Below are 72,089 nucleotides of genomic sequence, written 5' to 3'. Positions count from 1 at the left end.
AGGACGGAATTCTTTTAAGGGGGAGAGAGTGTGAGAACCCGTAATGTTCCCATTTTCTAAGTTTTATTCGGTTTACTGGCATGTTTTCTGCATTTTCTTTATTCAAAAAGTTTCTAGATAATTTTTATGAGTAAATATAGTTTTTAGGTGCGTTTTCTAGTATTGGTTAGTTTTTAAGAAATTAAGAGCGTATACCGGACGCGGGACCCACTAAGGCGAAAAGTTCGGAAAAATTCGGCCAACTAAGTTAAGTTTTGGACACTGGGTTTAAATTATCGGGTGCTAAAAGATAATTAGAGGTTACCCAAGTGGATTGGTCTGAGAGGAAACAAAGTGATAGCTATGCATTTAATGAAGTGACAAGTGTCACTTAGAGATTGGTTGTACTTTATGACTACTATTCACCTTTTACCATTTGACAAAATAAATCAAAAAAAAAATTCCAAAAATTTACCATTTTTCTTCTTCTTCTTGGCCGGCCACCTCAAGCAAAAAGAAAGGGAAAAGCTCTTCAAATACTTGCTTCTATCTTGCTCAAATTCAACAAATCAACCATTTGATCTTGCATTTGTTCCATAAAACCCCTTCACTTAGTGATTGTGAGGTGTTTAGTGGAGTTGTTTGGAAGACTAAGGTGATTAGTTGCTCTCTCTCTTGTATTACTAAGGTGAGTAGTGAAGGACCCCTCTCCTCCATCTAATGATGTTTAATTCATGATTTGTGGTAGCCTAAGAGGGAATTTTGTGGATTATATATTGATTTTGGTTGAGCTTGGTGAAGTTTTATAATTATTGATTATTTTTCTGTTTTAATATGATTGTTATGGTATGGCTATGTATGATGATTGGAAATGATCTAGAATGAAGCTAGAAGGTGTATTTGGTGGATAATTGCAGGAAATTTCTGTTTTGGAAAGAAATTGGGAAAGTTAGGGTTTCATTATTTACATTCTGTCCGGCACAGTACCTCATAGTTAGAGGACGAATTGGCCTTGGGTTAAAACATGAAAGTTGTAGGGAATGATATTTTAGATTTGCCTGAAAATGTTCAGGTCAATCGGAGCAACGTAGCATGTGAAAAGACTGAAATACCCCTGCTGCCCTGGTTTCACCCGAACTTGAGAATTGCTTCGGTAATTGGTTAATTTGGTTTGGAATACTTCTGATTTGGTTGCTAAGGTCTTCTGAAGAAATGTAGCCTGATGTCTTAGCTTTCGGATGGCTTTGGAATCACTTGATTTGGACTTAGGTAGCCTGACTTATGATGTTTGAACCAGAATACGGTTTGTGAACCTATTTTTGCGGTTCTGGTGTAGTATATTGCATTTTTGACCTGGTTACACTCGAAACTGGACAGAGTAGCCTTCTTCAACATTGTAGCCCCAGCTCTTACCTTCGACACGGTGTATCTTGTACCTCCATCCGATAATCGTAGTGCCAATGGTGCCAAAACCGCAAACGGATGTCAAAAACTGTTTTTTTTTGGGTTAGAACTTAATGCCATTTCCGGATTTTCCTGGTTTACTCTAGTGCTTATACATTCTAGTGGAACCTTATTTTGGTGGTATTTGGCATTGGTTATGACTTGTAATTGAGCCTTATTATGCTTATTTGAATGTTCTAGGCTGTGACGGTGGTGCAAGACGCTCTTAGGCGGAAGTGCATGAAATATCATTTGCTTGATTGGTGAGTGTACCACTCACTTGTTGTTTACAATGTGGCTTTGGTATATGTGAACTTGATGCCTTGAAGGCATATTTGCTTCGTTGAACTTAATTAAGTGAGGGTGTACTTGATCGCCCTCACCCATTTGGTATCTCATATGACTGTCTACTGTTTTACTGCAATGATTGAATGATACATAAAATACTGAATTGGTTCATGAATTTGGTGTCGCTTGGACGAGTATCCAACGACCATTACTGATACGACTGAGCTCAACCCCATTGGTAGTCGATTGGATCGAGCCGGCGAGGGCTTGGTCGTGAAAATTGACGAGCCATGGGGACTGTTATATGGAATCTTGTAGTAGTGAGCTCTTGATTCCGGTGTACTCGAGTATTACCAAATTTCTACTGTTTGGTGTTCGGGGCCGGTAGGGGTATGTTGGGTGGAAAGAATGGAAGTAAAGTGGAGCCTACGGTTGGTTACTCTTAAACATTGACAGAGGGTCAATGAGATCCGATCAAGAATGCAAACGAGGAAAATGGCTCTTGAGAGCCGCCCGTATCCTTTTATCACCACTGTTGATGTGTGCCTTTGCTTACTTTTGATGTATTGGAATGAAAAGCTTGATGCTTATATGAACTTGGTTGCTTGAGTGGTATTATCTGTGACGACCCCACTTCTCCCAAGGGCGAACCCAAGGGTATCGGCGGGCCGCCTGCCTAGCTCGCGCCAGGACTCAAAACTTAAAACAACGAAAGCTAGCAAAATCCAAAAGAGTACTATACATATATATGCAATCCCAAAAGAGTTATAAGTACATTCCCCAAAAGTACCTGCTCAAACTATTACATCCTTATAATTACAACCAAAACCAAAAGGTAGACCCTAAGAAGGGTCCTTATACAAACCACCACAATAAAAACAAACATCCTAATTGTCCGCTATTACAAGCAAGTCTAACTATACTATACTAGTGTAAGTGCCCAAACGTACCCGCGTCGGCCCCTGCTAAGGAAAACAAAAGGAATAGGGTAAGCTAAAAGCTTAGTAAGTAAACAGGGGCAAAAGCGTAAATTTCACGTAACATCAATTACACAGTAAGAGTAAAGCAAAAGCAGAAAAGTAACATCACATAATAAGGATACGGGTGGCTCCAAAGCCAAGTCATTTGCCATGCGTGATCTCCTGTCGACACTCCGTCGACCATAAATAAGGTCCGTAGAACTTCACTTGTACACCCACCGACACCTTATCACCCTCACTGGCCAGTCACCTTACAAACTTGCCCAGGCGAACGAAATCACAAACTTGAGCTTGAGTCGCAAGCTCGGGTCACAAACTTGGTGACCTCAATCCAAGTTGGACTGACTTCGACCAAGCCCTAACCGGCTCGAATAGTCCATCTAGGTATTGAGTTCAACCGCAAACTCACAAAATTCACAAAAGTATTCAAAAGTCACCCCGAGCCACAAGCTCAAGGGTTTTTGTTCCAAAATTTCTCACATACATATGTCATGTACAAATTGGTGCGTAAATTAGGGTCTAGATCGAGTGCGATAAAGTACACCCTCGCCTAGGTACCCTTTTTACACATAACGAAACACATAAACAACTAACACATAAGAGCGGCCTGAATACTTACTCAAAATACCAAAAGTAGTATAAAGGCGGAAGTCACTTTGTGTGTTGGCTAGTAGTGGGCCCCACCGGCACCGCCTAGCTCACCACTGTCTGAAATCGAAGATTATGTCACAATATATCACAAACGGCAACTAACGTACTTGAAATAAGCCAAACGGCAAAATTGGCACGCGCAAGTGCGGAAACGGCAAAACGGCCGCACACGTCCGCGCAGAACGGCAAACGGAAATGGCCAAGTCGGCCATCTCAAACCGTTTTGGTCAAAATTTAGGCTAGGAATATCAGATCAAGGTACATGAGGTACCGTTACGAAGCTAAGAGGAAGGGCTACAATGTTCATGAAGACATCGCAACCCAGATCTCAATGGGTATAGGTGAAAATTGCGTGAAACAGTTCCAGCTGTTTCATTGCGAGTTACCAAACAGGCCCTGTTTGCAGGGCCGTAACTCACGGCTCAGAAATCGAAATTAAGAAATTCCAAAGGCATTAGAAAGCTGAGACATAAGGCTAAAACTGTCATGTTTTGGCCAAGACCTGAATCTATTCAGAACAAAACAAAATTCGAGTGCCAAAGTACCCGTCAGAACTGTCCAAATACAAGGCAGTTCTGACGAGCGATATTGTTTTGATCATAACCGGAGCTACGGAACTCGGTTTTCAACGTACTTTATACCGTTTCGAAGCTGAGATCAATATCTAAACTTCTTATGAAGGAGTAACTCAGGTTACACTAATCCGATTGACCTGAAATTTTGCAGGCATACTCAGGACTCAAGGGGCTACGACTTTCATGTTTTACGAAACTTCTGAATCAGCACGGAACATTAAGAAAAATGGAGCTCAAGTTCAGGTTCTGGGTTGCCCTGTTTACCCATTTTGCCGGTTTCAAATGTCGCAAACATATGGTTCGTTTTCATGGTTCTTATGCAGGTTTTTCAACCACTTTTGTTCCAAATAAACACACATATACTAACATCTAAAAGGCCTACAAATGGTCCGAAATTCCCCTCCCAAGTCAATACCAAATTTAACAATCATCAACCACAATCCCTAACCAAATTTCATTTGCACCAATGAACTTAATCCAACCTCTCACTAACCAAACTCTATCTCACTAACCATAAGCTAAGCTAAATTAGCCTAATGGAGTTTAGGGTTTCTTAACCCAAATCAGCTTTTTGCAAGTAACCAACCAAATCAAGTGAGGCAATTCATCAAACATAACCACTACAAGTCCATTTCTCAACTAAAACAAGTAAGGAAAGCATTAGCAAGAAACCCAAATTCTTTCCTCTTCTTGGCCGAATTTTCAGCAACCAAATAACACTAAAATTAACCAAAGTACTCCATAAAAACATGTGATAGGCATAAGAGGTACCACAATCAAGCACAACTAGGGTCCTATGCCAATTAACCACTAGTTCATCAAACAATAATCAACTTAAGTCTTCAAATAGACTTTCTTACCTTTGATTCAAGCTTTGTAGATGATCACCCACAACAATCAAGTGCTCAAGTTGTTTCTCCAAGATCCAAACTCAAGATTGAAGAGCAAAAATGATGCACCAAAGCAAGCTTTCCTTTTCTTTTTTTTCTTTCTCTTCTCACGGCTCTCACTCTCTCTCTCGGCTCTTCCTTTCTTTTTTTTTTTAGTTTTGTTTTCTCTTGTTTCTTATAAGTTGTAAGACAACATATAGTCAAAGCTTTGGGAGATATTTCTTATAGCTAACCAATCACAAAAATGCTTTATTTGTTGTTTAAACCCTTGCACTTTAACTTTCTCTTTCTTATACAATTTCCCTCACACATTTGATAATCTTTCAATTTACTCCATAAGTCATAACTTAATCTCTTTTAAAACATGTAATCACACTTAATTAACTCACTAATCACTTTCTCATCTTAATCACTTACACTTAAGCATGCTTTATCCCACATAAAAGTAATTAAACAATAACCTTTTTGTCAAGGGCAAAATTAGGGTTTAAACCCAACTTAAAGCTTCTAATAAATCATAACATTAGGGATTTTGCTCACTTAGGGTTTCTAACCTTCTTAAAATTAATTAACCTATACCAAATGGATTAAATCCTATACCTTCCCACACTAGTGGGTCCCACATCCGATATACGTTCTTATTTTCTCAAAAACTAACTAATACTAGAAAAATCATCTAAGAACTATATTTACTCATAAAACTTATCTGGGAAACTTTTCTAATAAAGAAAATGTAGAAAATACGGGCGTTTAACAAAATAAACCCTAGAAAATTAGAAAATTTCCGGGTTCTCAAACTCATTTTTTTTTCGGGGCGTCACATTATCTCACTGGGCGTAAGCTCACTCTATTCCTTTTGTTTTCCTTACAGGAAAATAAATACTTTTGGACTGGATTTGATAGTTGGTTGCCGAATTGAGCTAGATGGACATATATTTTGTATAGCTCCTTGATTGAAACCCTAAATGTAGTTTTGGGTCCGTTTCCCTTTTGATTTGGCAAACCGTACATGTATCAACTTTTGAATAACTTTTGTATGCCACTTTGGATTGTATATGCTTAATTTCAACATGTAAATATTTGCTTGATGTTTGGTTGGGTTTTGACGTGTTGGTTACTATTCATGGCCGACTCCAGTTTCATTTTTTTTTATTTTGTGATTTTGACTTGGTTACGCGCGTTTGTAAGTTCCGGAACGTATTAGATCGCTCTAAACTGAACCGTTAGTCCTGGCGAGAGCTGGGCAGGCAGTCCGCTAACCCCTTTGGTTCGCCTTAGGGGAAGGTGGGGCTGTCACAGGGCATGCGGTCCGCTAAACCCTGGGGTACGCCCTAGAGGGAGGTGGGGTCGTCACATACAAAACTTGGATTGAGATGATTTTTGAACTATTTTAAAGTTAAGAGGAAGGATTACAATTCTTATGAAAACATAAAATACTAGTTCTCATGTTTTTATAATCAAAAGTTCAAATTACTGAAGTACTTTTTCTGCTGCTATGCTTTGAATTGGTCATTTGACCAGTCATTAGTATTTTGAACATAACTTAGCATCCAGATCTCCAAATGACTTGATTCTTGAGCTATTCAAAAGTTAACTCAAAGAGGTACAACATTCTTATTTTGCACATAATTTTTGATTCAGCCTTCTTCATAGAGAAATGTTCATATCAATATAGGACTAGATTTAAGTCTAGATTGTGGGTCAAATTCAAGGTAGAATGCAATTTTTTAGAGGAAAAATAGAGCATCAATCGAGCCGTGAACAGTAAGCTATCTTGGGCTGGATTTTGGGTAAGATTGCATTCAAAGAAGGTGGCTCAACTTGCTCAAATTGCTCAATCATTTCATACCTTTACCGGTACATCAAGGGACGATTTTTCTGTCGAAAGTGAAGCTCTACAATACTCTTTTAGACTCATTTTAAACAAGAATCAAAGGAAACAAGAATACTCTTTTAGACATTCTTCTTTCTATATAAACACATTTTAAACAAGAATCAAAGGAAACTTTTGGAGGTGGAAGAAAAACACCACAAGATGCAGAACTTTGCTAGTTTCTTAGTTCTTTGGGTTAGTGTAGGTTAGGTGGTTTTGTTACAAACTTGTATGGATCTCAATTCGGATGAAGACGAAGATCGAAGAAGGAAAGAGGGGAGGCTCACATGTGATAGGGGGTTTCTTCTTTTCCAACTCTTTAATTCTTATATTAGATTCCAATGCTTAGCTATAATAAAAGTTTGTTATTTGCTTTCATTTCATCACGTTTTGTTAAAGTTTATATCTAAAGTTATGGATAAACTTGTTATATCTTATTTGTGATATTTATTTGATTATTTGATGCTATTATTTGAACAAGTTATTGAGCACTTTTGCTTATCTAATCATGATTAACTGGTCATTAGATGTGATAATTTCAAAGTGTTAAATTTGCAATGAAAATTGAGATTTAATGCTAGTTCAAAAAATGTTGAACCTAGAGAGCACGCTCATGAGAGTAGAAGCGCACCTTTGTGGTTTTGATGACCTGTTCCACGTAATTTAGTAGAATTTAATAAACTTATAGTTAATTTTATAACTATAAGAATAGATATGGATTAGTTATAGGTATGGTCAGTACACTGACGAGAGTAAGCATCACGTATATTAGAAAATTGTGTCATAACTAACCAAGATAATACCACTCATTTAACTGGTAATTTTATTGGCAAAAACAGTTAGGAATTCTATAATTCTACAAGTTTTTATTGTTATTTTTACTCCTTTTATTACATGTCATAGTGTAGATTTAATTTCTTGTACTTGTGACAGTTTAAATAATAAAAGAGTTTGATAACCATTGGTAATTGACAATTTTTCCAGTGGAATTAGCACCTAATATCTCTTACATTCGATAAATGATCTATATACTTGCAAAAAAATGGAGTATTTAAGCTTTTTAAAATTTGGTGTAAAGGAACAACCTTGTCAAAGATTTTATATGTATATATATATAGACACACACACACACACAAATACATATAAAATAAAACAATGGTCAGTTCTAGTTTTGGTGGCTTGTTGAGTTGGTTACTCTAACCTTTTGTCAAGTGGACCATCCGTCTTTTTACCATGTGGACATCTTTATTGTTTGTGTTTTTCTATTTTTATTCTTTTTTTGCTTTTTGATAGCACTTAATTCCCTTCCTTTTCTACTTCCTTATTTATAGCATAGTTTCTTATTTATACTCAATTTCAATAAATCTATTAATGACTTATCTTATATAAATTTGGATTAAGTGTACCATCTTTATTTTTTTGTCAATCAACTCATATATTTTCTTTTCTAATCATCTTCAATGATGTTTGATATGGAACGAGGAACCCTTGGTTTCTCAACTAATCATTCTATATCCATAGAGCTACCCATGTTAATTGTGCACTTTACGAAAGCACTGATTTATGGTGTTAGGTTGGCTATTTCCCGTGGGTATTCTGATTTGCACTTAGAATCTGACTCTTTGGTACTGGTTCAGGTCATTCAAGGGAAAGCACGGTGTCCATGGCGATTGCGAGGGGACTTACAGGAACTGCTAAAAGATAGAAGGTTCTTTAGAGAGGTGTCACACTGCTTTCAGGAAGCGAATAAACAGGCTGACCGACTTGCAAACATTGGAGTGGACTTAGGAATAACTTCAACATATGACTCATTCCGTGATTTGCCTCACTTGGTGAGAGGTGCCTTTGCTCTTGATCGGTCGGAAATTCCAACCTTTCGTAGAGTTAGAGTGCAACAAGTTAAGGTAGCAATAGTGCTCTTCTGTTTTTGCTTTATGTGTACGACCTTCTTATATTTTATCAAATAAAGTCACTCTTAGACAAAAACAAAAAAAAAATTATGCACTTTGCCTAGGATTAGTGCGACGCCCCCACTTCTCCCAAGATCGAACCCAAGGGTATCCGCAGAACGCCTGCCCAACTCTCATCGGGACTCACTACAATCATAATTCAGAAACTAGAAATACTTCAAATATTTTAATAACATTTAAAGTACTCCGAAACACAATTAGTTAACCTTCAAGCTTAATACAACTCAAAAGAATATGTACTACAGTCGTCTGCTATAATAAAACTTAAAGTCTTCAAAAGAAAATAATCTAGTATTATTCACGGGCACTCTCGGTCTTGAACCCTGTTAAGAAAAACAAAAGTGTGGAATGAGCTAAACAGCCCAATGAGGTTTCAAACCACACTAGCAGTTCTAATAAATCAAGTAAATTGAGCATAACACATGTACTGTTCAAGGTTTCACATCGGCACATTAGAATGAAACAGTTATCATTGTACAGAAATAAACACACATTGAAAGGATACGGTGTTTACTTGGAATGATTTCGATCCACTTCACCTTATAACTCCAGTGATCCTCTCGGTTTGTCTGGCTATCACCTTATCCCTCTAGTGGTAATACTCGAGTATATCGAAACGGTGGTCCAGGGTTCCAACCTACCCGACCGAGCCCAATCCTGACTCGAGCAGGTTAGTAACCAAGGGCAGGATCCAATTCAGCTTAGAGCTTACAACATGTTCAAGTAATCAAGTAAATTGGTAAACGGTAGTAGTTCACGGTTAACAGTAGAAATTTACGGTTAAACGGTAGAAATTTATCATTTTAGTAGGTCGAGTGAGATAAAGTACACACTCGCCTTAAAACGGTGGACAGTTACATAGGAGCAATTATAGGGTGCACTTAACACTTAAGCACACAATAACTATGAAATAAACATGTAACAAAACTGTTCAAGTCACGTACACCTATAAGGAACACTCACTGAAATCAAGAGTGTAAAACAAGAGCGAGGCAAGATCAAACAAGTTCCTCGGGATCCTCTTGATCACCTTAGACATGTACAATTACAATTCACCTAGGTATTCAACCAAGGTCTAGTAGTATTCCCACTACTCTCACTTAAGAGATAACGCGTTGAAATCAAATGCAAATATCACTTAATAACTTAATCCATGTGGGTAGCATTTGAAAATATCTAAGAATACATTAATCCAAGTCAAGTCATGTCCAAGATTCTCCGAGTTGAAGATTAAACGGATCTCTAAGTTTTGGCATGAAAATCGAGGAAGATGGATATATTTACTTGGAAGCTTGGCCAAAGCATTCCGGGCATTACTAATTAAGTTCACAAGAAACCTTTCAAATCATTCTTTTAAAATACTTGTGTAATTGCCAACTCTAGTACAATTATCAAGGCCATAAGAATAGGGGTTGAAGTCCCTAATTTAAGTACGAAGAGAAGTATCATTAACCAAGAGAGTTATATGACCAAGTAATTACATCAAGAGAGGTTTAACCTTCGGAAACCAAGATTTGACATGAAAGTTCAAAGTTCCAATGAGACCTTGTATTAAATTATGAAATCAAACGTAAAACAGTCCAACAATCACAAAGGAAGGTGGAAAGTTCTTAAAGGAGTAATTTGGTTGAAACGGAAATTTTCCAGTTTAGAGTGACATTACTTTGAAAAAATCGTATCTCGAGTTTCGTAAGTCCAAAAATTGAAAAATTTATACCGTTGGAAACTAAATTTAGAGATTAAAAGTTCTCAGAAGACATTTTTCCATGATTCCAATTAGAAAGCATTCATAATTCAGCTCAAAGTTTCAGTTCCACGAAGACAGGTTTGAACCAGTCTTGGTTTTTCAGCAAACTTTGGAAATTTGGCATAATTCACAGAAAGTGAATTAACCTTTGAAATTCATAACACAAAAAGAGTTCTAAACAAGGTTTTCAAACACAACAAATGGAACTAAATTCGGAGTTTCGACTATCGAGATACATCAGTTCAAAGTTGGTCGCGTTTTGCAAACTGTTCAGTCATTTTCCAGATTTGAAAAGCTATCTTTGAAGTATTATTTAGCCATCAAAATGTCATTGAAAATATACCAAATTTGGTACACAAAATCTTCCATGTGTGACCTATATCTCTACCAAATTTCACGCAAAAAACTCATGTGGGAAGATAGTTAACAAAATAGTCAAAATTCGGGAAAATTTTCAAAGCAAATCTGCCGTCTGTGGTTCTCTTTCCTTTTCAAACGTTTTGTCCCACACAATCAGCCTCAATTAGCTCAAATGTTGAAACTAAGGTTCCATAAACATCCAATGAGCAATTTAGAGGTAATTGACATCAAAGTTTTCGAAACAAACATTCCAAAACAAGTTTGACCATTCGGCCAGCAAGAGGAAACTTTCCAGTTTCCAGTTTTGCTGCAATTTAAAAATCAGGCCATATCTCACTCTATACAAACTCAAATAAAGAATGGTTGGTGGCATTGGAAACTAGGTTCCAAAAGCTACATTTCGTCAGAAGAAATCATTTCCAAAATCAGTTCACAAGTAGTTCAAATTCAAGCCACAAATTACAGCTTCTCATTTCCATTTGAATGAACAGGCTGAACAAAACAGCGTAATGGTTCTCGTCCTAGTACTTGGCACGGGCTGGATGAATGACAAATAGAGAACCTTTGTATATTCGATAATTGTACTTCCTTTTAAGATAGAAATGTATATAAGTTTCGCTTTAAGTTTTGGATTGTTATTTCATTTGATCTTGTGGTTTTATTTCGGATTTGATTGAGGTTCGACTGAGTCCCGGCGAGAGTTGGGCAGGCGGTCCGCCGAACCCTCTGGTTCGCCTTAGGGGGAGGTGGGGCCGTCACAACCTAGCTGGATTCCGACTTGCCTTTGGTTCAAGTGTTTCCATTGGAAAATTTTATAACCCTTTTGAGTTGGGTTTTACGTTTGGACTATGAAACCCTAATTATTTTTGTCCATGGGTCCAAATGTCCTTGTTTCACTTTAAAGTCTTTTTATACGTTCCACTCATCATTTGTCGAGTTTCTTTGATTTCACCTAATTGTTTGCGCTAGATGAGCTGTAATATTTTTTCTCGTTTAATCTTAGGTTTTCTCGGTGACTGAGGATAATATCCAGAAGGATATTTTGCACGTTGTTTTACGTACATAGGTGAGTGTTCCCTATTTGTTATATTCTCCTTGACTTTATGACTTGTTGTTGTTGTTGTTTGATAATGTGTTAAGTGTTTTCAATGATTTCCAAAACGAGTTTTCTAGGCGAGCGTGTACTTTACCGCGCTCGACCTAAATGAAACATGAAATTTTCAATGATTAAATGTTGAAATACTAGTTGCGCATGAATGTAAGCCTTGTTGGTTGAACTGGGCCCTTACCCTTGTTGCCGATCGACTCGAGCCAGAAGCGGACTCGATCGGGCGATTTGGTGACCGGGTGAACGTTTGGTATACTCGAGTATTACCTTGAAGGTTGGTGGAGCCTGGCCAATTTCCAGGAAAGGGGTGAATGAAACGAAAGAACAAACGAGGGTTTTACTTTCACAAACGCATTTTCAAATGAATGGAGGAATAAGGGGAAATGTCGGGAGAACGAACAAACGAACGAATTTATGGCTCCTTGTGAGCCCGTATCCTTTTAATGTATGTGTTAATATCGCTTTCCATGGTAAATGTTTCTTGAATTATTGATGCCTTATAGTTAATGTATTGGATTGATTATTTGATTATGTGTTCGGAACCTCACTGAGCTTATAGCTCATCCCTTTAGTTTTGTTTTCCTTAATAGGGGAAGGCACGCAAGGATGAGAGCTTGGTATAGACTAGCTTGGTCTAGCTCTTTGATTTTGTAATGGTTCTCGCCCTAGTGCTTGGCACGGGCTGGTTGTATGGTGAAGTGAGAACCTTTGTACATTTGATGGTTGTACTTCCTTCTGAGCTAGCAATGTACATATAAGTTTCGCTTAAGTTTTGGATCCTTGGTTTGCTCTTTCTTGTGGTTGTATTTCGGATTTGATTAAGGAACGACTGAGTCCCGGCGAGAGTTGGGCAGGCGGTCCGCCGAACCCTTTGGTTCGCCTTAGGGGGTGGTGGGGCTATCACAATGTGTTTCATCATGGTCTCCATCATCTTGGACATGTTCGAAACTTGTTCTTCGAGATTTAAAGTGTTTGTCATTATAGCAGGCATTGCAGCAGAAGAGACAGCGAGATCTTCAATAAAAAATTTTGATTGAAGAGTTTCATGGGAAGAGGCTGATCCGGTGCTTGATGAATCATCATCATACTTCAAAAATTTGGATTCGGATCCAAGTTCGAGCATGGCAAGAGCCTTCTCAATCGAGGCAGGAACGTCTTTGATCCCCACCGTGGAAGAATAGCTCATTGGTGATGTTGAACCAAAGACGGGATTTGACGCCGATGGAGCTTCCATGCTACTTTGGATGGAGACTCTCGTCATACTCCTTGTCACAGGACCAATAGCGTGGGTATTAGTGGCAACATGTGTAGCTTCCTGAACAGGCTTAGCATCAGTTGCCTTGGAACGTGCAATCATGATTTTGTTGCTCTTTGGTGCCATCGGCGATATATGTAGTTGAATATTCGAAGAGAAGAGATGGTCCCACTGGGCGTGCCAAAAATTTGTACGCGATAAAATTTCAAGTCTGTAAAAACAAGAAATATACACGACAAATATGTAATATATAAATTTAGAATAATTGTGAATACAATTTCTGGGAGTTTCTCGAACTTCTAGAGAGTTTCCTTCGATTCTTCTCCTCAAACGCCAATCCAAGGGCTTCACAGCTTGCTCTTGGATCAACCATCGACTCCCTCAAATCTTGATATGGAAGATTTGAAGGACTTGGAAGATATTTGAAGACTCAAGTCTTGATATATGGGAGACTCGGAGAGCTTGAAGATCCGGACTCTTGTAGTGTGGAGTTTCGATACTTGAACGTATGAGATGCCTCTTGGTGTGTCTCTGTGTGTCGACTTGGTAGAGAGACCCCTATTTATAGTTGTGGTATGAGGTAGAGGTTGAAAACATGTATACCACTCTACTTGTCTTGCGAGACATGCAGTCATATTAGAACTGTGCCAGTTAAATATTATCTCTTCATTTTGAAAAGAGATAATACCAATAGCTAATTCCTTGATTGGCCAAACCTGTAGGGACACGTGACGTGGCGCCATTTGATTGGGCAACGTATTGTAGTATATAAGAAGTATATATGGACTAAACAACTCCAAATATTATCTCTTCAATAAGAAATAAATATTTAGATATCTATCCAAAATTCTGTCAGGTCATATAGACATGTGATATGGTACGATTTGGTTGGTGGAGATATCCCTGCAATTTGAATTGATTTGGAACACCTCCACGTGACACGTGGCAAAATATAATTGGCTATTTAATAACCAAAATTTTCAAGTGTACATGACATATGGCAATATCCAATTGGATAAAAATAAGCCATAAAAATGATTTATAGACCAATGGTAATTTTTAGAATTTAATTAAAATTCCATTGTCTACAGTTGGTTAACATTATATTTAGTGAAATAGCTTGGTCATGGGCATATGAACCCTACCTAGACAGATGATATCATGAAAATCTACAAAATCGAATGGGTCCTGATAAATATGCAGTCAGAGAAATCTATCTGCATGCAAACAGCATATATGAAATCAGATTGAGGACCCAATTGGTTTATGAAAATGCCGATTGATTCAGGAAAATGAAGATTGTTTACAACATTTATGGCCCAAGGGATTTGGAAAAATAGTTTCGATGAAGACGCAGTGAAGATTCAAAAATAATTGTCGTAAAAGAAAGATTTGAACAGTTAGATTCAGTTGTGTCTTTCAAGTTTAAATTTGCTTTGTTCTTAAAAAAACTAACTTTTCCTGACATTATTACATCTCTTTACTGATGACTTTTCACAACTCAATTATTTTGCTTATGATACGGTGGTACTGATGAAAAATCAATATTTATTTTGCTATTAATCATTATTTATTTTAGGTTCTATCTAATGGGTATCTACCGAATAAATGTATTTTATGTGTTGGATTTTTGAAAATGTAAAGCCAATTTAGGAAAGTATATAAATGCAAAGAAAGGTATTAATTATTAGTATGTACATATACATTACAGATTATGTGAAATTTAGTTGTGTTGACGGTGCCCAACGGGTTAGAAAAACTCTTAATTTTATGGACCACCATGGAATGATACGTCTTTTGAAGCTCTTAACCATGGACACAACTAAAGAAGTGGTGTTAATTTCCTTACGAGAAGTGCCATTTTGTCACGGAGACATGTCTATTGTCTCATCTTGATAATGTAGATAAGAACATGAGATCATTGACGAATGCATGTCTAGTATCTTTAATACATTTGCCATTAGCTTATTGAAAGGCTTTAGTCGAAGTTAAGAGAGAGTGCAGATTAATTGATGAGCTAATTTGGATTGAAATAATGGTAGCTTTATGGTAAATTATTTTTATCTTTGCTAGCTTTCTACTTTCATTCTTTTTCTACCTTTTGTCTTTGCGAGCAGTCTACTTGCATATTTTCAACCCCCGCCTGAATGGACAAACAAATTGTGTGCTACTTAATAGATCAGGTGGTTTTCAACAATGGAATCCAGAATCGCCAAAGTCATCCAAATATGTATTTAAACAAAGCTATGAATTCTCTTACTTACATTTAATTTAGCTATTTTCATGATTGTAAAGGGAATAGGACATCTTGTTATTTTTATTTTATCATGTGTATATTCACAATTTCGTTGATTAATAAAAAATAAGAATGGCATCTCTCCTCTGTATATGCGGTTGCAAAAAAAAAAAAAGAATAATAAAAGTCAATTCAAGATATAGAAAGGAGCAGTTTAATAGAGTAAGAATAAAAAGACTAAACAAGTTCGGTGATGAGGGCTTTTTTTGTAAGTTTATTTCCCTTCTTTTAGTTTCTTCCTTTGTGGGGCTGAGTTTGGTAGATTAGAGTTGGTAACGGATGAATATATATAACTAAAACAGAAAAAGCCTTATTGACTCCTCCCAAACTCCCTTTTGCCTCTTCCTCCTCCCCCACCCCCCTCTCTCTGAAAGACAAATACATACACTCAGAGATCTTCACACTATTTCTCGTTTCGTCAGTGAAATTTTTGGCCTTGCTTGGATTGTTGCCTTTTTTTTGGAAAAAAATATTACATTTTTCATGAATTACTTTTTCCACATTTTAAATCACTTTTTTTATCTCACACGCATAACAAATACATATACCTATATTCATATTATATTAAGAAGAGAACGTTAGATTTGTATATTTAGTTTTTTAACTTTCACTTTTTGAAATTATCACTACTGTAAACCCAATGACTCAAATGCTTATTTCTTTATTAACAACTATTGAGTCTATTTATCACTACAAGAAATTTGGTCTTTTGTGACAATATTATCAGTGATAAGCAAAAACTTGTCATAGTTGACCCATTCAGTGATGATTTTTGATGTCGTCACAGATGACCTCACATAGACCTATCATTAGTGACAACATAGGATTAGTCATCGCGATATCGGTTGCACGCAACCTGTTGGTGTGGCGGGAAATTACCTTTGTGATGACCTGGGAAAATGTTATCACTAAAGTGGTCCATATAGTGACAACTTCCAATATCATCACTGTTGCTCTACCAGTTGAGAGGTAGTGACAACAATTAGTCATCACTGTCTAAAGTATTTGTTCCTAGATCACTTTCATTAATTCTACTATGCCACCCTAACTTTTGGGATTTAGCCCCAAATATGATAAAAACAATTCCATTAATTCTATTGCGCTAGCTTAACTTTTGCAATTTAGCCCTATATGTATTACACCAATTTCTTTAATTCTACAATTACACCCTTACTTTTGCAAGTTAGCCCCATATGTAATTCATCAATTGCATTAAGTCAACTATGGCACTCTAACTTTTGCAATTTAGTCCCATATGTAATACATGAATTTTATTAATTCTACTATAACACCCTATGGTGTTGCAATTTAGCCTTTTTTTATTAGCAAAATACAGAAGATATCTTAATAAACTATGTATACATATTTTATAATTTTCCCAAACTTAGGTAATAATTTGTTATAAATGTAAAAAATATTCATACATTCCCTATTTATCCTGATGACAACATGGTTGAAATTAATAATTAGGATAATCTAAAAATAAAGTAGTCAACAGTAGAATTTAACAATAAACTGAATACGAAATTAAATCTAATCCTAACGTTTGCATGATAAAAAGGTTGTTATTAATTATAGTAGCCACATTTATCATTTATGAATTGATACTCATACCAAATAGATTTAGCGTTTCATACATCTATTTGCAAACTATTTTGATTGTTCAATCAACTAATCCGGTTGTCAGGTCTTGTTAGACTGTAAGTCATACATAATTGATGGCACCATAAAATGAGTACCAAAAAGATTTTGATTAAAAGAATGTTTATTTTTTTCAAATCATAAACATATTTCTAACAACATTTTTAGTTATTGAACTATTTTGTTGTATAATAAATTAGAAAAAGTCCTATATTGGTTAAAAATGCTTAAAAATTTTTGCCCAAACACACTAAATTGTCATATTCTATTTTTTTAATACAACCTGAGAACAAAAAAATAAAAATAAAACTCAAAATAATAGAAAAAGTTAGTTACATAAAGATGAGAAAAAGAAAAAAGAGAGAGATAGGAATAAGGACAAAGAAAGCGTGATTTTCTTGCATCTAAATTGGAAGAAAGCGTGTTATTTATATGTATGGAACTAAGGGCGGCAAACTAAAAAATTCCAGAGGCATGGCGGGCTGAAGGAATTTTAAGGAAATGACATGTTGGTTTGTTTGGATACCTCAATTATCCCAAATAATATTTGGATTGCATCATAGACACATTTTCCAACCCACCCTTTTATCTCACATACATCACATCACAAAAAGTGTTACAGTAATTATTCCAAATAATATTTTAAATAATACACTATCCAAACACTCGTTTGCTTCATTAGTACCCACTCTATGTCTGAAACACTTGGCCAAAATTTCAGACACCTCCCTTTCTCTTTGTCCTCCTCACTTCCCAGAAAATGAACTCCTCTATATCAACCGCACACTCCCAAATCCATCCATGAACTGAAGTTTGCCATTGTCATCAATTTGGGCAACTTTATCGAGCTCGCACCACCAACATCCCTAATACGGCTATTACACTGGCTTGGTGGCAAGAAATCAGAAATTAGGGCTTGAAAATTTGAGTGAAAGCTAGAGTTTAGAGCTTGAATCTAGGTAAAAAATTTTCTGCAAAAACTACCGTCCAAACAAGGGTACTGAGTACAAAAGTGTAGGTTCCAAAGGGCATGTATGGAATTTCATGATCGCTATTCTATTTCCTGAATCAATTGGGTTTCCTCTGCCTCGCACAAAAGCAGTGTTCCCTCCTGCGTGAAGCTTGTAGCTGTCCACACAGAGCCAAAGTTCCGGACAAGTGGAATTGGTAGACTTTAGCTTCTGTCCAGCAAGTATTGTAAAATTGGCTTGGATTTTTGCAGATTATGTTTCCTTGCTTTTACTTGCCCTCATTGCTTCTGGAATCTGGACTATTTGATTTTCAGGATTTTGTTGTCAATGTTATAATCTATTGTCAAAGCACAAAATTAGACATCTTTTTGAATTTCTGTTTAAATTCTTGTAATTTTTATGAACATTTACGATACAATTGCACACATTACAATATTGTTGGTGTACAGTCATCGTTGAAATTTGATAAAGAAACGATTTTGATAGCTCGAATATTTTATTTTGTGGCCTTTCCTATATTACGGTTGTCATTGTGGTAATTATTGTTATATTTTCGATGATGGAATTTTGCTAATTTGGCAACTTTTTGACGATTTTTTTTAATAAAGGGCCTTTCTTGGATAGTTAGCTATATAGACCATGTTTACAAGTCGAAAAAGCTTTTTTGATCAAATTGTGCTAGAAAATTAAAAAGATATCTAAAAGGTGTGAACTTGCTCAGGTTTATATTATTATTTGCTGTTATCAGTCATCTATGTAAGATATTTGTACGTGGTGATATTGTTTAGAATCTTAAGCTCATAGTGTTGGGTTAGTTAGTTGCTGAATTTTAGTTATCTTGGCTGATTTTTCCCGTTTGCCAGGAACCCTTTTGAGTGTTCGAAGATATTTCAAAGCATACTCAAGTTGTTTTAGTTCTACTACCTTATAAAGTCAATTGAAAAGTTATAAAGTTCTTCATGGTTAGGATGAGCTTATTATGTTATGGATTGAAGGCATAATTTGAGTTAATTTCAATATTTTGTGTCCGATTTTGCAATGCATGGTACATATTTTCGTTGCTATGGCTAGTTGCACCTTCCTGCTTCTTGTCAGATTTAGTTTTTAGGTTCAATCTTGTTAGTCTCCGATTTAAGCTTGAGCAAGTTTTGAATCCTTTTTGTTCTGTTCTTATAGATTTGTTGGATTTTCATGAATTGATTCTTTATTAGTGATTTTTGGCTAGAGTGCTGTGAATCTTGATTTGGGTTCTGGCAAAATTTGGTCAAATTCATTAGGTCTCTTTGGAAGTGCTATTTCTTATAGCTAAGAATAATAAACGAGCTAGTCCATTTTGGCTTTTTATGAAATTTGAAATCTGAGTCTTTTTTAAGGGGTGAACGCTTCAGTCTTGATTTGGTTTTTTGGTAAAAGCAACAAAGATTGTTGCTTTTTCATCCTTTTGTGGAGTTGGAGGTGATTTGAGTTTGTGGACTCGAGGAACTTGAGGTTGGTTTAATGTTCTTTTACTCGTATTCCACTGTAAGTACCAGGGATTCTTGCGCTCCCCCCCCCCCCCCCCCCCAAGTTTGAACTTGCATTGCTTCATCCAAAGGCTGGAATGCCTGAACTTGATATTTTTCACATAACATTTGCCTCTGCTCAGATTCAATAGTATATTTCCTCCAAGAAGCGGCCTTTTCCTTTTTGTCTTGGGGAATTCTTCATTTTTGACGGGTATGTCTTCCTTTTCAGTAACAATATTTTTATTGAATTGTTTAGATGCCCAATTACATCCTTGGATACCCTAGAAATCTCCCTTATGAGCAACAATTTCGATCTCTGAAGAGGCTAGTGGCCCAGAACTAACAACTTGATTAGTAAGAGGATCAACCAAAGCAACTTCTAAAGCAGTATATGCCCTTCTCCTTTTATTTATAGTCCAGTCAAAACTCAACTAGCCAATTGCTTGCTGAATTGTAGCTCTAAGCATCTTGTTTTTAAAAAATATCCATAATATTCAAAGATTTCGACAGCAAAAAGTTGACAGACAAGCAGATTAATATGTTCTGTACATTTTAAAATAGTCACAAATCCTTCCGTTCCAGTTTTTTACCTGGAAATAGATGTCAAAGGTGAGTTATATATTGGAATTCAGTTATTTTTACCACAAACTCGAGAACCAAAAGTAGTAGCTGAATCTATCCCACATCATGATCACCTAGGACTTAACATTGTTGATTTTACATGATGACATGAAATAAGGGGAATTAAAAAAAAAGGTTCACGAAAATTGAATATCACACTCAAAAGAAAAAAGTCCAGGAGATTACAATATAATAGTGGTACAAGACTACTATCATGTAAGACAATAGGATTAGTCAAAGGCAAAAGACAAAAGAAAGAAAATGCCCTCATTTATAAACATTTCACTGTCTATGATCATGTGTAAGCTAGATTAATTGTAACCGCAATTTCATCAAAAATAGGATTAGCACCTCTATGTCCTCTTACTTCCACTTACGCCCTATTTGCAAACTCAATAAGAAAGCATATACAAGAAACATGGTCAGGATGCATTGGAAATTCTGAAAAGTAAATATCACTTCAAATTGTAAAATAATTTGAAGTATCTGTGTACAAAAAACCAAACCAAGATACCCAAACTAATTAGCTAAGCTGTCTACTTTTTTGGTCGATGATTTTGTGTTTAAATTTTAGAAGCCTTGTATTAGTTTAGACAAAAATGCATAGATAATTGGTTGTGATACTAAAGATTTAAATGATATGTTCAATGACATAGGCACTGCACAATGGAAGGGGGGAATTGGTTCAATCGGAAAGAACATAGTGGAGAGAGGTTAAATGTGAATGAAAGTGAACTCGATACCTTCATTAGATTGTTGGAAGATGCAAAAAAAGAGCTCTATCCAGGCAACTAGTTTTACTCCAAGCTGATTAAGAACTTGCAGAGCAGCAACTTCAAACAAGAGGGCTATATGAGGATTTGATTGCCCAAATGAAAGAGTTACGCAAATGAAAAACTCCTATACAGGTGAAGACACAAGTTCTCCCCGTCTCCATTCTCTATTGCAACTACTGTTTCATTAAAAAATTCTTAGTTTTCTGGAAATCTGATTGTGATACATTAAGAGTGCTGCTGATATCACAATGCAATGCCTTGGGAATCATTTCAAATGATAAATGGATGGTTCTAAACTTGTTGGTTCTCAGTTGCTTATAATCTAAAGTTGATGTCAGCTTCTTGTTCTTAGGATACTTTAGGCAATTTATGCTGTTAGTTGCTTATATTTCGAATTTGCTGGCTATGCAAATATGTCTAACAAATAAGCTGTTTGGAAATAATTAATGATCTCTTTATTTTAGCTGAAACTTTATTTTGACCGATTCTTTTACTTCTTATCAAGTTGACAGTAGTTGGAGTCTTGTTTTGTATGACTATTCATTCAAATTCAGTAATGTAAGGTTGTAAAAGCATATTTTCTGACTACAGTCTATTCTAATGCATATAATGCTTTATTTTCAATGCAGTCCAGCTTGATATTGATCATGACGAGGCTGTTGGATATGATGATAAAGATGGTTGAAGTCTGACGTTAGTGCTGCAGTCTATGCTTTAGTTTAGAAATCTAGTACTCTGTTTTTTGAGAAGGATATGTATTGACTATTAGTGCTTGAACTGATTATGTGGGTTTTGGGATCCAATATTTTTGGTTGACTTCTGTTTTGATGAATTTATAGAATTTTATGGCCATATATGTGAATTTGTGGCTTCATTTTGGGTTAATTTTGCCTTTTGTCAAATTGAATGTTTTGCTATAATTTGTTGGAAATGCTATGGCAATGATATATTCGTAATGATCAATTTCAGCTCTTCAAAACAAAGCACAGTGACAACCTTTAGTGACGACTATTCTTGTCACTGAATAATAGAATTGATAGTGACAAGTTCAAGTTGTTATTATAAATTTCAAATTTGTGATGACTTTTGTTACATCTATGACAAAAATATAGGTGAAATAATGACAAGAAAAGTCGTCACAGAATGATATTCATTAGTGAAGACTTTTTCCTCGTCATTAAATAACAAGAATCTATGACGACTTTCAAAAGGTTGTTACATGGATCTATTTGTGATATAGAATCTGTGATAACTACGTGACAACAGAAAAATTCGTCACTATATTCATATAATGACGACTTTTCGGCTTTCCATGACCACTTTTGTTGTCATAAAAGACCGATTTTCTTGTAATGTATGTAAAACGTTCTTGTAAGAATTAAAGAGGTTTGGAAATTGAACTCCTTACGGAAATAAAATTCTTTCAGTGGAAGAATTACTACGTGAACTCATATAAAGGAAATATACGTGAGAGCAAGAAAACTAAACAAATTTACGATCCGTTGAATAAGGAAAGAAACAAATATTTCGTAATCAGTAATCGATTCATAACTTTAAGAATTTGGAATGATAGAAATAGTCTAATTTTAAAAATAAAAAAAAAAGATTATACCGAACTAAAATTAATTAATGATAGGTGTATTTTGGACAAGTTTGTGATGGCATGCTCATCTATTTCTGAAAGCAAGACTGGAACCAAAACTCCTTGAACCGCTGGTACAGATTTTTAATGCTTTTTTATATTTACAAAAATAAATATACTTTTAAACATTATTTGGGCTAGGAAAAAATGTTAATACCTACCTTGATTATGTCTTATGGTTCTTCTAATGGGTGCCTACTGGGTACTCATTAACATCCATAAAATTTACATATCCTACTATGTATATACATATACTATCAATTATTACTCTCCATTGCATTTATATACTTTTCCTATTTAAGTTTACCTACCATCTTTTGTATTTGCATATTTTCTCTAATTAATCTTACATTTCAAAAAACATAACATTTAAAATATATTTTAATGAGTGCCGAAATGGGCACCCATTAGACACACCTTATTTCTTATTAGAATACAATGATAAGAGCAATAAAGAAGGGATCTAGCCTAACTATTATTTACAAAATCGGCATAGGAATAGTTTTTCTTACCTTCTATCTTCTATTTTATTCGAATCATTATAAGTTCTTTGGTTTTGATTTTTAAGAACTATATATTCTTTGTTTTTATGATTTTAAATACTAAATGTGAAAGAAAAGGATCCTGGAGTTTTATTTCCTTATAATGCATTTTTTTTCAGTATCTCCTTTATGTCAATTTTACTTCAAGGAAATAACTCTAGATCAATTTTACTACATTATTTCCTTTAAGTCAAAAGCCTTTTTATTCTTTTTGAGGCCATGTAGTAGTATGATTAGTGTTACATTAGGAAAATAAACTTATTAAAGTCAATGTCCAACTTGAACAGAATTTTAGGGGTGATTTTCAAAAGTAAGTGAAGAACATGAAAGAAACTTTATCAGGGTATGCTTAGAAACTAAACATGAGTTGGAAATCTACATATTAAATTTCATTTTTTGATCTTAAGAAAGAAGAAAAAAGACTTATGACTAACTACATGCAAGAAACAGGCACCAATAGAAGACAAACCCAAAAAAAAAACACAGATAAAACAAAGAAATTAATATTTTTAGTTCTATCATTTTCAAACTTTTTTTTTTGGAAAACCCCGGTAAAGGGGAGGGACGCTACCCGCGCTTTTATTCATAATAATCCGAGATACAAAGGGCTAATATTTTAACAATTTGTGTTTCTAGAGTTAAGGTTTGTTCACCCTCCTAACAGAAGGCAATCCAATGAAATCTAGTTGAAATCCCCCACGAGCCAAACGTGGCTAATCAGTCCAATGCTCATATATTTTGATAGTCTGGTGAGAATGAGCTACCCCAACATTTGCCAGAGTATCCGCCACCTGATTAGCCTCCCTGAGGCAGTGGGAGAACCTAGTAGGTACGTCAATCAGCTTCCATATTTGCTGGGCCTCCAATCGAATACGCCATGGGCACTTGATATGATGTTGCAAAACCCCTACCAGTAGTAGGGAGTCTAGCTGAACATTAATATTTGTAATTCCCTTTTGAGCACATAAACGAAGTCCTGTCAAGAGAGCCAATGCCTCAGCCCGGATCAGGGGCGGAGCCAAAAAAAAATCTAGTGGGGGCAAAAATAACACTAAAATTTTTTATCTACTATTTTTCTAATTTTTTAAGCAAAAAAAAGTCTCATGCATAAAATCACCATTTCACAAGTTAAAATATTTATCAAATAACCCATTTATTAGTTATTACATTAACTAATCAATTTTCAAATTTCTTTAAAATAGTAATAGTCTCATGCTCTAGAAATATATTTGCAAATAAATTTAAAATAATAATAATAAGAAGTAATTGTTTAGAACCTGATTTTGATGGTCTCCTAAAGTTGGTGAAAAGAGCTGCAAAACATGGCGGACCCAAGTCCTAGAAGATCAATTGATTCTGGTGCAATCTCTAAATAGGATGAAATGATCAAAAGAAAGTGTAACAAGATTTGGTTGTGGAAAAAAAATGGCTCTCGTATGTATGTTGGGGAGTGGGAACAACCGAGAGCCAGATGAGGAAAGGGAAATTGAGGAGTGGGGACAAAGGAAGTAAATGATAATTGGATGAAGTGATAAAAAGAAAAAGTAGTTGGCTTGGGTGTGGAAGAAGAGGAGCCGGTTGTGAAGGGAAGTGGGGGACCACAGGAGTAAAGGGAACTTGGGTAGTGGGGACCAGAAGAAATGACTGATATAATTGGTACTTGGCCCTGTTGGTGGGAAAATGGGAACACTAGAGGAGGAAAGTGAATGATATAAATTTTGTGACCTATTCTTTCACATTTTTTCTAAAAAAGTTCCGGAGGCACCTTTAAAATTATGTCAAAATTATAGATGTATTATAGGAATTTAAGGGGGCACTGGGGGCATTTAAGGGGGCACTGGGGGCACGGGCCCCCAGTGCCCCACTTTAAATCCGCCCCTGGCCTGGATACAAGATGCCTCGCCGAAGAAAGCTGAGAAGCCAAACAAGGGGCGCCCGACTGTGTCCCGTATAACTCCGCCTCCACTAGAAGTCCCATGATTACCTTTGGAACAACCATCTGTATTCTCCCCCCTCCCCTGGTTTCCATTGAATTAGTTTGAAGTCAAACCTCTTTTATGTGTGATGACACCAGTCATACAACTGTGTAAATGTCCGCGACCGAATATGCTCTTTACAATGACCTTCAAGTCTCCAAGAAGATGTCCTGACAGATAGAAGGGGGATGCGGCGCGATTGCTTCAAAAATTGATATTAAAACAAATAAATTAATATTTTTAGTTCTATCATTTTCAAACTTATTCTTGTTATTCATGCACGATTTTTTGTGCGTGCTTTTGCCGAACTTCTAACTTTAGTTAAACTTTTAGTAAACTTTTAAGAAAAATAATTGTAACATGTGTATCTATTATACTCATATGGTATTTTACTAGCTATATGGATGACAAAGAGAAAATTTTTAAAAAAAAACATCGTGTAAGCAACCGTTTGACCCAAAAAAAAGAAGCAATCAACTGCTCAAGGTTCGGTTTCTATGAGTTATATAGGAATTATGCTTGTCAAAAGTCACCAAGAAATATCCGAAAGTAATGAATTTTAGCCCTATCATCTACACGGTTGATATTTTGCGACGTCGTTCTGTGGAGTTCTAAGAAGTAGTTTTTTAAGAAAAGTGAGATTTAAATTCAGAAAGTGTATAAAATATAATTGCAGCAATTATTGTCCTACTTACAAGGCTTCAGGCACAAGAAACTAGCATAACATGAAGCCTTGTAAGAAACTAACATAAGATCAATTAATAAGAATGTTCATCAAGATTAATCAAGACAATATACAGTGCATATTCGTATGATTAGATCGTACCTAGCAATTAAACAGCTAATAAACAAGTCAAAATTACTCAATTTAACATAGCATCTCCCAATAATGGAACCAAAATCTTTTTAAAAAGAATAGATTTTTTAGGAGTCTACAATTATTTTTGTCAGTAGCCAATTAACTTTTGCTTCCACTAATTTATAACTTTAAAGTAGATTTTTTCCACTTTCTATGATTAGATCGTACCTAGCAATTAAATAGCTAATAAACAACCCAAAATTGCTCAACCTTTTCTTTTAGTATAGGTGAGAGGTTTCAAACCCGAGAGCTGCCCTCGCACGGTTCAACCCATTCCTCTCCATACTAAATTTAACACAGTATCTTCCAATAATGGAACCAAAATCTTTTAAAAAGAATAGATTTTGTTTTGGAGTCTAGGTTATTCTAGAATCATTTTTGTCAGCAGCCAATTAACTTTTGATTTCGCCAATTTACAACTTTAAAGTAGATTTTTCTTTGGGAAAGTAATTTTAGCGAAAATTTCTCTTACCGAAGGCACCTTCCAGTCAAGAATTACGAGGCAAAAAAATACTTAACATATACATTTCCCTTAGAGCAAAAATACAGTAATGGCAAGTTTCTCACCTTTCTCTCACCTATAGCCTATATAAACTACCCTAGCTAGTCATTGGTATCCACCGCATAAACCCTTGTGGCAGTTCTGTCCAAATCTTGTCGAGGGCAAAATGTTGAGAGAAACCATGGGGAAGTTATGTTCGAAAGGTTTCGACAAGGGCACCAGCCATAGGAAAGCACCACCTCCGGTTTGGTGCCCATTGAGGTGCACTCTAGACGAGCTCTACAATGGAGTGGAAAAGAGGATCAAGTTTCCCGGAGGACGCATGAAGCTCCTCCCTGATCCTGGGTATGAATATGTTTTTTGTAATTAACATCTTTCCTTATTCCTACATCTAAATTAATATGACAAATTTATCATAAAATTTATTGTGTATCATTGATATGGAATATTGATTTTCTGAAAGAATCAATTTGAAAACGAATTGATGAGTTATAATATCAGTTAGTTATTTAGCACCCATAATAAAAATTAACGGTTTATCTTTTTTAAGCTTTTTGGTGATATATATATATATATATATGTATATATACGTACATTTAGATTTTCTATCTCCTTTTTTTTTAATTTTTTGACGTACATATTGAGTTTTAAGATTATTTAGATGGGGAAAGATTGGGTTAAGTAGCGAGGAGAAAAGGATTTTAAATAAGAGATCTTGGTTCAAGAATTCTTATTTACAAATAAAAAAATTTATTTAAATAGGAATATTTCTAAGAAGAATTGCTTGTTATTGACAAAGCACGCTTTCTAAAACATTTTTTCTCAGATATATCATATCAACAAACTGCTATGACAAACGATGTCTAAACATTCTTCCAAATAACCTCCAACCCAAAAATAATCTAATACATTTACATTGAACTTGTAGCGTGATAGCACCGAATGCGGATCCGGAGACACTTGTGGTGGAAATCCCAGCGGGTGCAAAGAACGGCTTGAAAATTGTATATCCGCGCAGGGTCATTCTAGACGACAGAAAGGTCCCCAGGGATGTGATTGTTGACGTGATAGAAGAGCCTCATGCTGAATTCCACAGGCACGGCAATGATTTGTGGGCTATAAGGAAAATTCCGCTGATGGAATACGTTACCAATGAAGCCCTTACAATCGAAACATTGGATAAGCGTCTTCTAACTGTTCCGAAGATAGAACCTGGGTGTGTTATAGAGATTCCCAACGAAGGCATGCCTTGTTGGCACTGTATCGGGGAGACAGGCTCCATATTTGTCAGCTTTGAAGTTATCTACCCAAAGAATCTGAGTTTGACAAGAGAAGAAAAAGATGAACTCAAAAAGTTGCTGGCTAAGGAGGAGAATAATGTGTGATGAATTACATAAGTGGATCAAGTAACAATGCTGTGGGCAGTCTCGTGATTGTGTCATGTGTCTTTCTTTAGTACTAGTAATGGATTGTGACTATTGCGTTTGGTTTATTTCCATCGAGTTCGAGTATAGTTTTCAGATTTTTAATTAGCTAGGTATAAGGATGATTTGTTCGTGTTTTAAGTTGTTCTCTATCTTTGCCACATCGGCCACATGCTATATCAAATTCGATTCCATTGTTTTTAGAGTTAATAACACTTAGTCATGATAATACTCTATCACCCTCAAGTTCAAAAATATAAATTTTGCCCCCCAAAATGAATAGCGTTTGTAGTTTTAACTTTTATCACTTATGTGAATATTTTTCTTTCTAAGTTACCCTCAACATTTCCTAGTTTGTAAATGGTCAACTTTCGAGCCTTTGCATTTTTTAACTATAAATTCATCTCAATATTCTGCTATTTAGTTACTTTATTGCATTAGCATATGTATATTTTAACACTGCTTCAAATGTGAGTGGCCCCGCCTCGACCCCCATCTTTTATCTAATATATTATATTGCTAATGTGAATTTTTACACTGTAATTTAAAATAAATAATGTGGTATTTTATTTTGATAAAAGAACATGCTCTTTCTCGACAATGAATGGTATTTGTGGTAAGAAATTGATTTTGTATGTTAAATATGTTTGATTTTTTTATTTGTCACATGTTGCATATTATTTATAAAAATGCAATGTCTATTGATTTAGATTTCACATAGTATTCACATAGTATCAAATATGAATATATGAAATTTAAAAGACCAAAGTGATTATTATTACTTTTCATATATATATATATATAAAGGGTAGTGGTCACTTATGGGGGTATCCATGGGGGTACTAGAGTAGGGTAGGAGTAGTGGGAGAAGCCGAGGTATAGGGCATGGGCTAGAGGTGGCAATTTGTCCCTAGTCCCAATGGGTTACCATGCCCGTGGAGACTTTGGATGGGATGAGTATTGTAATTTGATATTGGACTTAAAATGGGACAAATCTCAATTGTACCCATTAATTGATGGGAAATTTTGGAAAATACTTGGGTACCCATTGGGCCCAAATATCTCACCAAAAAATTTAATTTATTCAAAAATTATCTCTAACAGTTTTTCTAGTCATACCAGCAAATATAATCTAGCAGTCTTCCTAGTCATTATCCACATGAATTTCCAGCATTTCAGTCAGTTTAGACCTGATATCCATGGACAATGATGAAAATAAATATTCAACACCCTAAGTGCCTTGGCTATCTTGATATCTGTTGGAATATGGCTATATATCTATCTTTTCCTTTATTTGTTAATCCAATTTTTGGTGGGAATCCTGAGTATAAGGCACTTGCATGTTTATTTTCTTGTTAGCTATTTCCTTTGCCTTTTTGTTTTCATGTTTTTGAGGAAGTGAAAACGTCAACTTCATATACGAATAAACCAAAATGTTCATTCTTTTGGTTTAATCTAGAGAATATATGTTCATTTTTACCAAAATATCATGTCTTTTTTAAGCAATTATTGATCATTCTAGAGTGTAAACCAATGTTATTCCGGCTCAGTGGACTAATTTGATTATCCAATGCTGCTACTTGCTAACTTTTTTTTTCTACAAACGATATTACATTACCGGAAATTGCATTACATTCCCCATTTGATGAAAAAATGAATTCATGAAAATATAAATTCACAATAAGACTAAAAGAAATTTAATAAATAAAAAATATTAAAGTTATATAAAAAATAAAAAATGAATTAAACGAAAAAATATATATAAAAAATAGATTTGGGTATTGGGATGGATCAATCTAAACCCATTCCAAAGTGATCTCGCCGAAGTTAGTCCCAAAATACATATAAATAATGATGGATCCAAACCCATATAATTCGGTTCTATCTCAAATCTAATCAAATCCCGCCCATCCCGCCCATTTTGCCACCTCTAGGCAGGGGGCAAGAGGAGCTTTTTTCGGCGTAAGACAGGGTCTGATCTTTGCTTTCTAGCAACGCCTCGACACTAGCAGTCATTTCTGGTACCTTGCTCTGTGCAAAAGTTTATTCTTATGAGAAGCAAATCATGTATAGGGAATTACTCGAGCAATATTATATGCCAAATTCACTTCCCATTTTCATATATAGGACAACAAGCTTTCTTATTCTTGACTCGTGATGTGATTAACATAGAAGAAGGCTTACCTTTAGGCTCTCTGCAAGGAATGAATGGTTAGCCAGTTTGTGTACTTTTGCCCATTTTTTCCCCTCATTTGTTATGAGCGCCCCACCTATTATTTTGATAATTTCTTTGCAATGCCTTCCATATCCATTTTCTGGTAAGCACCTTCTCTGTTGGTTAGTAATTCTTTGATTAGCTCTGCATCTATCATAATTAATTGGGCTTGTGAACCACGCCAACTAATATATAGTTCTTACCTGTCAGCCGAAACAGAAAACCATGAAAGCAAGATTGAGAATGAAGCAACTTTTAGAAGAAAAATCAGTATCGAACTCGAACTAGCATGCCACAGAATCTTATTGCAGCTTACAGGAGTTAATTATTTTCATCTCAGTTGGTTTACAGTGCAGGAGCAGGAAATCAGAAAATTGTGCATTTTTCTGCTGAGTTTCGGAAACAAACGTACAAAACTTGTTAAGGCAGAACTGCTACTTACCATGGATTTTTGTCCATGAGTGAATATGAGGCTGAATTTTGATATAGCGAGATATCTCCATAGATCTGCTCATAGATTAACTTCTCATGTTTGTGATCTCTTTAGAGTTTCCATAGGGAAGAAACTTAAAAGCAGGGCCCTTGATTCCCTTGGAACTCATGATCCTCTAATTCGATTAGGAATCCACCATACCTTACGAAGGAACCGAATGAAAGTCCAAAGGATGTAGAGTAAAACAGTGTTGAAGAAACAGAACATGAGAACCTCATTAATACCCATACTTGATTCGGTTATGAATTATTTGTTCTTGAGCATTTTACAATGTGATGTGGCTGCGAATCCCCAAATGAATATTACGAAAAGACAGATTCATCAACATCTGTCTACCATAGCTTATTAAATTGCTGGATAGCTGAAATAGGAAAAGGCAAGTATATATGGTAAAGATACTAGGCATGGATGCGTCAATGATCTCACGATTTAGAATATTTATGACTGCGTTCATGGCCAAGTTGTTGGACAAATTAGTACACACAAACACAAACATATACATATATATTTATATGTACACACAAGTATCTTACAAATTTTTCTACCTAAGATCAAATAATTGAAAAAAGAAAGAGCAAAAGGAGATAGTAGTAATGGTAGATACATAACAGTAGTGACGGCAGTAGTGTTGATTGCATCCACAACATTAGGAAAAGCGAAGATAGTAGTGGGAGTGACTTATTTTTCTATCCCTTATTCTTACCAGATCTTATGTTTATCTTTTGGTAGTATCTTTTAAATTTGAATCATTTTTGTTTTTATTTACATTTTTATTTAATACATTTATCATTTTTCTACCTTCAACAATTTTTATTTTGGCTAAATCTGAAGGATTGGTCACTAGTTTGGCCGACCTCAAGAGCGGTAAATCTAATGACCTTGATTAGGTTGAAAGCTTAAGGGACATTTTTGTGCAAGTCTAAGTTCACCTTGTAATCCACAATTCATTTTGCCATCTTGAAAATTTGGACTCAGCTTGGTTTGAAATACCCGACATTTAAGAGGGATAAATTCAGGCTTGTTAAAACTCGGTCGATAAACCTAAAGATAAAGTAGCATCTCAATTCTATTATCTTATGGCAACTCGAGGATCAATCTACAAAATTGTCATTTGAAAATTGAAAATTGAAATACTCAAATTCTGGAGTTTTCAATATAGTAGACTCAGCGCCAAAAGTATTTAGCCAGAAATTTAGATGTCATCACGTGCTTCTCACGTGTATCTTGTAGTTGGTTTTTTCGGGCGGGTCATTGACGTGGGTTGGGGTTGTTTTGGAAATTTTAATAGAATGTGCAATGCAAAGAGGTCAAGAGAGTTCTCTATCAAGATATATAATTAAATGTTAATTAGGGGATCAATATTGTCCTTATAACCCAAAAAGGGAATTTGGGTGTCAAAATAGAATCAACAATGTCATCTGATGGACAAAATTGTATTTTCCACACATTCCGTTGCTTTTAATTCCCTGAATTTGTGAACAAGAATGAACTCTTTGAACATTCCATTTATTACCTTCCTGATTTACCTTTGCTCGTTATTCTTTAATAATAACCCCTCTCTTATTTTGCAGTAATTGTTTTCATGTAGAGAATTTATAGGTTGCTGCACCTACACAATGCTAGCTTCTTTTTAGGGATAATTTGTTCGTGGAAATCTAATCCATTCTAACTTTAGTCATTCGTCTTCATGGATATTTTTATAATTAACTCTCACCCATAATTGCATTAATTACTTGGAGTTTTTTAACCATTAGTTATTTCTTGTTAGATCAGCGGAAGAATCAGGTTAATCAAGTTGACATTGCTGCAAATGCCAAACAAAGACTAAGCATCTGATTCTCCCTCTTTGTTTTTTTTTAAACCTTGGTCATTGAAGAATTGGATTATTTATCTCACTTGTGCACGAAAATACCTCCTGATTGCTATCCCACATCGACAACTACATAGAGCGCTGCAAAGTTTATAAGAAATAGATCTCGCCACAAAGGTCACGACCTTACTTGAACAGGATCTGTTCTATAGGCTCGTACCTCTGTGTCCTTGAGTTCTAAGGAGACAGGAAACCAAGTCTGGCGGATGAAATATGACCGCTTGACCAGAACGTGATTAACAGCTCTTGTTGCTCGGCTTCCGAGCTCCCAGGGCAGTAGAGGATCGTTCCCAGCCCTTCGCTCTGGCATTGGTTGGGGTGGTCTTGCGGTTGTCTGACAGACTCTCCCATCTCTTTTAGCAATTTTCTTTCTGGGTCTTCCTCAAAGGTCGGAGAAGACGGGCAATATATTTGGTTTCTAGCAGAAAGCTTTCCTTGCTCACTTATAGCAAAATTTCTCCAATTCTTCTTGCCAGAAGCCCAAAAGAAATCTGTAAATTCCCAACTGTAATTAGGCATTAACAGGAAAGGTTGAATTTGTTGGAGTGTTTTTCACATTGTAGTTTCAACAGCCAACCATAAATTTCTCCTTGACCGAGCTTGCAATATTTCCCCTTTAAGGACTAGTTTTAGGCAAGTGAAAACGTGGAAATTTTGGCAAATATCCTTTCAAGATTGTAAGCATTATCAATTACTACTCCTTTCCCTGGTTGTCTGCTAGGAAATTACAGCATAGTGAACTCAGGAAATTTTAGCTAACTGTTGTAGGAAATTTAGACAAGCATCAGTAGCCACATATTTAAGTGTGCATCATTGGTTAATGAACTTGTAACAGAGACAATATCTCACCTAAGACAGTAGCAAGCATTTTGGACGTGCTAATGGGGATTTTAGATGCTAGTAAACCCGTTAGTATGTTTAAAAGTCCACAATCTATCCTCTAAAAGAGGGTAGTAGAACGCTTTCTGAGATTCTTTTATAAAATAGGCTAATTCCTCCGGTTATTGTTCAAAAAAAAAAAAATCGCAACAATAACGTTCTGATAAAATTTTGGTACAAAACTATGCTTGTCGGGCCGACACAGCCCGGGAAGCAAGAGAATTTTTTCAGCCACTAGAATATCTGCAAAAAAGCTGCCGGGCTGTTAGGCCGACAGCCTGCAGCGTCTTTTTTTTTTTAAAAAAAAAACTTCAAGGCTGCCGGGCTTACATGATAAATTTCCAAAAAATCTGCCAGCCATCAAAAGTGAAAAAAAGGTCTACATGGCCCCAGTGTGTGGCGCCCCCACTTCTCTCAAGAGCGAATCCAAGGGTATCCGCGGGACGCCTGCCCAACTCTCGCCAGGACTGGAGACAATTCCAATTCAAACTTAAAGTCTAATACTAACAATGAAAGTCGGAATAAAGGTACAAAGTCATTTCCATACATAAATATTCAATCTTTTACATCACAATTTCAAATTTACAATCACTTTCCCCAAAATATACAACATCCAAAAGTGTCTAGTCGATTATAATCAAAACACTAATACAAAAGTGTTTCAAGTCGGCATTTCCTTAATTTCTTCCATTCCGGTTCCTGTTAAGGAAAACAAACTAATGGGATGAGCTAATACTCAGTGTGGCCAAGAAAGTCATGCAAGCACGTAGTTCAAGTATCAATAACACTTGTGCCATAAATAAAGCGATAGAATCAAGTTATTCATGATTAACAATTTAAACACACTTGAGTAGGATACAAGAGCTCTCAGGAGCTAATTTCCACATGCTTTGCCAATGCTCGATCCACTACCTCCACGAGTTGACACTTCGTCACCCGGATAGGTTTTGAAGTCCGTAGAAGCTCCACTTACTACCCCCAGCCAACATGCCACCCTCTCGGATCCGTAACCAAACACGCACGAAAAAGGCGATACTCGACGAGTATGCCGAACAAGATCTCAAAAGATCAACTTTTGTTTTGTTATTCTCCTGATTTATCCAGCTTCTCGACCAAACCCATGCCGACTCGAGTTGCAAGATTGGCTAAGAGAATTGGGCGTCCCCATAAGTCTAGGAGGTTCACTCCACTCGACAACACGACACGCATGACAACACGACGTACACGTAAACAAGTATATTTTTTTTTTGCCGATGAGATTCACTTCAATCGACTTTGAAAATCAAGTTTAAAGTAAGTAAAGTTCGAGTAAAGGAGAACGAGTGTGATAAAGTGCACACTCGTCTCATCAAGTGATATTCACGTATATAAGCAGATAAATCAAGTAAACACAATAAGTCATGCACTTGACACTCACCGATTCAAAATAAGTGAGCAAACAAAGCTTTAGGTGTCCGCACCGAGATTCCCTTCGAAATCTCCTTGAGTACCAGGACAATTAACAAATATTTCTCACTCACAATCACGTATCAATCAAGAAAGTAGGCACACTTAATTTGACTAGTTGATACCTCAAACATGAACCTTTAACCACTCAAAACAAAGGTTCAAAAGTGAGGATTTATTAGCACAAGAAAAACTGATTTCCTTCACGAAATTGAGTTTAAAAAGATCAATCATTATCAAAGGGTAGAGGAAAGTTTCCAAAAACTCATTTCTCATCAAGTTCGAAAATTTCAGTTTTAAGGAGCAATCTTTGAAAAATCATATCTTGCACTCCTTAGGTCCAAAATTGGAAAATTTTATACCATTGGAATCTTGTTTTAAATTACTAAAACTTATTAGAAGACATTTTTCCAAGATTCAAAATGGAAGACATTCAAATTTCGGCTTAAAGTGGCTGATTCGCACTACAAGACAGTTTCAGTCCTAGTTTTCGGCAAACTTTGAAAATTCGGCAAAATTCACAGAAAGTGAACTAGCCTCTGAAATTTGTAAATCAATTAGAATTCCAACCAAGGTTTAAAACACAATAAACGGAACTGAAATTAGAGTTTTGAGCATTGAGATATAGCAGTTCAAAGTTGGACTCATTTTATAAACTGTTCAGTCATTTTCCAGATTTGAAAGGCTATCTTTGAAGTATTATTTGGCCATCGAATTGGCATTAAAAATGTACTAAATTTGGTACACTAAATCTTCCATATATGAACTATATCTCTACCAAATTTCAAGCAAAACCTCACGTGGGAAGGTAGTTAACAAAACGACTGAAGTTTGTGAAATTTTCAAAACAAATCTGCCAACTCAAGCTTCTCTTTCCTTTTCAAACACTTTGTATCATGAAATCAGTCCAATTTTTGGGTCATTTGTGAAACCAAGGTCCAATAAACATTTCATAAGCAATTTTCAGTTGGTTGACAACAAAATCTCAAAATAAAACCTCTCACAAGCAACCAAACCAGTCGGCCAGCATGAAAAGAGGGTTTTCCAGATTTGCTGCAGTTTGGGACTTGGACCATAACTCACTCAATGCAGGTTGGAATTGGGAATGGTTGATGGCGTTGAAAACTAGATTCAAAAGGCTACAATTCATCAGAACAACTCATTCCGAAATTCAGTTGGCAAGTGAGAGAAAACAGAGCCACAAGTTACAACTTCTAGCTTTCCCTCGGTTTGACAATGAAACGGGGCAGCAGAATTTGATCAATCACTACAGATGACTCGGTTCGAATTAGAAGATGAATGATACACCGTTAGAAAACTACGGATGTCTAGTTTTGAATGCCACTGACAGCACTCAATTCTGACATCCGGGCAGAGAGATATGTTGGTTCAAAGAATACTGCCAGAGGACCACTGTTACACGTTTTCCAGATTTTGTTCTTGCCAAAATTCAATTTTTATCCAATCAATCCAAATGATTTTTGGTAGAAACTTTATACACACCACACACAACATATATACATCAGTTTCACAATCATTTGATCACCAAAAATTCGAACCAAGTGCACAGAAATAACAGGGCAGAATTCGGTCAGCTTCCTACGAAAATTTCCTTCGATTTTCCTTTCACTTTTCTAACTAATATCCTCTTGTTTAACACATAATTACCTCAAACAACATTCATTATCACCATATCAGTCCAATATATCAATTGTGGAATTTCATAGAGCCCACTCCAACATTTAAACTCTAACCACAACAATAACCATGAAGCTACAAGCTTCCTAGCAAAAATAATCCCACTAAAGTTAAGATTAAGTGATCGGATGATTACCTCCTACACTTTGGAGTAAAATCAGAAATTTTTTGGTCCCAAAAGCTCCTAATAAAACCGGAAAGATGAGGTCCTCCACCAAGAGTAAGTGAATCTCCAAGTATTTGTAAGTTTGTGTGAAAGATTTGAGTGAAAATGGAAGCTCAAATGAGGCGAAATGAAGAGAGGCTCTTCTCCTTCTTCCCTTGGAAGCTTTCGGCCAGCAAGAATGAGAAGAGAGAGAGACGGCTGCCGATAACTAAAGCTTCCCTTGGAAGCTTGGAAACTTGGGGCTAAAGTTTGTCTCAAAAGTCAACTACCAAAAGTTTCGCGCGCACGCGTTTCGTGTCCGTTTTCTCTCGGATTCGTTTCATTTGTGCACTATACCTTTAATGTACTTCCTTTAACATTATAATTATTCACTCTTAGTAGTCTAGAATAAGTTTCTTAATCTCTACTTAGCCGTTCCGGCTCGATATACTTGAATTTTTGATTCGCGCGCGATAAAGCGAAATTATTTTTTTTAACTCATTCACCACTAATGCCTCAATTAACTTTTCTTAGTCTATTATTATTCATTTTTAATTCTCCAAGACTAATGCACTCTCGAATCGAATTTACCTCAAAAAACGTGTACTCGTTATTTCTTACCGAACGAGCCTCCGAAAAATAAATTTCTCTAACGAAACATTTTAAAAACGTAAGTGAGATATTGTTTCGTGTCAATGGATTTAAAATGGTTGAAATAAATTATTCGGAGAAAACGGGAGAATAAATATTTAAATAAGCTAGTAATATACGATAAAATAAGAAAATTTTCGGGTTCTCATATCCTCCCCTCCTTAAAAAGAATTTCGTCCTCGAAATTCTCACTTAAGATAATAGTCATACCCCTTAATAGTCACGCTTATTGGATCAATCAATAACTTACACTCTCCAACCCATATCTCACAATTTCTATTCACCCAATTAGCAGTCAAACTTTGATTCTATCGCATGAGTCTAGGGTTTTGCAAAAGTGTGTGTCGTACTATGGTCACTTAGAACCTTAACTAAACAATGGAAAGCAAGAATCATACCTTCAATGACCTTTGCGGGATCGGAGACCTGTTGATAGTTTAATGCATAAATCCTATCTGGCGCTTTAGATCGACTTCCTCCACCACTAGATTGTTTAGATACCGACTTGTCTGGCCGTTGAGCACCACCTCCTTCCTTTGGTATACTCGGACAGTTCGCGATCTAATGTTCAGTGCTGCCATAATACAAACACTTTCCTGATTTCTTCCAGCACTCATTCTCTGTATGGTTAGGTTTACGACAATAACCACAAATAACTTGAGTAGCCACAGCCTGACCACTTGGAGGTGTCTCCCTCGGTTGATCTCGTCCATTGCGGCCTCTTCTTGATTGAGTCCTTTTTGGTGTACTAGATGTCTCTACTCCTCCCGTTCCTTTTTCCTTTTTAGAAGGTGGGGCACCCTTATCTGCTTGTCCAAGAGGATGACTAGGAGTTCCCGTTTTCTTGGCATGAAAATCTTTAACTTGCAGCCTTGCACTTTTGACTCTCTGCGCCTTCTCTAGGGTTTCGGTGAAAGTAGAGATTCGGGCCCCAGCTAACCCCTCTTGAATCTCCACGTTAACTCCCTGTACAAATCGCCTTATCCTTCTCCTCTCAGTGGCTACCAATTCCGAGGCGTACCTAGAAAGTTTAGTAAATTTCCCTTCATACTCAGCCACGCTAGACGCCCCCATCTTCACTTTTATGAATTCGTCCTCCCATTTTTCTTGAATTAAGGGTGGGAGAAACTTCTTATTAAACTCTCTTAAAAGATTTTCCCAAGTCCAAGGGGTTTGTGCTCTTTTCCATTTTCCCCTTATCATATCCCACCAAGCGCGTGCTGCACCCTCAAACTGAAAGACAGCAAAAGTCAATCGCCTCTCCTCCGCATAATCTAGGGCGGCGAAAATATTGGTCATTCTTTCTAGCCAATTCTCCGCTAATTCGGGGTCAGGTCCTCCAATAAATTTAGGCGGATTAAATTTCAGAAACCTCTCCAAAGCTCTATCTTTCCCTCTATCCTGTCCCCCAGGTTGGTTAAGTTGTCCTGGACCCTGTCTCTCAGCTAACCGTTCAAGGATATCAGTCATTTTATTAATGACAGTAGCCACTTGGTTACCCTCTACATTCTCTTGTCCCTGGGTCGGTCCAGTTGCCGATCTTTGTTCATCCCCTTGAGGTTGGTTTTGCCTAGACCCTCGTTCACGGCCTCTACCACTCCTTCGTCCGTCCATAATCCTAGTTATGCCTAGCGCAGGAAATAAAAGTAATTACGCAAGAAAATACTTAAAACAAGGACCAATCATGAAAACATTGGAAATAACAATAATTTACATACATTAACACTTTGAAATTCATACAATTAGCAAGTCATGGGGTATTACAAAAATATAGCACACTATAAAAGTACTTTTAGTCACATACGACCAAAGTAAAATCAAGTGCCTCAAAAGTAGGCCACACAGTCAAACAAAAATATAATGGTCTTGGCACTAGCATCACCCCAGCTATTTTCTAACCAAAAGTCAAAAGTCTTTCACTCTAGGTCTAGTCCACGGTAGGGCTATCAGGTGGAATTTCCTCCTCAGGGTCCTTCTCTGGATCCTCCTCAGTGCCCTCAGGGACTGGACTCTGTACTGTATCCGTCACCTCATCAATCAACATAGAGGTGTCAGCTAGAATCCTGGAAACCCGATCCCGGACCTCCTCGACTACCCTAATGAGTCGAGCTCTAACTCTCCGAACCTCATCACGGGCGGCCTCAGCCCTAGCCCCCTCATCCATTACTGTTCCCTCAAGTTCTGCAATCCTATCACCCTGAGCGTTCACCATATGACTAAACTCCTCAACCTCCTGAAGTAGATCTCTATTGGTATCCACCAACTGACGACGCTCGTCGTCAAGGGCCAGTACTAAGTCATTAGGGTACGCGTACGTCACCCTACACGGACATCGAGAGTACCTAGTAGCAGGCGAGTAGCGCACACGAGCTCCTCCACCACGAGTTCGGTAGTAAATAGGCCTAAGGGGCTCTACACGGCCATTAGCATGACCGTTACCATTAGCGGCATGTCCATTTCCATTATCCATCTTTGCAAAACAACCACAATTTTCCAGGTCAGAAACTTAAAGTCATTAACACGCTCAAACATCGCTTAAGGAATAACTAAGTTATCTCATTTTTATTCTCAAGGCTAAAGTCTCTAACACATTCCCCCGAATAAATTTCTAAATCTAGGCTTTGAATTTCATCCCTACAAGTAGTCACTTACTTTCCAACCAGTCCCACAGTCCGGCATCCCAAACTTTTAGCCTAAGATACACTACAAAGATCTGAAACCAACTGTGACACCCCCACTTCTCCCAAGGGCGAACCCAAGGGTATCCGCGGGACGCCTGCCCAACTCTCGCCAGGACTCGAGACAATTCCAATTCAAACTTAAAGTCTAATACTAACAATGAAAGTCGGAATAAAGGTACGAAATCATTTCCATACATAAATATTCAATCTTACATCACAATTTCAAATATACAATCACTTTTTCCAAAATATACAACATCCAAAAGTGTCTAGTCGATTACAATCAAAACACTAATACAAAAGTGCCTGAAGTCGGCATTTCCTTAACTTCTTCCATTCTGGTTCCTGTTATGAAAAACAAACTAATGGGATGAACCAATACTCAGTGAGGCCAAGAAAGTCATGCAAGCACATAGTTCAAGTATCAATAACATTTATGCCATAAATAAAGCGATAAAGTCAAGAAATTCACGATTAACAATTTAAACACACTTGAGTAGGATACAAGAGCTCTCAGGAGCTAATTTCCACATGCTTTGTCAATGCTCGATCCACTACCTCCACGAGTTAACACTCCGTCACCCGGGTAGATTTTGAAGTCCGTAGAAACTCTACTTACTACCTCCAGCCAACATTCCACCCTCTCGGATTCGTAACCAAACACGCACGAAAAAGGCTATACTCGACGAGTATGCCGAACAAGATCTCAAAAGATCAAGTTTTGTTTTGTTATTCTCTTGGTTTATCCAGCTTCTCGACCAAGCCCATGCCAGTTCGAGTTGCAAGATTGGCAAAGAGAATTGGGCATTCCCATAAGTCTAGGAGGTTCATTCCACTCGACAACACGACATGCACGCGTAAACAAGTATATTTTTTTTTTCCTGACGAGATTCACTCCAATCGACTTTGAAAATCAAGTTTAAAGTAAGTAAAGTTCGAGTAAAGGAGAGCGAGTGTGATAAAGTGCACACTCATCTCATCAAGTGATATTCACGTATATAAGCAGATAAATCAAGTAAACACAACAAGTCATGCACTTGACACTCACCGATTCAAAAGAAGTGAACAAACAAAGCTTTAGGTGTCCGCACCAAGATTCCCTTCGAAATCTCCTTGAGTGCCTGGACAATTAACAAATATTTTTCACTCATAATCACGTATTAATCAAGAAACAAGGCACACTTAATTTGACTAGTTGATACTTCAAACACGAACCTTAACCACTCAAAATAAAGGTTCAAAAGTGAGGATTTATTAACACAAGAAAAACTGATTTTCTTCACGAAATCGAGTTTAAAACGATCAATCATTATCAAAGGGTAGAGAAAAGTTTCCAAAAACTCATTTCTCATCAAGTTCGAAAATTTCAGATTTAAGGAGCAATTTTTGAAAAGTCATATCTTGCACTCCTTAGGTCCAAAATTGGAAATTTTTATACCGTTGGAATCTTGTTTCAAAGTACTAAAAGTTATTAGAAGACACTTTTCCAAGATTCAAAATAAAACCTCTCACAAGCAACCAAACCAGTCGGCCAGCATGAAAAGAGGGTTTTCCAGATTTGCTGCAGTTTGGGACTTGGACCATAACTCACTCAATGCAGGTTGGAATTGGGAATGGTTGATGGCGTTGAAAACTAGATTCAAAAGGCTACAATTCATCAGAACAACTCATTTTGAAATTCAGTTGGCAAGTGAGAGAAAACAGAGCCACAAGTTTCAGCTTCTAGCTTTCCCTCGGTTTGACAATGAAACAGGACAGCAGAATTTGCTCAATTACCACAGATGACTCGGTTCGAATTAGAAGGTGCATGATACACCTTTAGAAAACTACAGATGTCTAGTTTTGAATGCAGCTGACGGCACTCAATTCCGACGTTTGGGCACAGCGATATGTTCGTTCAAAGAACACTGCCAGAGGACCACTGTTACACATTTTCCAGATTTTGTTCTTGCCAAAATTCAATTTTTATTCAACCAATCCAAATGATTTTTGGTAGAAACTTTATACACACCACACACAACATATATACATCAGTTTCACAATCATTTGATCACCAAAAATTAAAACCAAGTGCACAGAAATAATAGGGTAGAATTCGGTCAGCTTCCTATGAAAATTTCCTTCGATTTTCCTTTCACTTTTCTAACTAATATCCTCTTGTTTAACACATAATTACCTCAAAAAACATTCATTATCACCATATCAGTCCAATATATCCATTGTGGGATTTCATAGAGCCCACTCCAACATTTGAACTCAAACCACAACAATAACCCTGAAGCTACAAGCTTCCCAGCAAAAATAATCCCACTAAAGTTAAGATTAAGTGATCGGATGATTACCTCCTACACTTTGGAATAAAATCAGAAATTTTTTGGTCCCAAAAGCTCCTAAGAAAACCAGAAAGATGAGGTCCTCCACCAAGAGTAAGTGAATCTCCAAGTATTTGTGAGTTTGTGTGAAAAATTTGAGTGAAAATGGAAGCTCAAATGAGGTGAAATGAAGAGAGGCTCTTCTCCTTCTTCCCTTGGAAGCTTTCGGCCAGCAAGAATGAGAAGAGAGAGAGACGGTGGCTGATAACTAAAGCTTCCCTTGGAAGCTTGGAAACTTGGGGCCAAAGTTTGTCTCAAAAGTCAACTACCAAAAGTTTCGCGCGCTCGCGTTTCGTGTCCGTTTTCTCTCGGGTTCGTTTCACTTGTGCACTATATCTTTAATGTACTTCCTTTAACATTACAATTATTCACTCTTAGTAGTCTAGAATAAGTTTCTTAATCTCTACTTAGCTGTTCCGGCTCGATATACGTGAATTTTCGATTCACGCGCGATAAAGCGAAATTATTTTTTTTAACTCATTCACCACTAATGCCTCAATTAACTTTTCTTTATCTATTATTATTCATTCTTAATTCTCCAAGACTAATGCACTCTCGGATTGAATTTATCTTGAAAAACGTGTACTCGTTATTTCTTACCGAACGAGCCTCCGAAAAATAAATTTCTCTAACGAAACATTTTAAAAACGTAAGTGAGACATTGTTTCGTGTAAATGGATTTAAAATGGTTGAAATAAATTATTCGGAGAAAACGGGTGAATAAATATTTAAATAAGCTAGTAATATACGATAAAATAAGAAAATTTTCGGGTCCTCACACAGTGCATAGCAAACAACCGAATACAAATATTCATCCCTTTTTTTGTGGGAAACTCAAATGCAGATGCAGATGCAGGTTGTAACATGGTAGTAGTGGGACGGAGTAGTACTGTGGCAGTCGGTAGCTTCTTCTTCTTTTTTTTTCTTTTTTTGGGTAATACTTGTCCTACTAATACTACTTATAGATTCTTAAAAAAATTTAAAAACCTTTTTGACTTTTATATAAAAAAAATTTTACATGAAAAAGTTGTAGGGACAAGTGAAAATGCAGTGGGACAGAAGTGGAGAGGGAGGTGTGTGCAAGCGTGAGTGTGAGAGTGAGGAGACGTAGAGGAGGTCAGAGGTGGTGGAAAAAAGATAAAGGTAAAATGGAGAGAGAGAGATATAAGGAGATTATATTGAACAAAAGAAGGGAAATGAGTATATTGGTGAAGCAGTAGACTAGTAGTAGTGTATCTTCTCTCATTCGTCACATGTCCCCCAACACCCTTATCTTCTTCTCTCGTCACTCTTTTTTTTTTTTCTTCTTATCATTTCAAAGCTGCTGCAACTACTACTATTGATGAGGAAAATTCCACTAAAGAAAAGGCTATCGGGCTAACTTGAATTTTTTTTTTTAAAAAAAAAACTGCAGCCTGCCAGATGTTTTGGAAATTTATCATGGTTGCCGGGCTTACTTGAAGTTAAAAAAAAAAAGAAGCTGCAGGCTGTCGGGCTGACAGCCCAGCAGAATTTTTTTACAAATTTCCAGTGGATGCTAGGCTGAACCAGTCCAGCTGCCAAACATTTATTAAAAAACAAAAATTCTCTTGGTTGCCAGGCTGTGTCATAGTTTTGTACCAAAACTCTGTCAGAATGTTATTGTTGTAATTTTTTTTTTCAAACAACAATCAAAGGAATTAGCCTATAAAATGACTAATCAGTAGAGAAACTGCTGTATTTGCCGGCAAACTCAAATTGTTTTGTAAACCTGAAGGTTTGAGCACATCAGTTTCAAAAACCTTTTTCGGTTATTTGATTTTTCCTGAAGAAATTTTTGATATCATACGTGAAAAGAATCCTCATAAAAGATGCATATCTCTGTGTTACATTCTGTGAATGCTTTTGTCAATTAGGAATTTAAATGTTAGTCCATGCAGTTACTGAGTCCAATTTTTCAGAAAAAGAAAGAAAGAAAGTTCTTGAACTGATTACATGAGCAGGGGAGGAAAAACGAAAAAGTATATCAAATGTGAGAAAATCAAACCTCATCGTCATTTCAAATGTACTTCAGTATCATCCATAATACAATTCACAGTGATAGTCAACAATATTTTAAAAGGTGAAGGCGTTGGACTGGGCATTTTATGTCTGTCCAAACGGAGCGAAAGCCCCGAGGCTTGGGGCACAAGTCCCACAAATTTTGATTTTTTAATTATATAAAAAATAAATATAAAATAATACTACAACATTATAATATGTATACACACACATATATGTATATGTATATGTATATACATAGTGTGTGTATATGTCATTAATAAATATAAAAAATTGATAAAATTAAGAAAATTACAAAAATATTGTTGTTGTCCAATGAGTAAAATCACAACATAACTATAACTCATACAATAGTCATCTAGAATCATGTTAATAAAAAATAGTTATATTATTGAATCAAAGAAAAGCAAAAAAAAAGGAAACATAGTCATGAATGGTTTTATCTTGTATTTTTCTCAAACTATTTCCAATGAGAAAATAAATGGAATCATTCTTCAAAATTATTAAACAATAATAAGGGCAGCAAACGAAGATAAGGAAGATAAAATAGTAAAATCAAAGTTCAAAATTTAAAAATACACGAAAAATATAAAAACGCCCAACGCTCCAAACGTCTGGGAGTTCGCCTCACATTACAAGGCAAACACCCAACAACACTTATGCTCCATTCAAACGCTCTGAGATATTTGGGACTCATTGTGAGGACTCGTATTTTTATTTTTATTTTTACTTATTTTAAAATTATTTGCATTGGTGTTATTTAATTTTATTATTTTAGCATGAATTTTTCTTAAATTATATTTTTATCGTTAACGCATCAAAAAATTTTCAAAAGTCGCGCCGGCACGACTAATTGGAAATTTGTAGAATTAATATTAGACTAGTAAGTATGAGTATTTGTAGAGTTAGAGGAACTACCTTGGAGGATTAGTATTTAAGTGTAGCAAACGAGAGGGAAATTGGTAGTGCAAGACACTATTCGCCACTATTCGAAGTTGACTTTTTTCACCACACATAAGGCTAGTTTTCTTCCAACTTTTCACCACAAAATCAAAACATTTCACTCCCTCACTCTCTCTCATCCTCTTGGCCGAAAATTAGAAGCTCAAAGGGGGGAAGAAAAATTTCATCTTTTGCTCTTCAATCTTGCTCAAAGATCTTCATCCAACCATCAAAACTTTGGGTTTTTGCTCTAGCTAGAAGGAAGGTGCAATCTTGTGGTGATTTTTGGTGAAAGTGTTGGTGAAAGTCTTGCATTCAACTAGGGTTCAAGAACTTGAAGAGGTAACAAGTTCATCCTTCTTTGCTCTTTAAATTTTACAAAGATTAGTGGTTGAATTACATGGGTTTGAAACCCTAATAAAGAATCTAGGCTAGAGGACTTGAGGAAACCTTGTTCCTTGCTTCCTTGCTTTACATCCTAGGCTAGTGGTCTTGAGGTGGCCTTTTAGGCAGTGGACTTGAGGTTTCTTGCTTGATTGTTGTTGATGTTGTGATGAGTGACTTGATATTGGCTTGATAAGTGGAGAGAAAATTGGAAGAAACTCATGAGAAGTGCTGGCCGAATCTGCTACCTTGCTGTTTTGCTTGGATTTCAAATTTTTGTTGCTTATATGGCTGCTAAAATGCTTGTTATATGTTGTATTATGTGTGTGAAAATTGTTTTTCAAAAATTATTTCAAGTGGTTACATAAAACTTGGGTTTTGATGAAAGGAAGAAATCTGGAAAATAGCTACCAGGCTAGCCGACTAAGGATACTTTGTATGAGCATAAATCTTTGTACAAAAGTCAAAATCAAGTACCGTTTATGGCATTTGAAACTAGACACCAAGAGATTTTCAACGGTATAAAATTCCCCTACTAATTCATTTTGAGCGAGCCGTAGCGATCCGGCAAAGTGGACTGATTTACTTCACCTGTTTATCCTAGAAAACCATACAGCTGCATCTTGTGGCTCAATTTCGTCCCTCTTGTGAAATGAATTTGACAACGATTTCTTCTGATGATTTATAGAATTTTGAACCTAGTTTTCAACGCCATAAACCATTCCCAATTTGGACTTGTATAGAGTTATTTATGGCCTGATTTCAAAACTGTGTCGAAGCTTGGTGACTGAAAATCTGCTGAACAGGTTGGAAAAAACCAGCCTTCTCAAAACTGTTGTATCTTGCTGTTCGAAAATCTAAATTGAGTTCCGCTTGATGTGTTTGAAACTTTACTTGAAATTCTTGCTGTGCTATAAATTTCAGAGTCTAATTCAATTTCTGTGAATTTTTTCGAATTTTCAAACTTTACTGAAAAATCAAGATTGTTTCTGTCCTGTTATAATAAACAGTAAGTTCGAGCTGAGATTTGAATGCTTTCTGATTTGAATCCGAGAAAAGTGTCTTTTGGAAAGTTTTAGTACTATGAATCTAGTTTCCAATTTTTGGTCTTACCAAACTCAAGATCTGATTTTTCCAAGTATTGTCGCGTAAAGCTGAAAATTTCTGATTTCTTAATAAATGAACTTTTAAGAACTTCCAACCTCTTACCTTGATTTTTCCACTTTCTTGATTTCAAATGTATCCCTATTGAACTTCTCTCGCTAATGTATCTCTCATTTCCTCAAAGTTTTACACTTTTAACAAGTTACCTTAATTAAAACGGTCAAGACTTGTACTTGGCTTTTAGCCACCATTTTCGAATTTCTAAGTGAAGCTTACTTGCTAGACTTGTCCATATGTTGGCCTTGATATTTATACTAGAGTTGGCAATCATACAAACATTTTAAAAAGAATGATTTGAAAGGTTTCTTGTGAACTTAATTAGTAATACTCGGAATGGTTTGGCCAAGTTTCCAAGTAAAAATATGTTCATCCTCCTTATTTGAAAGCCAAAGTTTCTATCGCCATAGTCTCCTAAGTTTATGCCCTCGATTTAACTGTTGAAAATGAACGTTAAGTGAGTCTTTTACTAAAAGAAAACTTAAGAAATTTCACTCGATTTACATTTACAACTTGAAGTGGTAGCTAAAGAAGGTAATGAGCCGTTAGTGGCTGTTTTACTAGACTTTAACTAAATGAGTTTGGAAAATATGAAAGCTCACTTATACTTGAAACTTGGGCGTTTAATTAGGGAATTTTGACAAGAAAATAATCTTCCATCTTTCTCGATTTTCGTGCCAAAACTTAGAGATCTGCTTAATCCTCAAATTGGAGAATCTTGGACTTGACTTGACTTGAATTAATGCATTCTTAGATATTCTCAAATGCTACCCTCGTGGATTTAAGTTAGTAAGTAATATTTGCATTCGATTTGAACGTATTATCTCTTGAGTGAGGGTAGCGGGAATACTACTAGACCTTGGTTGAATACCTAGGTGATTTGTAATTGTGCATGTCTCAGGTGATCAAGAGGATTCCGAGAAGCTCGTTTGATCTTGTCTTGCTCTTGCTTTACACTCTTGATTTCGGTGAGTGTCAAGTGCATGACTTGTTGCTTGATCCTTGAACTGCTTCTTGTTGAAAATGTGAATTTGACTTGTCGAGACGAGGGTGTACTTTATTGCACTCATTCTCTTTTACTTGACTTGATATTCGACTTGCGTGAACTTGGCAGATTATACTTGTACTTGTGGGGACACCCAAAACTCATTGGCTAACCTTGCGACTCGAGCCGGTATGGGCTTGGTCGAGAAGTTTGGTGAACCATAAGAAAATTATAAAGCTTAATCTTTTGAGATCTTGCTTGGCATACTCAAGTAGTATTGCCTTTTCTATTTGACGTTCGGGCCCGGGTTGGGGTGTAACGGTGGACGAAAATTTAGTGAAAAGTGGAGTCTACAGATTTGATACTTGCTCGGTTGACGGAGAGTCAACGTGTGTAATTTTGGATCAAGGCCTTGGCAAAGTTGCGCGGAGTTAGCTCCTGAGAGCTTCCGTATCCTTATTGATTGTGTTTGACTTTCCTTGGTGAATTACATGAACTTTATAGTTATCCTTCTTGTCTAAGTTTTATTGCTACTTGAACTTATTTGTTTGCATGTTTTTCTTGGCTTCACTGAGCGCTAGCTCACCCCCGTAATATGTTTTCCTTAGCAGGAGCCCGGAATGGAAAGATTTTGGAGAAGCTGAATTGATTACCTTTTGATTAGAATTTGGATGTAAATGGTTTAGTCAACTTTGGATGGCTGTATTTTTGGGAAAATTTGATGTACCTTTTGGAAACTTTGTGATGTAAGACTTGAATGATTATATAAGGAAGCGACTTTTCTTTATATTGACTTTTATTAATTGTTGGTTGCCTTTAAGTTTAAATTTGACTCGTATTGAGCCCTGGCGAGAGCTAGGCAGGCGGCCCGCCGAAACCCTAGGATTCGCCTTAAGGAGAAGTGGGGTCGTCACACTCATCACGTCCTGGGGCTCGCCCAACCTCAAAATAGTGGTAGTCAAAACTCTCTATTGTGGTACAAAATACTAACTAAACACCTGAACACGTCCCCTCCCTCCCCCCTCAACACTTCAATGAAATCCCAATGGCAAAAAATATTTAAATTTAGCTAAATTATAGAATCCTTGTATGAAAATTTTGACGTGGCTTAAACAATCAAACTTTGGATTACCAAAGGTTATCAATTCAATCGTCTAAAAAAGAAGTAGAATCAATGTCTTGCAGTGTTAGTCTTGTGAGGCTTCGAAAATTATTTTTATATCTTTTATTTTAATTGCCTTGTCTTAAATTCTTGGTTGATTTAATAGTTGAATTTTGATTTCTATTCTATTGCCTCATTCAATGTGTTGCATGTTGAGTTTCATAGTGCATTATATCAATGTGACCAACTAGTAAGTTGTGTCCAATAAATTTGGTGAATAAGAAAGAGTTTTGTACAAAAGGGATTATATGTTAAGAGGTGTTAAGAGTTAATTGGAGAAGATTTAGATATTCTGGTGATTTAGAGACAATTAGATAGATTTTACTCCTTGTTTTGCCACTTGTCAATCATCTAAGGACCCTTGACCAAGACTAAACTTCATTCTTATCCAACCAACCTTTAATTTCATCACCATTTCTTCTTCTTTTCTTCTTGTCTTGGCCGAAAATAGGGAGAGAAAAAGTGAGAGAAAAACACAAATTTCAAGCCTTGATTTCTTGTCTAATTAGTGAGAAAACAAGAGAGAAACCCTAATCCACTCCATAAATCCTTGAGTCAAGTTTGGAGGAAAGCTCTTGGAGGAGTTCTTGGAGGAGGAAGTTTTGCAACTTTCTTGATTTGATTTCCATCCTAGGTTTTGGAGATAAAGAGGTAAAACTTGTTAGGAAACCTATCTTTCTTCCCTTATCTTTGAGTTTATTTGGTGTATGATGTTATAGGAGCAAAAAGGGAGGAATTTTATGGAGGGTTTTTAGTTGTTTTCAAGTTGTCTTCTTGATAGTTTGTTGCTGGAAAATTTTCAGCTTTATATGTGTGGTTAGATCATTAGTTTACAAGTTTTATATGAGGATTTTGGTGGATTTCTTTGTTAAGATTCATGCTATGTGCCTCTTTATATGATAAAGAAAAAGTATTATGTATGCTCCATGGAAATCTTAGTAGCTTGATGGGGAATTATTATGGTGAGTTTGACATATGCTTCTATGTGGAAATATTAGTAGGTTTATGGTAGTTTTTGAGATATTCTTGCTCAATCCACTTTAGAATGACCTGAATTGTTATTTGTATGTTGGAGTTGAGCCTAAACGAAAGGGTTAAGATGAGCCAAAAATCTACTTTCCAAGTTATTTTTTTGATAGAAAATTTCAACTTTGGAACCAAGAGAACTTTGTTCCACTTTCTTCAAAAATTTTAACTATGTTCAAGATATTTTTGCCTCATATATTACTTGAAACGTTGATCTAGTATACATGCAGTTTTTCACTTGATTTGACCGAGAAAACCTTGTGAACTTTGAAGGAAAATACGAGATATGTTAGCTGGAAATTTGATAGCTTGAGTAATGGTTTACGAACTCAATTGTAGTTGCTTTTGACCTTGGGTCTTGATGGAATTTTGATATCTTATTCCTTTTCACATGCTCTACTATATATGTATTGGGTTACATGTTGAGTTCTTGATTTTTACAAGAGAGAAACATGTGAAATTTGGGAGTGGGAGTTGGATGGTTTGTTTGAAACTTGAATGTAATCTATACTCTCTTATGGTATATTGATTGCTGGAATTGACATGCATGTGTGTACTTATGTTTGGTTTCAGGACGCAAGAGGGGATAAGAGGGTGATCCCGAGGCCGAAGTGTACAGTTCTCACTAAGTCGGTGAGTGTTCTAAGTGCATGTTAGGACTACATGTTATGCTGGAATGATACTTAATGTGCCTGGTTGATTGCTACTGCTATATATCTTGAACTGCAAATGAATAGGCAACTGTATATACGTGAACTGATTGACCTAATTTGACTGAGCTCTTATTATCCTGTTTATACGTGAACTGATATACATGCGCATGACTTGAAAGTCGTTTGGGTATGTTATCTCATCGACTATACTGCGTGCTTGGGATCCCAAACCCCATCGGCTAGTTAGTCTAATCGAGCTAGCAAGAGGGGATTGACGAATTATGGGTCGTGTTTATTGTTACTAGATTTGGTATATCGAGTATTACCCCTCTTGTTATATATTTGGCGTTCGGACTCGATAGGGGATGATTGGTGGACGGAGTCTGACGTTACGTGGTGATCTATAGACATTGTTTATTATTGAATTCAATAGTTGACAGAGTGTCAACAGACTCAGAAAATGTTGCTGCTGAACTGGTTTGCAAGAGCCGATTAAATCCTTTTAGTTGCAAGTGAAATACAGAACGAGACTAAATGCTACGCCTGGAAACGGACAGGAGCCAACTCTAGAGTCCGTATCAGTACCGTATTCTTTGATATTGATTGTACTATTTGTTAAGAATTGTTGAACAAATTATCCTATTATTAATTGGTTTGTTATTCTTGTTATATTAGTGAGAGAAAAAAGAGCAGCGGGGAGAGTGAGAGGGAGAGACCAAGAGGAGATTGAGAGGAAGAAACCAAGCAAAAGAAAAGAAGAGGCTGCGAACGGAAGGGGAACTGGAACCAGTAGCAACTGCTTTATGCTTCCATGTTGAGATGTGGTTTCTGTCTTTGGTGAGAGGGGCTTCGATCAGTCCAAGGTTGGTCAAAGCCCATGAACGTATCTGAAAAAGAGAGCAGCAGTTACTGTTTGCTGTTTCTTTGCGTTTTGCCTGCGTTTTACAGTCCAAGTTCTTTCCTTTTGCTGTTTATTTGCTCACCTTTTGCTGCCTGATGGTTCTTTCTTTGGTTTCCATGCTGTCTAATGGTTCTTTGCTGATGGTTTTACATAGAATCCGCTTGCTCTTCCTAAGAACCCTATTTTTGACCCCTCTCTACCTTAGATTTCCTTTCTTGCATGTTTAGTCGTGGGTTCATGATGGTTTTATGGAGTCTAATGACCGTTAGGTTCTTGTTTATTTGCTGGGTGTGTTATCTTGCCTATGTAGGCTGTGTTTTCCTTTAGTTGAGCAAGTTTGCGGTTTCCTTCTGGTTCCCGTAACCTGTTTTCTTCAACTGAAATGGGGAAATTTTGTTAATGTTCACTGATTCTAATTGGTTAAAGGATTAGAGGGTTTCAGTGCTCGATTGTTTTGTGGTCCGGATGAAACAAAGCTAGCTCTCAATGATTCTAGTTTCATGTTTTCTTTTGTTGCATGTTTTTCTCTTTTGACAAATCAAGAACCTTGTCCAGATTATGATAACTAAATGGGTTGAGACTTCTATTGGTTTTTGGATTAATAAACCCGTGAGCGTCGATTGAGTGTGCATATGAATTTATGTGCTGGATAAGTTGCGGAAAGCTTTTAAAAGTTGCAGAACCCAGAAACTAGCAATAAGAAAGAAAGCCTCTTCGTGGGTTGCATGATGTGGTCTCAAAACTCCTTGTACAGATGCCTAGTATCTTGTTTGTTTCATGGTCTGGGTTTTAGGATGTTTTCTTGAATGTTTTGGTTTGACGTTTCAAGCAAATGTTAAGGTTTTCTTCGCTGTACTTTTTGTTTTTCTTGCTTTCTTGGCCTGAATCCTCTCTGTTGGGATCGCTAAGGGTAGACAACCATGCTTGGGCTGTGTTAAAATTGATGATTTGGGTTTTAGGTGAGTTTGGTTGATAAATAATGAGTTTTGTGCAATCTTTTGGTATGAAATCCGCATGGGTTGGAGCTGCAAGTTTGCAGCAAAAATTTGCAGAAGGAAAGAAAGCTTCAGTTGCCGAAATCCTTCGATGACATGCATGGAAATGTTATCAAAAATTGCACTTTGCTCCCTGCTGTTTCTAAATGATGCTTTTATGGCCCAACTAAGTGGATAACTTAATCGATTTTGTCCCCTTAACATGCCATTTTTCTTTAATATGTCTTAACGTAATTTTTGGATAGATTTTTAATGAGTTTTTGGATAAATTTGAAGGTTTAATAACTTTTTCTAGACTTATAGTTTTGATTTGAATTGTTAGTGGAATTTTGAGAAATTTTGTCGTTTAATTATAGAAAATGGGCTTTTATTCGTTTTTCGTGAATTTTAGCATTTGACTCTGGTGCGTTCCATCTTAATCCAATTTATTTTAATTTATTTTAATTTAGACCCTTAATATTTGTAATAATAATGATTTAACCTCTCAAACTTCTTTAATTTTTTAATTGGGTCCTTGCTTGTTTAACTTGTTGAATATGGGTTGTTTACTTTTATTTGAATGCTTTGATTGATTCAATTTCGTGTTTATTCCCATTTCATGTGATTATTTGTTAATTAAAGTGATGCCTTGATCTTTTTCTTTGTTTTGGAGGGTAAATAAGTAATTTCGTTTCACTAGATCACCAATTCAAGTGAGGTACACTCTACTCCTTTATTTTGATTTTATTTGACCCTATGTGCTCCTATGTGATCTTATGTGTGATATTGCATGCTTTTCGAATATTTTTATTTTATTAATTAATTTATTTAGTCATGTAATTTCTTTTACTTTTTATTCTCATTTGTCGTGGTTGCTTTTAGTTTTTTTAGTTTCTAGTTTCTATTTTAATTTTTAAGTTTTAACGTAGAAAAATCATGGAAAAAGAGAAAAAAAGGAAAATTGTTCACAAAAATACGTTCAAATTTAATTTTTTGGCATTTTGGTTTATTTTTGTTAATTTATTTTGAAAAAAAAAAAAAAGAAAAAAAATGATGAGAAATGATGAAAAATGAAAGAAAAGATCGAAAATGGTAATTTTGTTATTTTTAGTTTGTTTATTTCGATGTGTTTGTAATTAAAATTGTTGTTTTTATTATTATTTAGTTTTACTATTATTTTTGTTAAATAATTAAGGTGAAAAAAAAATAAAATAAAAAAAAACATCTCCATAACCACGGCACCACTTCATTCATTCCACTTCACATATCAAACCACAGCTGCACCTCACCTTCATTGTAGCGTCCGAGAGCAAGTGAGTGAGAGCTGCTCCTCGTGAGTATCGACCAAAGGAAGCCGCGCGAGCTGCAACCTTTATATTCTGTCCGAGCAAGTTAAGTGAGAGAGATAGAGAGAGAGAGAGGGAGAGAGAGAGAGAGAAAGCAAAAGGCAGTTGCGGGAGCTGCTGATCATCACCACCTTCATGAGCTCCAGCCATCAAAACCACAGCTGCAACCATCCGCAACCAGGACCAACACCTGCAGTCCTTGCGCGAGCCGAGAGGAGGAGAAGTTGACAGCTTTCTTGTCGCGTGTATAAGCTTCAATTTAAGGTAATTTCCGAGCTAAGATAACTTGATCAGAGGTAGATTAAATTGTTTATGGCCATGCATGTGAAGTTTAGGCGTTCGGATGATGAATTGAATAAGAGGGAAAATCTGATTTTGAAGGAAATGGGTTTGCTGAGAAGCTGAAATGGAACTGCCGCTTAATCTTGTTTCTCTGAAGTAATCTAAGCTCATAAATGTGATTAGTTAACTAAAAAACTAAATGATTAAGTCTTGCATGAGGTTAGTTAGCTCGGATTAAGCCAGAAAAATAAGAATGAAATGGATTCTGTTGCATGCAAGATTAGCCGAGAAGAGCTGGACAAATTTCTGGAATTTTGGATGAATGTGGCTGTTGTCCGAATCTGATTTTTGAACTAGAAACGTTAATTAATTAGTTAAGGAGTTGCATGCTGGATTTGAGTGCCAAATACAAGGCTTTGGCCGAAAAAAAAGCTGGATTATGACCAACTAAGTGCTGGAAAAATTTCTGTTGTGCCGAGGGAGTGAAGCTGGAATTGCAGCTTGTTTTTGGAAATTTTCTTTGGAAATGATGTTTAGAAATGCCTGAAATATGTGTGTCTTAAGTCTTGTAAGCTATATAGATGTGAAACTCTTGATATGCTGGGAGATTGAACTGGAAATAGTTAAATGAAACTGCTGGAATTTTTCCAGTATAGCCGAGTGAAGAAGAAAAGATTTTTCCAGTTTTCTTTAGGAATTTTGGGATTCCAAATTGTTCCATTTAAAGTTTGACAAGCTGTAAAATATTCCACACTTGTTGATTTCACTCTAGAATATTTTAAGAGGGTCATGCATGCGATTACTGTTAAGATGATATCCGGAAGTCTTGTCTGAAATAAGAAAAGCTGCGCTTCATTGCTCCTGTTTTGTTCATTGGCTTTGCTTGCGTCTATAAGAAATTTCATGTTTGGGGACATTCGATGGTAATGGAGGGCAAATTCCTTGCATTTGGTCTGTAAATGACATATTGGTAGAGCTTGTTGGAGTGTTTGCACGCAAATAAAAATTGCTGCATCTTTCTTCTTACTGTTTCTTTCCATGGTTGTTTTCTGAGCTTGCATGCTTAATTCTGTGTGGAAGGGAAGAAGTGGAAAGTTTAGTGTTGAGTTCATGTCTTTGGGTCAAAAAAGTATTTGAATCATGCCTAAGCACTTGCTGGAAAATGCATTTCAATTTGCCAAATCAGTTTTATATGTTCCAGATTTTTCAACTTGCTGAACGTATTTTATTTTTGTTTGCACTGGATTTTGCTCAGTTTTTTTTTTTCTATTTGTTTGGATGATGGCTTGCTGCCTAGTTTAAAGCCTTGTGCTTGGGTTTGAAATCTGAACTGGAAAACAAGTTGTGTGTTGGGCTTTGTTTAGTTGCTGAAGGCTGAATAAGAAAATTGCAGAAACGTTTCTCACATCATTTTTGCTGCATTAGTTTAATGTTCCATTCGGCAACAGCTTACAAGTCGGTTTCATCACTTTGTTTGTACATTTAAATCTTGGGTTTGATTTAGTTGATAATTGATAGTTAAAATCTGGGTTTGGTGAACTCGTTTGCATGATGAAATCTCGACTGAAATGGTGTAGAAATCGCAAAGAGATTGCAGCAGCCTTTTGTTTTGTTTTTTTTTTTTTTTTTTTTCCCTTGACATGTTTTGCATGATTTTCCAGAGTTTGGCATGAAATATTTCTAAATTTTCTACCTGATTGGATGGTGGTGAGTATGAAGTTTGGGTCTAGATTAAAGTTGTGTGTTTGGGTTTGAAATCCGAGCTTGAACAATAAGCTGTGCGTTTGGTTTTGTCTTGGAAGCAAAAGAGAGCATGTTGCATTTTAGTTGCAGTAGTTTAAGTCTCACGTAGCTTGCATGAATTTGCATGGAAAAATTGTTTCAAAATTGCCTCTTAACCCCCTCAAGTTTCCCCTTATGCCAGTATGACCCAAAAAATTGGGAAAATCAATCAAATTGACCCCTCAAATTTCTTTAGTTTTTGCAATCAAGTCACTACTTGTTTTAAATTTTACATGGGCTGTTCACCTTCCTTTAAATGCCTTGGATTGATTCAATTTCATGTTTACTTTTATCTTTTGTGATTATTTCTTGATTAAAGTGATGCTTTGACTCTTTTATTATTTTTGAGGGTAAATAAGTGGTTCCATTCCATTTGGGCCCAACTCAAGGGAGGTACACCCTAATCCTTCATTTCTTACTTGATTTTGACTCTACGTGCTCCTATGTGTTATGTGTGAATATGCATGCTTTAATTCGCTTTTCATTTCATGTTTAATTGCCTATTTCGCTTTCTTTTTATTTCATTTTTCTTAATTTGCAAGTGATTTGAAGGCACTTGAATGCCAAGTTGTAATAGCTAGGTTATTATTTTTATTTTTATTCCGTTCCCCCTCCTAGATTGTATAGGCCTTCTTCCCCTAAAAATGTGATAGTTAGGGCCTTAGTTGCCTTATGTGTCTTGCATGTCTATGTGCTATATGTTTCATCGCCTTCTTAGGTTTTGGCATCTAGATATGCATGCTAAATGTTATGTGCTACGTGTTTATAAGTGTTTGGCATGTCTACTCGCTTTCCATGGTCATGAATGAATGTGATGGACGAATGTACGTTTCCACTAGTCCAACGCTAGTCGGAATTCATAGAATGGGCTAGTCCAACGCTAGACCCTTAGGGGTTTCCCCTCGTTAGTACATGTTTGTATGTTCATTACATGTCATGCATTCTTTTTAGTTTTGTCATTTTTTGCATGCCCCCGATTCCCTTTCCCTTCATTTTAGGCCTTTGCATTTCATGCTAGTTATAGGGTCCATTTGCCTGAGAAACCCCCTTGGGTAAGGGAAACGAGCGAGTGTGGCTTCAAAATAGCCTTAGCACGCTAGTTTTTCCTTCTAATCAAAGGGAAAATTAAAATCACAAAAACTAGAGGTCATTCCCGTACCCGACCTGATGCATTCCTCTAAGTTCATGCATTTTCATATCATTTTCTCACTATTTTCCTCACTAATTATATATTTTAAATCCACATGTCATATTCACACACTTATTCACTTTCTTTACTTTTCACTTCACACATTGCACCTATTTTACTTATATATTTACTATTTTCATTCACTTGCACACGAGCATTTATATTTCATTCATTTGCACACAAACACTTTCAAATTGCACACATGCACTTTTTTCTACACTTTGCACACTTACACTCTCATTTGAGTCCTCATTTGCATCATTCATGATTTTCTATGAGGACTTTCCTTATTGGCCGTCACGACTCGTGTGAATGGGACCAAAAGCCTCATAAGAAACATTTCTTAGACTTAGGATTGCATTTCTCATTCATTAGTCAAATCCAATTTGCAATACATACTTTGGGTAGAAAATATAGGAAAATAAGGGTTAAATCACGCAACTAGTCTTGGTTAGGTCGAAGGGGTGCCTTGGATTTTTATCCTTGCCTTCCCCTTCGTCAAATGTGACTCCCGAACCTTTTTCTTTGTTTTACGTGGACTAGGAGTCGTTTAAAAAGGGTTTTCTTACTTTTTTCTTTAAAAAATTCATTTTTTGGGTGACTTGGTACACCCTAACTCTATACCAAGTGGCGACTCCATTTTTCATATAAAAACCCTTTTTGAATTATTTTTCTTGGGTCAAATCGTCGCATTTTCAAAAGTCCCATTTAGACCCATTTTTGTTTTTATCAACAAAATTCATTTTTCCCAAATCAATAAAATTCAACAAAAAAACAATTATTTTATTTTTTCCAAAAAAAGTGGGGCGCGACAGATATTAACCTGGATCAAGAGCCGAAGCTCTGATACCAACTAATGCGAACCCGAATCCCCAAGCTCCCGCTCTTGAAGAAACGAATTGCACAGGCAGCGGAAGGATCTATCTTGATCAGGCTGTGGACAAAATTGGTGGATTCTAAACCAATCAAGGACAACTCGAGATTGATTAGAAGGGTAGAAGGCGCCACAATTCAACATGGTCTTGAATTGATAAGCCGGTTTGAACCCTCGAGACCAACTCTAAGGTATTCAAAGTCGCTTCAAAGAAGCCAAGAGAAAACTCTCAATTTTTAATTCATAAAATGTCTCCCTAAAACCTTACAAAGCAAGCCTATTTATAGGCTAAAGTGACTGAAACCCTAAAGGGACTAGGAAAGGGAAAAGTCGGCCCATGGTCTTGGGACAAGATGGGCCGGCCCATGCTCTTACTTAAACACTAATTAATTGCTAAATAACTACTAAGGCCTAAGGCCCTATTCGGCCAACTCATTTGGAGGCCCACTTGACTCTTCATGGGCTTGGGTCATGGTGTAGATAACTCGATTAAAATCCTTCAAGGCTTCGAGGTCTCTATGAGAGTCTTGAGTTAAAGCCGCTATCCATCTCGCCATCCGTGCACACATCACAAATTGACATGCATCACAAATTTTATCCTTTTCAAAACTGATTTTTGGCAAGCCTCTAACTAACTCCTTTTTTGAAATTTCCTTTAGTAATTCCATGTTAAAATGACAAAGTCTCCTATGCCACAACCAAGGATCTTCATTTGAAGCTTTAAGACATTGGAAGTTAGATGAATCAAGTTTATCAAGAACAACAATATAAATATCGTTAAACCTCTTACCTTTGAACACAACATTATATTTAGAGTCAAGAACAATGCATTCATGCTTTTTGAACAAAACATTCAAGCCTTTATCACATAATTGACTAACACTAAGTAAGTTATAACCTAAGTTATCAACTAAGAGCACATTATGAACAAAAGTTTCACCATCCTTACCAACATCACCTATTCCAATTGTCTTAGCTTTCACGTCATCACCAAACGTCATTTTTTCACTTGATTTTGATTTTAGCTTTATGAACAATGAAGGATCACCGGTCATATGCCTTGAACAGCCACTGTCAATGAACCATTTGGAGTTGCTTGAGCCTTTTCCCTGAAAAGAGAGAGTGTTTGGTACCCTTTAACTTTTGGGTCCTCAATAGTTAGCATTGTATCTAACTAACCACATGCATCTCATTCCTCTGTTCAGATTTCTTTTCACATAACAATCTCCATTTAAATGTCCTCTTTGACAGTAAAAATTACACATAATGGAAGAGTTTTCAACATGTAATGGTTTGATAAATCTCAATCCACTCCTTCTATGTGTTGTGAAATCATGTGCATTTTTGTTGTGTGTTAATGTTCTTTTCTGATTAGTAAGACAGGTGGTTGACATGATCTTTTTGAGATAGTCTTGTTTTCTAGCTTTTAAGGTCTCATCCAACTTGTTCATCCTTTTATTCAAATCCCCATGTCTTTTCTTTAGCATTTTACAAACACTTGTCTTTCTATCAAGTTCATTTTGAACATCAAATCCGGCTCTTACAAGACACTTATTGTCAGCTTTTAGTTGTTTATTTTGTTGAAAAAGACTTGCATTTTCTTGAATGAGAAAGACAATTTTCTGTTTTAGCTGCTTGTTTTTATCACAAGATTCCTTCAAGGCATTATGCAATTTTTCAACAAAGGATTCAAGATCATCATCATCTTCATCATCACTATCAGATTGAGAGTGTATGGAAGTTACCTCATTATCTCCAATAGCCATGAAGGCCATTTGAGCTGATTCTTCTTCTTCTTCAACTTCACCTTCGGAGTTACATTCATTCCATGTAATCTGGAAGTTGTTGAACCTTGGTTTTCGATCAGCTTTTCCGTTTTTCATTTTCTTCAGAGAGCATTCATTTGCGTAGTGTCCAGGCTGTCCACATTCGTAGCATTTGTCCAATTGTTTCTTGTTGAATTCTTGTTTTCCTTTGTTTCTTGCGTTTGAAGACTGATTCTGGAATTGATTGCTAGGTCCTCCCCTTCTAAACTTCCTTTTATTCAAGATTCTCTTGAAGCTTTTTGTGATGAGAGCAAGATCGTTGTCATCACCATCCGAGTCTTCATCATCCAACAGAGTTGGATCATCTTCACCTTGAGCTGCTTTTAGAGCTATGTTTCTCTTTGCTCTCGCGTCCTCTTCCTCCTGCACTTTAGTTTTCAACTTCAACTCATAGGAGGTTAGTGAGTTAATGAGAGATTCAATAGGCACAGAATTCAAATCCTTAGCCTCCTCTATTGCAGTCACTTTACTTTCCCATTCTTTGCCCAACGCATTGAGAATTTTTCTGTTTTTCTCTCCCAAGGTGTACTCTTTGCCTAACACCTCGAGATCTTTGATCAAGTCATTGAACCTGCAATACATTTTGTCAATATCCTCAAGGGGTTCTATTTTAAATGATTCATACTTTGTGACCAAGATAGACTTTTTCTGTTCTCTCACGTTGTCACTTCCCTCATGAATTTCTCTTAGCTTATCCCACATTTCTTTAGCAGATTTACAACCTTTTACTCTAATTGATTCATTTGAGTCTAAGGCACTATAAAGAACATTCATGGCTTTGGCATTCAAAGTGAGATTTGTTCTATCTTGAGCATTCAACTCAACTCTTGTTTTAGGCCGAAACAAACCTGTATCTGCATCAAGAATGTTAGCATCATGCGGTCCTTCATTCACAATAAACCATAACTCAATATCAATGGATTGCAAAAAGATAATCATTCTTTCTTTCCAACTAACATAATTAGAACAATTAAACATGGGAGGCCTAGTGACAGATTGCCCCTCAACAAACATGGCATGATTAGTTGTCATCTTTACTCCAAGCCGCTTGAGCTTAATCTCTAGGAGACCAAGCTCTGATACCAATTGTAAGGCCCAAAGACAACCTAAGAGGGGGGGTGAATTAGGTTGATTAAAAACTTAATTGAGTTTATGCACTTTTTACTTAATAAAAATTTACCTTCTTTTCTAGTAGAGATCAATCAAGTAAATTTAAAGAAGAGAACAATTGTTGATCAGAAATAAGGATATATATATAAGCAATGAGAATTTTATTAAACAAAAAGAATAAGATAGAGTATCCAACCGATTGTCTACCAAGCTTTCCTCAAACTTGAAGACCAATCACAAAGATGAGCACCTTCTCTTTGATGAACAATAATCAACTCAATGTACAATGGAGGGATCACTTCCTCCTTGCCCCAAGCCTCTCTTAGTCAAGCTAGGAAGTTTTACTATCACTAAAATAACCCTCAACAAAGCTACACTATTGAAAATTTCAAACACAAGAGAAGAGCTTACAAGTACTTCACACTTCTTAGAGAACAAATCCTTCCTTGGAGACTATTTTCTTGCTAAAATATCTCTTGAGATCTTGTAAACAAAGTGTGCAAAAAGTCCCTCTCTGATTCAGAATCGTTTGTATTTAAAGGGAACCAAAAATGGGCTTCATTAATGCTTCCAACGGATAGAAGGCAGATGAAGAGTCAGCTAGCCGTTGGGGCTGTCGGACGTCCGACATATTAGTCATCGTCCGAAAATCAGTCCAGTTGTTGTTCGGACGTTCGATGGAATTTTATCGTCCGACAGCTTCTGCATTTGAACGTTGGCAGAGAGTCATCAACACTTTGTGGAATTTTTAGGACGTCCGACACGATCGATGTGCGTCCGAGGAGTGCGTCCAATCCATCCAGACGTCCGATGCTTCCTCACGAGCGTCCGACAGAATTTCCTTCTTGATGTTCTTCATCCTTTCGGACGTCCTACAGATTCCTTACGGACGTCTGACATGAGTGCCCTGTTTTTGCTTCTTCTTTTGGTTGATTTTCTTTTCTTGACAACTTTGTACCTGATTCTCTAAAAAGCAAAACACTTATATTTGAAGAGAATTAGATAATTATTTCAAAGTGCTTTGTGATCATCAAAATCAAGAATAACAAATCCGGAAATGGAATAAGCTCTAACCCAAAAAAAATAGTTTTTGACATCATTTTGCGGTTTTGGTACCATTGGCACTACGATTATCGGATGGAGGTGTATGATACACCGTTTTGAAGCTAAGAGATAGGGCTACAATGTTGAAGAAGGATACTCTGCCCAGTTTCGAGTGTAACTAGGTCAAAAATGCAAGATACTAAACCAGAACCGCAAAAACAGGTTCACGAACCGCATTCTGGTTCAAATATCATAAGTCAGGCTACCTAAGTCCGAATCAAGTGATTCCAAAGCCATCCAAAACCTAAGATACAAGGCTACAATTCATCAAAAGGCAGCAACAACCAAATGAGAATCATTCCCAACCAAAGTAACCAATTACAGACGCAATTATCAAATTCGGTTGAACCAGGGCAGCAGGGGTATTTCAGTCTTTTCTCAAGGTATGTTGCTCCGATTGACCTGAAATTTTGTGAAAATCTCTAAAATATCATTCCCTACAACTTTCATGTTTTAACCCAAGGCCAATTCGGCCTCTAACTATGAGCTACAGTGCCAGGCAGAATGTAAGAACATGAAACCCTAACTTTCCAAATTTCTTTCAAAACAGAAATTTCCTGCAATTAACCACTTTTTCCACCTTCTAGCTTCCTTAAATATCATTTCCAATCATCATACATGACCACGTAATAATAATCATATGAAAACAGAAAAATCACCAATAATTATAAAACTTCACCAATTCAACCAATATCAAGATATACTCCATAAAATTACATCTTAAACTACCACCAATCATGAATTAAACATCATTAGATGGAGGAGAGGGGCTCCTTCACAACTCACCTTAGCAACACAAGAGAGAGAGCAACTAGTCACCTTAGCTTTCCAAACAACTCCACTAAACACCTCACAATCACTCACTTAAGGGTTTCTATGGAACAAAAGCAAGATTAAATGGTTGAGTTATTGGATTTGAGCAAGAGTAGAGCTAGAAATTTGGAGAGCTTTTCTTTCTTTCTTCCTTGGAGAGAGATTCAGCCATAAGGATGAAGAAAATGATGAATTGTTGGTCAATTTTGGTTAATTGGTAAAGGTAAGTAAAATAGTCAAAGTCAAGAATAAACCACAGGGTGACACTTGTCACCCTTATTTAATGCAACTCTATCCTTTTGTCTCTCCAACTCTTATCCATCTAGGTAACTTCTAATTATCTCTTAACACCTGATAAATGAAACCTGGTATACACAACTTAACCTAATTGGCCGAATTTTACCGAACTTTCCGCACTAACGGGTCCCACGTCCGGTATACGCTCTTAATTTCTCAAAAACTAACCGATACTAGAAAAATTATTTTAAAACAATATTTACTCATAAAATTTATTTTAAAAATTTTCGAATAAAGAAAATGTGGAAAAACGTGCAATTAAAAGAAATTAAAACCTAGAAATTAAGAAAATTACGGGTCCTCACAGTAGTGATTGTCACACAAATATGATCTAACATGTGAACGGTTCCTAAGAGTCTAGCGTTGGACTAGCCCGCATCTATGAATTCCTACTAGCATTGGACTAGCAGAAAATCGAGGGAAAAGGCCACAACTAGCGTTGGACTAGTGTGGTGACGTCATGCACTTATTATAATCAAATAAATTATATAAAACATAATAAAGCAATTAAACACATAAGATCACATAAACACATAGCACATAAGCATGATATCTAGATGCAAGGCCCTAAGAAAGCGAGTAACACGTAACACGCAAGCATGCAAAACATACCAAGCAAATAAAGCAAATCAAACCCTAACTATTACACTTGGGGCCCTAACTATAATCTAAAGAGGGAAGGAATAAATAAAATAACAAATACCTAACTATTACATCTTGACGTTTAAATGCCCCTTAAATAATCACAGATTAAATGAAAATAAATATACTGAATTAAAACAAATAATGTGACTAAATAAATTAATTAATAATCTAAAAATATTCGAAAAGCATGCAATATCACACATAAGATCACAAAGGAGCACATAGGGTCAAATAAAATCAAAATAAAGGAGTAGAGTGTACCTCCCTTGAATTGGTGACCTAGTGAAATGAAATTACTTATTTACCCTCCAAAACAAAGAAAAAGGTCAAGACATCACTTTAATTAACAAATAATCATATGAAATGGGAATAAACACGAAATTGAAAGATCAAAGGATTCAAATAAAAATAAACAGCCCGTATTCAGCAAGTTAAACAAGCAAGGACCCAATTAAAAAATTAAAGAAGTTTGAGAGGTTAAATCATTATTATTACAAATATTAAGGGTCTAAATTAAAATAAATTAAAATAAATTAGATTAAGATGGAACCCACCAGAGCCAAATGCTAAAATTCACGAAAAACGAATAAAAGCCCATTTTCTATAATTAAACGACAAAATTTCTCAAAATTCCACTAACAATTCAAATCAAAACTATAAGTCTAGAAAAAGTTATTAAACCTTCAAATTTATCCTAAAACTCATTAAAAATCTATCCAAAAATTACATTAAGACATATTAAAGATAAATGGCATGTTAAGGGGACAAAATCGATTAAGTTATCCACTTAGTTGTGCCATAGAAGCATCATTTAGAAACAACAGGGAGCAAAGTGCAATTTTTGATAACATTTCCATGCATGCATCGAAGGATTTCGGCAACTAAAGCTTTCTTTCCTTCTGCAATTTTCTGCGGCAAACTTGCAGCTCCAACCCACACGGATTTCATACCAAAAAATTGCACAAAACTCATTATTTATCAACCAAACTCACCTAAAACCCAAATCATCAATTTTAACACAGCCCAAGCATGGTTGTCTACCCTTAGCGATCCCAACAAAGAGGATTCAGGCAAAAGAAAGCAAGAAAAACAGAAAGTGCAGCAAAGAAAACCTTAACATTTGCTTGAAATGTCAAACCAAAATATTCAAGAAAACATCCTAGAACCCAGACCATGAAACAAACAAGATACTATGCATCTGTACAAGGAGTTCTGAGACCACATCATGCAACCCACGAAGAGGCTTTCTTTCTTATTGCTAGTTTCTGGGTTCTGCAACTTTTAAAAGCTTTCCGCAACTCATCCAGCACTTAAATTCATATGGACACTCAATCAAGGCTCACGGGTTTATTAATCTAAAAACCAATAGAAGTCTCAACGCATTTAGTTATCATAATCTGGACAAGGTTCTTGATTTGTCAAAAGAGAAAAACATGCAACAAAAGAAAACATGAAACCAGAATCATTGAGAGCTAGCTTTGTTTCATCCGGACCACAAAACCATCGAGCACTGAAACCCTCTAATCCTTTAACCAATTCGAATCAGCGAACATTTCAGTTGAAGAAAACTGGTTACGGGAACCAGAAGGAAACCGTAAACTTGCTCAACTAAAGGAAAACACAGCCTACATAGGCAAGATAACACACCCAGCAGATAAACAAGAACCTAACGCTCATTAGACTCCATAAAACCATCATGAACCCATGACTAAACATGCAACAAAGGAGATCTAACAAAAATAGGGTTCTTAGGAAGAGCAAGCGGATTCTAAGTAAAACCATCAGACAGCATGGAAACCAAAGAAAGAACCATCAGGCAGTGAAAGGTGAGCAAATAAACAGCAAAAGGAAGCAACTTGGACTGTAAAATGCAGGCAAAACGTAAAGAAACAGCAAACAGTAACTGCTTCTCTTTTTTTCGGATACGTTCATGGGGTTCGACCAACTTTGGACTGATCGAAGCCCCTCTCACCAAAGACAGAAACCATATCTCAACGTGGAAACATAAACACCAGAAGGATATAAGGAATTTTACCGAAAGAAAGAGGAAAGATCAATAGCAGTCAACTTGCTACAAAAACCGGTGCTTTTTTAGCAATAATTGAAGACGATGATGGTGGCGTTGGGTTCCTCCTCTGTTCCGCAGTTGCTACTAGTTCCAGTTCCCCTTCCGTTCACAGCCTCTTCTTTTCTTTTGCTTGGTTTCTTCCTCTCAATCTCCTCTCAGTCTCTCCCTCTCATTCTCCCCGCTGCTCTTTTCCTCTAACCCTAGCCGCCAACTTCCTTCCCCTTTTTTTGTTTCTGGTTTGGCCTCCTCCTCAAGGCTGCGTTTCTGTTCTATTTATATCAAACACGCACTCTCAAACCCTCACCTTAAAGGTAAGGATGAGAGTTGAGATTTGCTAGGTATTTTAGAGCCATCCGATGGCTGTTGTTCTAGAAAGATCAAAGGAGATTAGGTGGCCAAAGTTTGGGAGAAAGAAAGAAAAAAATCAGAAAAATGAGTGGAAAATGGACGGTGAAATGGAGCTGCAAATATGGTACTCTTCATGCTTCTGTACCTTTGCCAAAGAAGAGAATGCGCGCATGGCTCCTTCTTTTTTTTTTTAACAAAATTGATTTTGATGATTTTCCTTTTCTTTTCCTATTTTTCTAATAATAATAATTAATTCTTTTCAAGAAATAGAAGTGAAACAAGAATAAATAAAATTTAACAAAAATGAAAAAAAATAGAAATAAAAAATGAAGAACAATTAAATAAATACCTAATAAAAAAATAAAATAAAATAAAAATAAAATGATGGTGAAATTTTTGATGTCTACAGCTTGCCCCTCTTTGTCTGAGTTTCGACGAAACTCGAGACAGAAACGTAGACACCAAATTATTTATCTGTCTAGTTCAACTGTAACTAAGGTAACTAGATAAATCTAATTAATTTGAAAAACTTAAATCTAGAAAATGAAAGATGTTGGTAGGATAAAATCCAGACCCAACAAAATAAAAGCGATCAGCGGGATAAAATCCGGTCCTGCCGAAGTTTATGGGATAAAACCCGATCCCGACGATATGTAAACAGTCAGCGGGATAAAGCCCGGTCCTGCCGAGGTTGGTGGGATAAAATCCGATCCCAACGAGATATAAACAGTCAGCGGGATAAAACCCGATCCTGCCGAGGTTGGTGGGATAAAACTTGATCCCAACAAGATATAAACGGTCAACGGGATAAAACCCGGTCCTGCCGAGAAATTGAAAAGATTTTTGCAAAGTGCCTTTTGTAGAATTTTGAAAATAGAGACAGATGATTTCTTCTTCTAAAAAAATTTGCCCCAGTATGATGCTATTGGACCGTTGGACCTGCAAAAGAGAAATACACATAATAATAGATAATGCCACTACCATCTGATCAATCCTGCCTTCAAGAACTGTGTAAACATGAATATTTAGACGTTCTTCCCCCGATGTAGTGAAAATTTAACTTTACTCTGCAAATTGTGTCAAATTTCCTCAACTTCCAATATTAACAAGACCCTTGGTATCTAGTCAATCACAGGGGTTGTCATTTGATAAATTCCCGACTCAACTTCGCTCATTGAATTACATCACATTTTCTTAACTTCTAATGCTAATAAGACACTTGGTATCCAGGAAAATTTAATAAATCACAGGGATTGCCTTTTGATAAATTCCTGATGTAGCAAAATTTCAACTTTGCTCTGCGAACTGCATCAAATCTTTTTAACTTCCAATGCCTATCAAACATGACGTTTGGTACCCAGATAATTTCAATAAATCACAGGGATTGCCCTTTGATAAGTCTAGTGAGATAAATGAGACCATGAAACTCATGAAAGAATATTTTTATACACACAAAAATGAAAATTCTGGTAGCATGAAAACAATCATTTACTTTATTGAAAGAAAGAAAAACTGATTCTAAAGAAATAAACCTGTACACTCAACAGTTTACGTTTTATGAATCAAAACACTTTGATTCTCGAGCAGAATGCCACGTTTGACCCATTTGAATATCATTCCTCTAGAATTCAATGCTGGCAAAAGAACCACAACTGTGAAGAGAAACTCAAATGAACCGAGTCACCAGTCATTCCAAACCAAGCTCGCTTTCAACATAAAACCGTACCTTAGCGCCCTTTCAAGTTTTCACTAAGGTTGCCCCCCACCCTTTTATTTTCTTTTATTCATTTTCTTTTCTTCTTTTTTTTTTCCTTTTCTTTTCTTTTCTTTTTCTTCTTTTCTCTTTTTCTTTTCTTTTCTTTTTTTTCTCTTCTTTTCTCTTTCTTCTCAAAGCTGCCCTTTCGGGTTTTTATCTGATAAAGAAATCCTGCCGATAGCCCTTATCAACTTAGAAATATGTTTTAAGAAATGATAGCATCAATGCAAGAATCCTTCCCTTACAAAATTGGTGAAGGTGTATTGACATCATTTGCCATTTGATTAGGAAATTTCCTAAAAGATGTGATACAAAGAACGGAAGTCAGGACTTTTGATTTTTGTAATAGGGTCTGGTGGGGTGCTTAGAAAAGTTAAGGCTTGAATACAGATTTTACAAGTGGTTAAATGACCTGAGGTCGCATCTTCAGATTAACCCTACTAAAATTATCCCAGTTTATTCTCAACTGAGGTTTTTTCATTTTCTTTCACTTTTGTTCCCCTATTATTTTTTATTTTTTAAGATTTTCTCTTTTTTTTTTCAACTAAAATTTGCCCCAGTGTGTGGTTTGTGGCCCTCAGGGGTTGTCAAACGAAATAATTTATTCTGAAGGTTCAAAAGGGATAACTAGGGATATCATGTTTAACTGGAAATGAAGAAGGCTTGACTTGCATTCCATTCTTTGCATTAATCCTAAAAGAAAACTTCCTTTTATCAGATGAAAAATTTCTTGCACATATCCGAATTAATCGATTGGGGAAAAACTTGTCCATCCATTTCTGTGAGAATAAGTGCGCCACCAGGCAACACTTTCTTGACAATAAAAGGGTCCTGCCAATTTGGTGCAAACTTGCCTTTAACCTTCTCTTATACTGGCAAAATTTGCTTCAATACTTTGTCTCCTTCTTTGAACAGTCGCACTTTGACCTTCTTGTTGTAAGCACGAGTCATTCTCTTTTGATAGCACTGACCATGACAAATGGCATTTAGCCTCTTCTTATCAATCAAAGACAACTGCTCATGACGTTATTTAATCCAATCAGCTTCATCCAATTTGGCTTCCATTAGTGTGCGCAGTGAAGGAATTTCCACCTCAACTGGCAAATCTGCTTCCATTCCGTACATTAGGTTGTAAGGCGTTGCCCCAATAGAAGTCCGAATAGCTATTCGATATGCCATTAATGCGTAGGAGAGCTTCTCGTGCCAATCACGATGCCTTTCAGTTATTTTACGGATTATCTTCTTCAAGTTCTTATTCACGGCCTTCACAGTTCCATTCATCTGCGGTCTATAAATAGTGGAATTTCAATGTTTGATCTTGAACTGCTCGCATAATTCATCCACCATGTCATTGTTGAGATTCTTGGCATTGTCGGTGATTAATGTCTCTGGCACGCCAAAACGACAAATGATATGTTTCCTTAGAAACTCGGTCATGTGACGCCCCGAAAAAAATGAGTTTGAGAACCCGGAAATTTTTTTAATTTTCTAGGATTTATTTTTTTAACGCCCGCCTTTTCTACATTTTCTTGATTAGAAAAATTCCCCAGATAAAGTTTATGAGCAAAAATAGTTTTAAAATGATTTTTCTAGTATCGGTTAGTTTTTGAGAAATTAAAAGCGTGTTTTGGACGTGGGACCCGCAAGTGCGGTAAATGCATTATATTTTTGACAACTTGTTGGAATTTTGTATTAAGTGATATTATTTTACAAGGTGTTAAGATATTTGTCTTGGAGAGACAAGAAGATAATCTCAAGCTTAAAGAGTGACAAGTGTCACCTTGTTATTGAAGGTTGGACTTTGACATTTGACCATCTTACTACCTTTACCAAATAAGTACCAAATTGATCCAAAATTACCTTCATTCTTCATCATCTTGGCTGAGCTTCACAAGGAGAAAAGAAAGGAAAGCTTTCATCTTACTTCTTCATTTCTTGCTCCAATCAAACAATTTAACCGATTAAACTTGGATTTGCTCCATAAAAACCTTTCTCTTGGTAGTATTAAGGTGTGTAGTGAAGTGGTTTGAGAAGCAAAGGTGCTAAGTTGGGTCTTTTCTTGGGTTTGTAAGGTAAGTGACTAAGGAACCTTTCCTTTGATCTTGATAATGTTCAATTAGTGATTGGTGGTGGTTGAATAAGTGATTTTATGGTTGATTTCCTGATTTTGGTTGAAAATGATGAAGATTTATTATTTTTGGGGATTTTTCTGTTTTCATATGGATATGATTATGGGGTCATGTATGATGATTGGAAATGATGTTTAATGACTCTAGGAGGTGGAAAAAGTGATTAATTGCAACCAATTTCTGTTTTGGACCAAAAATTGAAAAGTGAGGGTTTTGTGATGAACATTCTGTCCGAATTTTTAGGTCCTAGATAGAGGCCGAATTGGCCTTTACTTAAAACATGAAAGTTGTAGGGAATGACATTTTAGAGGTTCCTACAAAATTTCAGGTCAATCGGAGTAGTGTGGAATGAGATAATTCGAAATTACTATTGCTGTTCTGGGTTACCCAGAATTGGAAATCTGCGACTGTAATTGGTTGTTTTCGCTGGAATTTCTTCCGAATTGGTTGTTGAGGTCTTCTGATTAAATGTAGCCCTGTTTCGTATTTTTCAGCTGGTTTTGGAATTTCTGGATTTGGACTTGTGTAGGCTGAGTTATGATGTTTACGCTAGAATGCGTTTTGCAAACCTGTTTTCGTGATTCTGGTATAGCATCTTGCATTTTTGACCTGGTTACACTGGAAACTGAGTTGAGTGACCTTCTACAATATTGTACCCCTATCTCTTAGCTTCGAAACGGTGGGTCTTGCACCTTCATCCGACAATCGTAGCGCCTTTGGTACCATTACCGCAAAATGACGTCAAAACCTGTTTTTCTGGTTTTGAGCTTAACTTTCATTTCCGGACTTTTCCCTAGTTTGACTTGTACTAGTACTACTTGGAGTTTGCTGAATGGCTATTGGATGAACTTGTTGTTGTGTGTGTATCTTTGGATTTGAATGAGAAGAATAATGAAGCCATGATGGCTGGGAAAGTTAGCAAATTCAGGGGAAGTGCTGTCCGAACTTTGAAGGGACTTGATTGCATTGAGTTTGTGATCTAAGACTTGGATTTGAGCAAGACAATGATATATGATGGTTGGTTCCTGAGCCGTGGAGGTGAGTGACCTCAAACTACTTCTAAAGTTATTTATGAACCGTTTCTTACATTATTTACTTTTGAACTGTTTCCAAAGTTACTTTTGAAATGTTTTCTTGCATATCATGTGTGCTGGCATTTGAGTGTGCCTTGTTTGCTATATTTCTTGACTTCATGACTTGTATTTTGGTTGATAACGTGTTAAGCGCTTATAATGATTTCCAAAACGAGTTTTCGAGGCGAGTGTGTACTTTATCGTACTCGACCTCGATAAATGTGAAATTTTCGATTGAAATGTTACTTGCGCATGAATGTAAGCCTTTTGGGCTGAACTGGCCATTGCCCCTTGTTACCGGTCGTCTTGAGCCAGAAGCGGACTCGGTCAGGCGATTAGGAACTTGGGTGAACGTTTGGTATACTCGAGTATTACCTATGTAGGTTGGTGGAGCCTGGCCAAAAGCCAGGGACGGGGTGAATGAAATGAAATGAATGACCAAATGAGCGAGGAAATGTCAGGAGAATGAATGTATCCTTTCATGAATGTTACTATCGCTTTCCATTGTAAATGTTTCTTGAATTATTGATAATCCATATTTACTGTTTTGCAAATGATGTAGTTGTTTCCGGATTTATCATTTAATTTATGACATCATTGCTATATGACATCATTGAAATGAACTATTGTGAAACCGATTTGATTAATGATTTTCTGGTTACTCGCTGAGCTTTTAGCTCACCCCAAAAACTATTTATTCCCTTCCACAGGGCTCGTGGCGAAGGAAGGACTTGTAGTACTTGTGCACGTGTATGGATGGCCTAAACTTTGTACAATTTTGGATTTGGAATTATTTTATGTATATTTGGGATTAGTTTCCGCTGCATTTGTGACATGTAATTATTGGAGACGGATGTGTATTTGTGGACCAGTTGATGTATATTTGATTTTTATA

At 36.3% G+C, this 72,089-nt stretch overlaps 1 protein-coding gene, 1 long non-coding RNA gene and 1 other non-coding gene across 4 annotated transcripts; all 3 read left to right on the top strand.

Annotated features, from left to right (window-relative positions):
* Positions 1 to 17,725: 17,725 nt before the first annotated feature.
* On the top strand, positions 17,726 to 21,814 carry LOC140009614 (uncharacterized). Of its 2 annotated transcripts, none has more exons than XR_011817098.1 (4): positions 17,726 to 19,515; positions 19,673 to 19,743; positions 20,810 to 21,061; positions 21,559 to 21,814. It is a non-coding gene; the product is annotated as an uncharacterized lncRNA (long non-coding RNA). The 2 variants fall into 2 exon arrangements; XR_011817097.1 differs by having other exon boundaries at positions 17,726 to 19,548.
* A 4,746-nt stretch (positions 21,815 to 26,560) lies between these two features.
* LOC140009179 (uncharacterized) lies at positions 26,561 to 28,070 on the top strand. Its single transcript, XM_072054076.1, has 2 exons — positions 26,561 to 26,795; positions 27,379 to 28,070. The coding sequence occupies exons 1-2, from the start codon at positions 26,617 to 26,619 to the stop codon at positions 27,833 to 27,835; spliced, it is 636 nt and encodes a 211-aa protein (XP_071910177.1). The 5' UTR covers positions 26,561 to 26,616; the 3' UTR covers positions 27,836 to 28,070.
* Positions 28,071 to 32,572: 4,502 nt separating this feature from the next.
* LOC140010074 (small nucleolar RNA U3) lies at positions 32,573 to 32,796 on the top strand. Its single transcript, XR_011817341.1, has one exon. It is a non-coding gene; the product is annotated as a small nucleolar RNA U3 (small nucleolar RNA).
* Positions 32,797 to 72,089: the final 39,293 nt, after the last annotated feature.

Source organism: Coffea arabica, chromosome 6e (genome assembly GCF_036785885.1).
Source record: "Coffea arabica cultivar ET-39 chromosome 6e, Coffea Arabica ET-39 HiFi, whole genome shotgun sequence".
NCBI lineage: Eukaryota > Viridiplantae > Streptophyta > Magnoliopsida > Gentianales > Rubiaceae > Coffea > Coffea arabica.
This window is presented reverse-complemented; position numbering and strand designations above follow the sequence as displayed.

Bases quoted from the DNA above. Each gene is read 5' to 3' on its own strand.
- LOC140009179 (XM_072054076.1), top strand. From the start codon at position 26,617: ATGTTGAGAGAAACCATGGGGAAGTTATGTTCGAAAGGTTTCGACAAG. The intron at 26,796-27,378 runs GTATGAATATGT...TTGAACTTGTAG, and splicing joins AAGCTCCTCCCTGATCCTGG to CGTGATAGCACCGAATGCGG.